Genomic DNA, 66,115 nt, shown 5'->3' on the forward strand with positions numbered 1-66,115 from the left:
TTGGCCGCCGAACCCATCTGAAAATATTTTTTGCAGGGACCCCACAGAAGCAAAGATGGGAGTTAAAAATGTCTGCTGTGAAAGAATATATATTCAAAGATTTGCGGCACATTTTCACGATTTGTTTTAAAATAGCAGATCCACGAGCACCGCGCTACGAGCTTGTAGATCTGCTATTGTTATTCGATGCAAGATATATAATTGCAGTCATCTGCAAGTGGCACTGTACACAAAACACAGGGCATGTCATTGGTGAATGGATATTGAAAAGGAATAGCAGCCTAGCTCCGCTCTCATGTCAGAGCCAATTTGACCAGGTTCCTGCTTGTCTGACAGGAAGTGGGCAGCCATTCATAGCCAATGAGTGTCTGTCGGGAAGAGAGAGACAGTGATGGTTGCCATAGTAGCCAATCTCATTACTATACTTACTAAGACATAACAATTCGCCTATTAAGTCTCCTGGTGGAGACTTAATTAGTCTCCACCAGGCCGAAGGCATGGGGAGAGAGTATGTTATGTTTTGCACTCCGTCCGTCCGTGTGTCCGTCCGTCTGTGTACAGCTAATCTCTGGCACCGTTAACCCGGTCGATGCCAAATTTTGCACACACACTCCCTGGATGCCAACGATGAACCTCTACCCAAAATTTTCCAGAATGGCCTGTTATAGCGCCACCAGGACGCCGACTTTTGTAAAACTATTTTTTTTATATTACTCCTCCAGATTCTGTCAAAAGGTCCCACTAATTGTTTCACAGTATCTGTATAGTCATGTGTTCAAGACGGATCTGTCCGATATTTTATATTCCATCTCAATTGGCTAACATTGGCTTTCAAAGTTTGGAACAAAAAGCCTCAAATCATGAACGCAGCGTGCAATTTACGTGAAATCTTTCACAGACTTTCCCACTATAGGCTGAGGAATATATCCCACCCTTTTCACATTGGCCTGTTATAGCGCCAGGGGCACTTTTTCTAGTTGGACATAAAAACATGCTACCACATTGTGAGCTATCCCAATTACCCACATCTTAACCTCTAAATGCAAAATCCTAACCCTTTAGCCAGAAATCGTTTTGTATTTTTGGGGCTGTTTCTGCCTTTATTGATAGATGGGGGGAGAGAGATGAGGAGTGACACGCAGCAAAGGTCGTTGGTGACCGGGAGTCGAACCAGGCGATACCACGCTATCAGGCGGCATTGGCAGCCTATCTGGTGCCCAGATGGCTACAGTTGGAGGCCATCGATATTGTCCTTTTCTTTTTGCTGAGGTTTGCGTGATCTGCGCAAAAGAACAGTTAACCCATTTTGGGCGGGAACCCCTTTTGGTGTTTTAAACATTATAATTTAGCTATTGAAAAATAGCAGATCTACAAGCTCATAGCGCGCCACCGAGTGGCGCGCTACGAGCTTTGTAGGTCTGCTATTTTTGAAAAATCGTGAAAATATTTGAGTACCACAGACGAAAAACAGTCTAAGTCCAAATTTCAGACTGACCCCTCCACGAAAAGGCCTCGTTGTCCTGAACCCTTATCTATCATTTATATATTATGGATCACTAGTGTGGACTTAGACTGTTATTCGTCTGTGGTACTCAATTTTATTTCAGAAAACTGGAGGATTTAGAAGGATTAAAAAAAAAATGAGGTCAGGCCTAAATGGGTCAAATGATAAGGGACAATATCGGTGGCACCCAACTGTATGCCAGCCGTCCGGGCACAAATCTTTTTTTAACCCATTTAGGACGGGAACGCATCTGTGTCGCTGTAGCGTTTAACCACTTTAACCATTATTTAAAACTTTAGCTGTTGAAAATGAGCAGATCTACAAGCTCATGCCGCGCTACGAGGTTGTAGATCTGCGAGCTTGTAGATCCCCTATTTTTTTTTAAACATGAAAATGTGGCGCAAATCTGAATATATATTCTTTCACAGGTCGGTGGCCAATTACATTATATTTGTTGGTGTCCTTGACATTAAATATAGTTTGAGAACCACTGACATAGAAACATGTCATGATTTAGAATACATTTTGTAGAATCTGGTTTCATGTCTTATTAATAGAGCACCGAAGTCTGACGTCACTTTCAGTAGAGGGCACCAACACACAGGTTCATGTATTTTTTTATTTGCATTGAAATCTCCATAGGGCGATTTTAGGTCGCTTCATATAAGAACTGTGTTTGAAAAATAAACCGACCACCCCGGCCTTTCTGTCAGGGGAGTGGCTGTGCGTCGTTAATGATGTCCATTCATATTTGATACAGTCAGTTTCTGGAGAAAATTGAATTAATGTGGCCGCAAAAGCCTTGAAACTACATATGAAGGCAATGTCGCTGCTAATATACGTCACGCCCAGCTGTCAACACATTGCGTTCCTGAGATTCCTCGTTGACGTAAGCTCAGCTGGTGGTGACTCGACTCGTACTAACCACGAAACATTAAATATCAATAAAATAAAAATAAACATAATTGACATTCAGTTTCTGTTGTGCGACGGGCAGATGCAGCCACCCCGCTTACCCGGAAATGTAGTCTCTGGGTTGTTTGAATCGTTTCTAACGCTTATTTTGTTACTCTTTGGGTATATTTGTACATTTCCACCTTCAGTCGATGCTTCATATCCATATGAGTGAAAAGGCCGGGGTGATCGGTTTATTTTTCAAACACAGTTCTTATATGAGGCGATCTAAAATCCCCCTATGGAGATTACAATGCAAATAAAAAGTACATGAACCTGTGGACTGACGCCCTCTACTGACAGTAGAGGGCAGTGACGTCAGGACTTCGGTGCACCCTGAACAAGGCAGTATTAACTGTCCGAAACGTTGGTGTCTCTGTGTCCTCATTAAAACTTATGTATTGGCAGCTTTGAGTGTGCGGTTATAATTTGTTTTCATTCAGTATTAACTTTCCCGTACGCTGGCACCTCACAAGGACCGGTGTGCTGTGCATCCTTCTGCTTATACATATATAAATATATGAATAAATGAAAATAGCAGATCTACTGCACTATTTTAGGACTTTAATTCATTCATAATTCATAAGTCTGAGTCCTGCAGACACTAAATATTTTGGGTCTTGAGCTGAAAACTGACCTGACAGGGATCACCGAGGTCGTTCATCCATGGAGAAACTAATGAGTCTTTTAAATAAATAAATAAAAGTAAAACAAAATAATTCAAAAAACATTCAGAGTGGACCGCAGCTCAGAGCATGCACGCTGGGTCTTAGGCTCGTTTGCCTTATTACAGAAGCTCCTTTGGGACAAAACACATCTGGTCATTATGAAAGACAGATGTGTAGATAAAAATATCTAGAATTTTCGAGCGATCCAAATAAGCCTAAGAACCAGCGCCAACGCACACGGTCGGTGTTGTTGCCCGTTGTTGTGTAATTTTTCAACTGTACCACTCGTTATTGGATATAAGTTACAGACAACAGATCGAGGTAAAAGAAAATGGCTAATCTGGAAATGTCCTTTAAATAAAGAGAGCGAGAAAGTTAGACAGGGAAAAACATAGAGAAGTGTGAGACATACAACCTATGGCCCTGAGGACAGTTGCACACCGGCATTACGAAGCTGCGCTATTTCGATGCATTACCATTCTGACGCACCACATTACTAATCCTGTCCCTAGCCCTAAACCTTTCCGTAGTCGGAATGGCGGTGTGTCGGAATGCCGCTCTGTCCCCCCTGAGGACAAGGTTGTAGCGTGGTGTGGATGTGGATGTGGATGTGGTGCCAGACTGGATTCCTTCAGAGCAGCTTCCGTATACTTCCCAGAAACTGGTCACAGCGGCACGGTGGGCGGTCTGGTCACATATGCAGTGGTGGAAAGTAACTAAGTACATGTATTCTCTATAGTACTGTACTTATGTACAATTTAGAGTATTAATTTTCTACACTTTTACTTCTACTCCACTATTATCTCAGAGGCAAATATTCTACATTTTACTCCACTACAGTTATTTTCAAAAAAGTGATTGATTGATTGATTGATTGATTGCAATTTTTATTTTATTCTGAATGTAGAATGGGTACATTTCAACCGAAAGCACAGTTTTCAAGACTGCTTGCAACAGGGTTCTCCATTTTCAATTCATCAGAACATTTAAAGACGTACAAATATGCACTTCTATGAAAAACAGGAAATCATCATATAAAGAAAGTAAAAAAGGGAATGGGGAAAAAAAGAGCGGGGGAGTTTCGAATTGCAGCCGTCCGTAGGTGCTCTTTGAGAGCGGTTTTGAAGGAGTCTAGGGATTCACATTTCTCAATGGCTGATTTTAGGGCCTTCCACATTTTAGTGGCATAGGAGCGAAATTAATTTAATCCCTTGTTACTAGTTACTTTGTAGATTTTGATTATTATTACAAAAAAATACATACTCCAGCTCTATTCCCACTTTGGTTGTTTTTAGAGCAGATCTGCAAGCTTGATCTGATATTTTTACTTTTAATACCTTTTAGACATGATAACTTGTGAAACTGGACATTCTTAATGTTTGTGTACTTATATGTATATTTTGATGCCTATACTTTTGTGCTTTTACTCAAGTACATTTCGATTACCTGACTTTTACTTGTAACAGAGTTTCTCCATTATTTCTACGGTATTGATACTTGAGTAAAAAGTACATTCTCCTACCACTGCGCATATGTTTTCACACCTACTGTATGCTTCATAAAGCACAGAAACAGTCTATTGATTGATTGATTGATTGAAGAATTTATTAACAGTTTGCAGAATTACAGTACATTTCAAGCACAAACTCAATACAAAGGCTGTTAACTGTGAGTGGACGACCCAATTAAGCATTACACTTGTTTCCAACAGGGTCCACCATGTTCAAATCATCAAAACATTTAGAGACGTACAAATAGACACTTCTATAGACAGAACAGGAATTCATCAAAAAAGAATTCATCAAAAAGGAGGTAAAAAGGGAAAAGAAAAATATACAGTGAGGGGAAAAAAAGGGGGGGGCGGGGGGGGGGGATTCACGTTCAGCTCCGTTAAATTGTTTGTTTTCCTTGGAGGAGCTGTGTTGGGTCCCCAAGTCGGCTCCGTGGCCGTACCTTGAGTTGGCTGTGTGGCCGTGACCATCTCTTGTGTTGTCCTTGCGTTGGGTCCCCAAGTTGGCTCAGTGGCCATACCTTGAGTTGGCTGTGTGGCCGCGACCGTCTCTTGTGTTGTCATTGCGTTCGTGTTTGAGGGATTCCGATTTTACAGGGGCCAGTTTCGAATTGCAGCCGTCCGTAGGTGCCCTTTGAGAGCGGTTTTGAAAGAGTCAAGGGATTCGCATGTCTTAATGACAGTTGGTAGGGCGTTCCACATTTTAGTGGCATAGGAGCGAAAAGAATTTAGTCCCTTGTTTGTGCCGAATCTGGGTTGTACATGGTTCGTTGCACTCCCTCTGGTGTTGTGGGTGTGGACTTCGTTAACATTAAGGAAGTATCTAGACAGGTACATGGGTATCTTGGTGGTGTATCGAATCTTGTGGACCAGACCCATTGCAAGATGCTGTACTCTGTCGTCGACCCTAAGCCATTCCAGCCTGTCGAAGTGGGCAGGGGTGAGGTGGGTTCGGGGGGCTAGATCAAGTAGGAGCCTGACCAGTTTGTTTTGGGAAGTCTGGAGCCTGGTTTTAAGGGCCTTTGAGGTGCTGTGGTACCAGGAGGTGCATGCATAGTCAAAGAAACCCTGTACAAGGGCTCCTGTTAAGGTCTTCAAGGTGTTTTTGTTGACCAGTGAGGAGATCCTGTAGAGGAATCTTGTTCTATGGTTGACTTTTTTGATTACGTTGGTGGCCATTTTATCACCGGAAAGATTAGCCTCCAGGATGGAACCTAGGTAGGTAATTTCATCTTTACGTGTGATAACATTGTCACCCACTCTAACCAAGAAGCCATTTGCCTTGCTGAGATTACTAATAGAGCCAAAGAGAATGGATTCAGTTTTTCCCAGGTGTAAAGATAGTTTGTTATCAGCGAGCCAGGTGCAGATTCTACCGAGTTCGGAGCTGAGGGCATTTTCAACCTGCAGTTTGTCCCTGTCCGAGACCAGCAGTGCTGAGTCATCTGCGAACAGGAACAAGTTGCAGTCACAGGCTGAAGTCATGTCGTTTACATATATTAGGAACAGTAGAGGCCCTAGTATGCTTCCTTGTGGAACGCCACAGCTCACTGGGAGGGGGGGGGACAGTGTTCCGTTCACTTCCACCATCTGTTCTCTCCCCTCCAGGTAGGATTGCATCCAGCTCACTGATGTGCTATCGAAACCAATTGCTTTTAGCTTGTTAACCAGTATGGAGTGGTTCACGGTGTCAAAAGCCTTTTGGAGGTCCAGCATGACCATGCCGCAGTATTTGCCAGCGTCCACCTCTTGTTTGATGTGGTCGCTCAAATAGAGGAGGCATGTGTCAGTGGAGTGGGATGTTCTGAAGCCAGATTGGAACTCGTACAATAATTTATTAGTGGCAAGATACTTTTCAACCTGTTCATAGACTATTTTTTCCATCACTTTCGAGATGGAACTAAGAATAGAAATAGGGCGGTAGTTGCCGGGGTCTAATTTACTCCCTTTCTTGTGCAAGGGGGTTACTTTGGCCAGTTTGAAATCTTGGGGGACCTGTCCCTGTTTGATGGAGAGGTTTACTATGTGGGTGATGATTGGAGCTATAGAGATGGCTGAGTCTCTGAGAAATTTGGAGGGAATGTTGTCATGTCCTGTGGCCTTGTGGGGTTGGAGGGCACTCAGTTTCTTAATTACCTCATCAGTTGTTACCATAACTAGTTTAAAATCGTCTTTACAAACACCTAGGTTTTTGTAGAAGGTTGTAATGTGCTCTACACCAAAGAGCCCAGAGTGGGAGGGCAGTTTGTTAACCAGAGTTGTTGATATGTTTGTAAAGAAGATATTCAAGTAGTTGGCCACATCAAGGTTGTCAGTGATGAGAGTGTTGTCAGATTTGATGTTTATGTTCGAAAATCTGGTTTTTAGTTTCTGACCATAGCTTAGTTGATTGTTTAGTAGCTTCCAGAGCTCATGAGGATTGTTTTTGTTTTCCTCAGCTTTATCATTAATGAAGTTACTTTTAGCTGATTTGGTCATGGCAGTTACACTGTTTCGTAGTTTGATTCGTTGTGTATTTAGGTTGTTCAAACGAGCTTGGCGAACACTGTCGAAGCGCTTGGCTAGCTTTGACTTGCATTTTAGAACTTCAGAGCATTTTTTGTCTCTGGCTTTCATTGCAGCCAGTATGTCCGAATTCATCCATGGTTCCGAGCGGGTTTTGCCCCTGGTGGTTCTCAAAGGAGCCATGTTGTTCAGTACTGATGTAAATTTGGTTTTGAAGCCAAGCCAAGCTTCTTCGACATGTGTGCTTTTAAGCTCATCGGACCAATCCAGACTCTCCAATACTTGGTTAAAGACCTCACTAGAGTAGGTTTTGAGGTCCCTTGATATGACTGTTTTGTGGCAGCCGGTCTTAAGTTTTTGTATTTTGCGGGTACAGAATATCATAAAATGATCACTAAGCCCACATACAATAACCCCTTTCTTGGAGATTCTGGATTTGTCCGAGGACAGAATGAGATCAATGACAGTTTGAGTAGAATCACACACTCTAGTGGGTTGGGTAATTAGCTGACTGACACTATGTAGATCACAGAACTTACTGAATGACTTAAACACAGGTGCTTCCTTTCGTTGCATGTCTGTATTGTAGTCGCCAATCAGGATTTTCTCTACACATTCCTCCTCAGCTAAGCACCCCTCAAGTATATCATAGAACCCATGTTGGTCAGGCGGTCTGTAGACGGTGCCCACTAATACTGATTTAGCTTTTTTGAAAATTAATTCAACCCACACAGTTTCAATTTCATCATGCTGTAAGTCAGTACGAGTAACATATTCAGTGTCTTTGTGAATATACATACACACGCCACCACCATGCCTGTTTCTGTCGTTTCTGATTAAAGAATAGTTCTCTATTTCAACTTCTGGGTCTTTGGTTGACTCATCAAGTTTGGTTTCAGAGAAGCTAATGATGTTCGCCTTACCGCATTGAAATATATGCCTGATTTCAGCCATTTTGGGTCCAATGCTGTTTACGTTCAGGTGAAAGATATGAAGTCCGTTGGCTCCGACTATGGTGCTTATTTCCTCCATGGCGAAATAGGGGAGCGGAGGGCCATTGTTGATGTCTGTAGAAGCCGCGGGGTGCCGTGGGGGGAGGGTGGGGGGTGCGTGGGGGTCGTCGTGGGGTGGCGGGAGTGGGGGATGGGGTCCCTCGTCCAGGTTTGTTGAGGGCGCTGGTGGGGCCGATTGAGCCATGGTGTCGACCGGAGAAACAGCAGGAATAGCAGGTAAAGTATCACGGTGTCCGTCTCCAGTCGCTTTGTCCCCCTTGGTTGGATGTGGAGACTCTTCACGCCTGTAGATGGTGGTGTTGTCCGTGTCTTTTGCCTCGACTGCCGCCGATGTAGGATTATTCCGCCTGCTGTTGTCTGGGACGCGCTCGGCTCTTGCGAATGTATTATTCACAGCCGGGACATCAGCGTGTATATCCAGCATGGGTGTGCAGGTTGGCTGGTGGTGAGGAATGATGCTAGCGTTGTTGTTGTTGTTGTTGGTCGTCGCCTGGCTGGTCGGCATTGGTGTTGTTGAGTCGATGGGGATTCCTTTGTTCTCTCCGGTTTCTTGTTCACTCCGGAGTAGTCTTGTCATTTGTCGTGTGTTCACGGGACCAGGGTTACTTTCAATGTCGCCAGACAGTAACAAAATAATGAGAAAGAAAGATCTCTTCCCTTTGCTAAGCTGGAGCTTGTCTCTTCGGGCCAACAAGGACTGAATAGCCCATAATCCGTGTCCAGGACGCTTTCCATTGTTCACGTTGCTTTCGTCACTGACCAGGTAAAAGTCGCTGTGAGAATCCGGTTGAAAATCCTCTTTTGCGGTTTTGTTTTTCTCCATTTCACCTCGATGTAATCCCCTTGGTATATTAAGATAGGAATCCGTACACCATAGGAGGAGAAAGAGAAAATGTGGAAAAAACCGTGACTTTGAGTCAGAAGACGCGCACGAGCGAGAGAAAACACGTCTTGCCATGGTGAGAGCGGAAGTGGATGGCAACACGGAATGTCCATAAAGCGGATACTCCAGAATAGAACGACCACAGGCTGCAGATGTTGCTCTTTCACAAGTGAAAAGAACAACCCAAACATGTCCTCTCTCAGGTTTGCCTGTTTGTTTGCATTTTAGAATCGGCCTCAGGTGTGAATGGGCTAAAAGGCTATTAGCCTAGTGGCCAAAAAGTGAACCCGGACATGTTGAGTACACCAACGTTTTATGTTAGAAATGTTTAGTATGGGTCCCCAGCATGTAGAAACTGCCGGTTGCTAACTTGCATATGTTGAGCAATTTTCATAATTGGCATAATATGTGACCATACCATTAACAACCTATAGAAGGCAAAATATTCAAAATGTCATCATGCTTTATCTAGCATGTGATGTGTCAAACTAGGGGGTTTTCATGATGCTGAATCCATTCGAAGCATTAGTTTTGCAAAAAAAACACTCACTGGGCTTAAAACGGCCATGCCCACTTGCCCAAATGTGCTGACGGCATTGGCCGTTTTTAGCCCAATGGAATGGATTCAGCATCATGAAAACCCCCTAGTTTGACACATCACATGCTACATAAAGCATGATGACATTTTTCATATTTTGCCTTCTATAGGTTGTAATTGGTATGGTATTATGCCAATTATGAAAATTGCTCAACATATGCAAGTTAGCATCCTGCAGTTTCTACATGCTGGGGACCCATACTCAACATTTCTAACATAAAACCTTGGTGTACTCAACATGTCCGGGTTCACAATGGGGCTCTATGGGCTGGCTACTAGACTATATTTCTAAGGTACTCATGAGTTGCAGACAGACTATCTAACTATAAATGTACCAAGTCTCTGTGTGTCTGTATTCTGTAATCCACGTAACTTGAGAACCGTTCGCCCCACCAGCTTCAAATTTGACACACGCGCTCCACACCGCCACAGCTGTAAGGGTTCCGCCAGGCAGCCAGCGAAAAATGTAGTTCTCAACAGGCCCGGAAATTAAGGCCCGGCCCTGCCTGGGCCCTAACTGGGCTGGCCCGAGGCAACGCCTGGCCTTCCTAATTAGCACACATTTTAATTTACGCCCTATACCCGGCGTAAATTATAGGGATGGTCTTTTAGAAATGAGTCCCAGGGACATTTTATGAGTCCCACTTCAACGACATTAGGAGTCATATTTTGCCATTTTTACAATTTGAAGCATTTAACTCCCATTTCATTTTATGTGGTTATATTCATGTAGAAAACAGAAGAAGAAATGATTATTATAACTAAAGCTAGCAAAATAAACTAGAATAAAAAACAGTACAGTGGTACAGTTGTGCATCCCGTGGATGCAGAGGTCGTTGTTTTATTGCGTCCCTTAACTATAAACTGCGTTTTGGGATGCAAAATGCACCCTATTTTAAGTACAGAGAGAAGACCTTTGTCTGGTGCAATCAGGAGGTCATTTGTAGCTTTGGCAAGTGCTGTCTCAGTGCTATTGATAGCTGTGGATTTCCTAAGATCATTTCCCAGGAAATGCATGACAGAAAATGCGAATCACAGCACAGACCGACGGGACTGCATGGTGGAGAAATAAGTTACTTCCGTATTCTCTCAAAGCGTTAATTTTCATCTTCCTCTTTTGTGAACTTTTTCCACAGAAAACTCTACAATGGTAGAGTAGAAGATCAAGTAAAATGACTGAGGACTTGTATGCCAGGCCAGACCTGACTAAGAAGGTCAGATATGGCCAAAGGGAGAGGGAGCTAGAGATGGAGGAGAGAGGAGAGAGAGAAGAGAGGATAGTTGACATCTACGTCACTGCAGACGACCTTGACCCTGGTCCTGGGGCACGGCAGGATGCTGTACAGAAGAACGCAACTCAAGAGCAGCATGGCGGTAAAAAAATCAATGCTATCTATAGATGTTATTCATTAGGGGTGGGCGATTCATTTACCTACCGATTCGATATGATATCGATACCTATAGGGTGCCGATTCAATTTATATTGCGATTCTTAAGCTGACACATGTGTTTTGGATCTTCAAAATAAGGCTTGAACGGGGCGATATCCTGGCATGTTATTAATAAATCCCAGCGGAAATTGTGTTAAATATATTGCGGTTGAATTTGATATTGCGATTTATTGCAATTTTTCTCCCAAGTTACTTTGCTTTAATTATACTAGAACATTTTAAAACAATTCTAAACAATATAGACCACGAAAAGTTCAATCATACACTTCAATGCAACCAGACAACGTCAGTCAGTCTTTCTGACATGAAAAAATAAATACATAAATAAAAATTGATTCTGAACTTGGCGATTCAATTTTAATATTGTGACATTATTATTATTTTTTTTTAAATGTCAAGGGTGGCTCAAAAATGACCATGTAAGCAAACTTAACGTGATATAGTTTACAAAAAAATGACACATTGTAAATGTTCTAGTTTGTTGACTGTTTTTAATGGAACATTTGCATTCATTCATATGTGACTGGATTATCCTTTCAATTGTACAGAACAATCTTTGAAGCAAAAAGATACCATCAAACTGGTAAATATTTAGCCAATGAACACCCAAACTATATACTGTAACTATGACATTTCTTTCCACCGAGAAGCACGAGGCTGCTATTAAAATGTGAACAACGGTGTGTGCGTGCGTGTGTGCGTGCGTGCGTGCGTGCGATGTCTCACATAAGTCACCCTCTCATGTTCCTTTGTTTGAACTGACATTTCAAGTTCATTTTCATGGTAAATTAATTGTCAAGCCACTCATTTTGTTAATTAAGAACACAAATTACTTGATAGCTGTCATAAAGCATCACTTTTTTTTAAACCCGGGACAGGGACCCCTTTTGGTGTTTTAAGCATTTTATGTTATACTTTAGCTGTTGAAAAATAGAAGATATACAAGCTCATAGCGTGGCACAGAGTGCCGTGCTACGAGCTTGTAGATCTGCTATTTTTTCTGCTATCTTTAAAATGCGGCGCAAATCATGGAATATATATTCTTTCAGAGCGAACGTTTTTAACTCCATATCTTTGCTTCTGGGGGGGTCCCTGGAACAACACATTTTCAGATGGGGGTCTGCGGCCAATTACATATCATTTTTGGGGTCCTTGACATGAAATAGTTTGACATAGAAACATAGGTTTTTCAGAAAACTGTCATGATTTAGAAGACATTTGTAGAATCTGGTCTCAGGTCTTGAGGTCTAAATGGTTCAAACCCTCTCAAGTATCCTCATATAGGTTTTGTCTTGTGTTGATCAGGCTCTGATGAGTCAAAGGGAAATCATTCCAGAGCCGTTGCAGTGTGTCTGGGGCTACTGTGTCTTCTCCTCTTGGCTGTCATCACTGCCCTGCTCATAAAGCGTGAGTGTCATTCTATAAATAGCATATTTTCATGCTTATGTTTGAGTCAGAAATAGTGCTGATGGCTGTTGCTTTAAATACTCTTGGCCCCATCTTCGGGCAGGCGGAATATATGGCGCGAGGCGCGCAGTGGACAGTTTGTGAAGGCGAAGTGCCGTCAGCGGGCTGGGCGCCTGCTTGGTCCAGGTCTAGCGGCGCATAGCGAGGACCGCATGCTCGTCCATTGCTATTTTCGGCACACAGTACACTGTAGTTGGCACACCCTCCAGAATCACACACGCCCCCTTTAAAGTATAATAATACAAGCTGACAGTGTGGTGAAGCACAGGCCCGGCTTAAAGGGATCGTGACATTAAATTGTAATGTTTATTTTTTTATATATTTTTTAGGTTTTCTGAGCTCAATTGCACCCCAAAAAAAACTTTTAACATTTAGTAGATTTGCTGTGGTCAGGGGTTTCTGGCTCAAACAAGTGCTCTGATTTGCCTGTGGACTACTGTGATGTGAGAGTCCACAAATCCCATATGACATATTTGCCAGCAGATGTCACTGTTTTGCCTGTTTTCACTGCAGCTCAAAAGTTATCAGAACACACAGACAAAACCCCAGGCCACAGAAAATCCACTGAAAAGAAAAAGAAAAGTAAATGAAAACGAATGTCATGAAACCTTTAATGAAAGGGATTTTTAGGGGCTATACAGCCCTGGGCGGCTGGGCCCTAAGCTCGGGGTCGTGGTGGGGGGGACCAAATGAAAAAGAGTGGCTCATTGTCACTGAGCCAGAGCCAGTTCATGACAATAGTTCAGTGTAGGCCTTCTCAAGGCACTCAGACAGTATACCAGGCCTATTCTCTCTAGAACAGTGGTTGCAAAGTTGGGATCGCGGGACAATGACGGTGGGGTCGCAGAATTATTTGGGGTCATCAAAATATTTGACACATACCTGGATAGAAGTCAACAGAATTACTGAAATACAATGTAAACATGATGAAAAATTCATTTTAGCCATGATTGTTACAAAACCTCTACAATACATTACATGTGCAGACAAATGCGCACCAAACATGCACGTGCTTAAAATTACCTCCAGGGTAAGAAAAGTTTGGGAACCCATGCTCTAGATTAGAAGACAAAACTCTTCATGGACCGGTATGCATAGACAATAATGTCTACTAGGGGTGGGACGATATATCAATATCGCGATATATATATATATATATATGTGACCAGATTTGACTGAGAGACTGCAATCGCGCAAATTCCAGCTTTTCACCAGAGGAGAAAAAGTTTTTTTTATTTATTTTCCCCCAAAATGAGTTAATAGCACAGGCAGACTCTTCACATACTAGAGCATGTCTGAAATAAGTGTCAGAGCTGAAATCGACATGTAAATATGAAATAAATGCTTAAACATGTAACATGTATCGTCACGATATATATATATATATATATATATATATATATATATATATATCGTCACGATATATATGGTATCGTAGTTAGTACTAGTAAGCTACCCATTGTTGTGGACCATACCCATAGTTGCAGTCAGTGTTTCACTGTTTGGAGGAGGCTAGATGCATGTACTTAGTGGCCAGTTTGTAAGATTTTGGAATAAATACATAATTCCAAATCTTTGCCTTTTATGGTTATTTTTTCATTTTCAGTTACATATATCGTGATGTATCGTTGATGAAATCTCTCGCAATATATTGAATATCACAATATATTGAATATTGTGATATTATCATTATCGAGGGCCTAATATCGCCACAGATATCGTATTGTGAGGTACCCATGTCGTCCCACCCCTAGGGTCCACTATACAGTATGTCCATGTAGTTTATATTGAGTTGACTATTATTGATTGGGCTTATGGGCCCAATCCAACCACCTCGTCGTTTCACCATGGGTAGCCTACTCCTGTCTGGGGGGGGGGTTCCCCGATTTTGTAGGCCTCAAGATCAGGTAGATTATAGTCACCAATGTACACAGTTTTTAAATGTACAAATATTTATTTCCAAAAAAAATACATAATACATAATAGGTAGTTAACACCTTAGTAGCCCGGAACTATTTAATTCATTTCATCCATGTGCCCATCATTTATAGCGCACAGACCACTTTTACCGGCGCACCGGAAGTTGGTGTGCATGTCTGTGTAGCAGCTAACAATAGCCACACCACTCTAGAGTCGATCGACAACAACGGGAGACAAGAATAAATCTATCGCGACTAGCGACTGGACCGCGGAAGGCCGTCAAACACAGGATCTTTTTTCAGAATTAGAAGGGATGATTTAGATCGGGAGTTATGATCGTTTTAAGATTTTCGTTTTCGTCCGTAAACAGGCAGGGAACATTTTCGATGACGTGTCACTTTTTGACGCGTCATCGGATCGGGCAACAAGCACTCCTAGGCTCTAGAGCGATGCGAACGGTTTTGTTATCATTAATCTCCGTCCTATTTATCAATCTCTGGCTTGGGCACTTGACCATGACCTTGAACTTGACGGAGAACTCCGCCCCGGGCCTCCATGGTGTTAAACAACTAGTTGACTAGTCGACTAGTGAACTAGTCAACTAGTAAAAATGACTAGAAGTGAATGCCCTACTGTGCACTCACCACGTCGCACCCGACAAGCCTTTGAACTGCATGGCTTCATGTCGGATCACCTGCTTTGTCTATAAAGTCTATAAAAGAAATCTGTTTGTTGATTCTCCTTCTTGCAGATTTTGGATTGATTAATGAGGAAGACAACCTACACCAGATAAGGTCCCGTTTTGACCAATTACAGATCAGCTTTGACCAGTTACTGTCCAGATATGACCACCTGACTGCAGAGCGAGACAGCATGAAGAGGAGACTCTGTGGTCAGTGAGACCGTACGTCACAGCTGTTCTTCATTAACCTCAGCATTAAAGTCTGACATTTTGTTGTTGTTGTTGATAGAGTCAGACGGATTTACGTTTGATGGCGGTCTGTGTTATCACATTTCTGCGGAGTTGAAAAACTGGGAGGAGAGCAGACGATATTGTACAGACAAACAATCAGACCTGATTGTTATAAACAGCAAAGAAAAGCAGGTATTTGTGTGTGTCCCCCTTGTGTGTGTGTGTGTGTACATGTGTGTGTGTACGTGTGTGTGTGTGTGTGCGTGCGTGCGTGCGTGCGTGCGTGCGTGCGTGCGTGCGTGCGTGCGTGCGTGCGTGCGCGCGTGCAATGTATCTCACTGTACTGTTTGTTGCCTACGCACCTGCTTTTAAACTGACTGCGTGTGCGGAAGTCCTTTTTCACAAATAGCTAAAGTATAACATATGTTTAGAGCAGACTAAAGTGGTTACAATCTCCTGGTATACCCCCCCCCCCCCCCCCCTCCCCCAGACCGCACTTTGAGAACAAATGCTTTAAGTAACCGACATCTTTTTTGACCAGGACGTTGTTGAAAAAGCTGTCGGCCATTTACACCCGTATTTGTGGCTGGGTTTGACTTACACAAAGGAAGAAGAGACCTGGAAGTGGGTAGATGGAACACCACTGACCACACCAACGTAAGAAGGTTCCCTTCATTCTTCTCTTGCTCATTTCAACAAACATTTTAAGAGCATTTCAAATTCATTTTTGCCTACCACATGTTGTGTCACTATAATTTCACAATCCAGTTTGTCTGATATCTAGTACATACTGTAGAACAATTTAAGATATTAATGATTAAGAATTATAGTTTTAGAGAGGAAAAAACATCAGCATCCTTGTAAAGGTTTGAATTATAAACGTTCCTATACTTCTCCAGGTACTGGCACCCTGGTGAGCCTAACAACCCTGATGAAAACTGTGTGGAGTTTTATGATAGGGGATGGAACGACATGTCATGCACTACCACTCTCCGTTGCATCTGTGATAGAGTTATCTACTGAAATGACCATTTGCACAGAATTCGTTTTTGAATGTGGTTGTTTATTATGCATTTGCTTTGGTTTGTGACTTGTCTTGCAATTCTACTCTGCACTGTTGTTAGTACATTACATTGCAGTATGTCACTTCATACTGTATCTTCAATATTTAGTTAAAGGGAAGCCTGCATGTGAATCCAATCTGCTCCATTTTAGTTTATATTAGAGTAATCAATAAAGTGTGTTGCATTTTATGTTCGTGATGGAACTGGCTGTGATGGTCAAATCAGTTTAAAACATAGAGATAAAGACTGAAAGAACATAAATTACTGACCGCTTTGCAAGTTACCAGTTACTTTTGAAACTGGAGAGGAGCACTCTGCGGAGTGCATATCTCGATCCGTCAGGCTGGGTTAGGCTACCTAATCAGGGCCCTTTATGTCGCTCGCGGGTTGCAGCCGTCGGGACCGGATTTGTACGACATAGGGTGTACAGTGCAACCTTTAGCATTTTGTGGCACCCCCTATGGCCAGAAGTGACGTGGTCGTGCATACCATAGATATATATAAGAAAGGCTATATGGCTCACCCGCACTGCTGGCCAATGGAGAGCTAAGTCGCTATGCGGCGGCCATCTTACCGAGGGGCAGCATAACATTGCGTCTTCTATGGGGCATGTACTTTTTAAATAACCATAACTTGCTCAATTGTTTGTTATAAACATCAGAGACGTCTGCATACTAATATGCTTTTATATGACATTCATATAAAAAATAACATTAACCCATTTTGACCTGAGATCAGATTCTAAAAATGTCTTCTAAATCCTGGCAGTTTTCCTGTCAGTCGTTCTTCGATTTTTCAAAAATAGCAGACCTACAAGCTCGTAGCGCGCCACTCGGTGGCATGCTATCCCAATTTGGGGTTGTTGGTTGTTGCCTTTCATGAGTTTTTTGTAAGAATTAGGCCCCTGTAATTCTGGAAGCAAAATTTGCAAATTATTGGCTAACAGTATGGATTATAAACCCAGCCTCACATTGTCACAATGTGAAAATCTCCTGTATTAGGCCTAGAATTACTCTCAAGATCCAAGACTTTAACAGTAGTGTCTCTTACTGTGAAGTAGCATGCACTTTGCAAAGAAACAAAATAAAAACTGAGGGAAAACCAGTCTGAATCTTTTTCTGTGAACTTGGGAAATCATTTCAGCTTAGTTCTAACTTTAAATAGCTTCTCTTCCAGAACAGCACCCACACCAGACAGCTTATAAACTTCACATTTATAGCATGCCAGTTCCAATTTTACCTTAATCTGTTTACCTCATCTGTTTCATCATTTCCAACTGTACTTGTTTCTCCCATATCGTGTTCCAATTTAAGCATAACAATCCTTTTTGCTGTTCAGGGGTCACTGCAGGTGAAATCACTTCCTGTGTTTTACCCACATCTTCAGACAATTTTCTAAACTCTCTCTCCCTCAAGACCCAAACCAAATACTTGTGTGTCTCCCAAACAAATGCTTAATAAATAGGCTATCAAACTCCATAACAATGTAGGATCACAATCACACTCTAACCATTTTAACCAACAAATGCGCCTGCCCACACTAGAGACCAATCATACAAATAAAGCATCATCAAATGAGGTTCAAGCCCCAGCACAATTCATACTAATGAATCATTTCACTATACAGTGTGGCACAGAATAAACCTTCAAGTGTTCATTACTTCACAGGAAAGTCCAATATGCCATTTTCTAATGTTCTTTTTGTCTAATTGTCTTGTGTGTTTAATGTGTGCGAGTGTGCCTACCTATACTACCGGTAGGCCATTTACTGTAGGCTACTTAAAGCTGCTATAAGCAATAATATGTCAACATTTTAATGGCGTTTTTATTTTATTTCTTTTTTGGTATTCAGACAGCCAGCAATGAGTAAAACGCTCCCAAAGAAATGTAGTCTCTGTGACACATCTAGGGGCCACAATCTGCATTGAAAGATTTTCCTAGAAGCTTTGCCATTGGTCGATTTGCCTGTCTACTTCCTGATTGGTTAGTCATTTCGACCGGGTTTTTTTGTCACAGAGACTATTTGTGACATGTTTTGGGGGAGCGTTTTACTCATTACTGGCTGTCTGAATACCAAAAAATAAAAGTCATTCAAATTTTGACATATTATTGCTTATAGCAGCTTTAAGATAACCCCCCATTTTGTCATGAACCAGCTCAGTACAGACCGGTAAGTAATGATTGATTAAAGCAAAACACATGCATTTAAGTAAACAAGTAAATGCTACACAAACGTGGAGGCGTCCGGAGCCCTCTAATTTAATAATCAGTTACTGTAACTTCAGAAGGACCCTTTCAGGTCCCTTTGTCTCCGTTTCTCTCAGAGGTACAGATCCATCATGGTCCATTTGGGACTCCCTTTAACCCCCTTAAATGAATGACCCCACGCCGGCCTGCAGGGCGTCCCTAGCTGGACCCCGCATTGAGAACCAGTAGGCTAAGTATAGACCAAGATCCATGCGAGGACCTTTTAGCCAATGCGTAACAAGATTATGGTAAAGGTTACCATAATCTATTCTACACAAGGCCATACAATATTATATCAATATAAATGATATAATATAATAAATGGTTAACAACACTGGTGATTTTACTGTCAGTGTGCGCTTGCTAAAACAAAAACAACTAGAAAAAGTGCCCTTCTGGGCACAGGTCTCCACCAGGAGGATAGGACTGTGTGAGATGTTTGGCAAAATGTTTAGGAGTAATATAAACATGTTTGCCTTTGATGGCACCTGTTGGTGGCGCTATAACAGGCCAATGTGAAAAGGGTGGGATATATTCCTCAGCCTAGTAAGAAAATGTGTGAAAGATTTCACGTAAATTGCATGCTGTGTTCATGATTTGAGGCTTTTGTTCAAAACGGGGCAATCTTGCAAACTGTGAAAGCCAATTATAGCCAATTAGGATGGAATATGAAATATCGGACAGATCCGACTTGAGCACATGACCATAGAGATACTGTGTAACGATTTGTGAGATTTTTGGACAGAATCTGGAGGAGTAATATCAAAAAAATTGTTTTACAAAAGTCGGCCTCCTGGTGGCGCTATAAAAGGCAGATGCGGAAAATGCAGGTCAAAGGTTTGTCCTTGGCCTCTAGGGAGTGTGCATGCAGCGTTTCACGCAGATCGGTGCAGTTTTAGGTAAAACATGTAAAAAGCTGCCTCATGGTGGCGCTATAACAGGCCGTTCTGGAAAATGAGGGGCAGAGGTTCATCGTTGGCATCCAGGGAGTGTGTGTGCAAAGTTTGGCATCGTCCGGGTTAACGGTGCCGGAGATTAGCTGGTAACGGACGGACGGAAGGACACACACACACACGGACGGACACACACACGGACGGAGTGCAAAACATACTCTCTCCCCATGCCTTCGGCCTGGTGGAGACAAAAATCAGCTTCAGCTATAGTTGGGACTATCTTCTCTGGCTAGAGAATATTTCCTACACGAAGTTCACTTCTTGACATCAAAGTCCTTTTTTAAGTCGGTATGATATACTTCATGAAGGAAGTATTCAAGGATCCATTGAACATGGATCAAAATGTTAGGACGATATCAAAAAGCCTGACTGACAGCAGCTAGCTGCCACACTTCTTTCATTGTTAAATTATACATGGAGGACTCTGTTTGAACTGAACTGTCATGGGGTACATGCAGTGTTGCTTTTGACAGAACATTTTGATTTTAGTTTTGGTCATAAAGTAGGGGTTATTCATGATTCTGAACCCATTCCAAGCATTAGTTTTGCACGAAAAACCACTTCTTGGGCTAAAAACAGCCATAGCCACTTGCCCAAATGTGATGACCTCATCACATTTGTGCATGAAGACGCTACGGCTATGGTTTTGAACACAGGACTTTCACACGCACTATTTGGTATTTCTACTCGCTACGTACTGTACGTGCTTGCTACCAGAAAACGCCTCGATTGCCTGCTCAGTGGCGACACTGCCCACGGCCGTTCTTTACAGGCCCGCTGGGACGCTGATCAGTGGGATTTGTTAATCAAAGAATCAGGACCACATGTGCGTTATATAAATGCCCCAGAGGACTATTCCTGACATATATATACATATATGTGGTGTTTTCACTGTGTGTGTGTGTGTGTGTGTGTGTGTGTGTGTGTGTGTGTGTGTGTGTGTGTGTGTGTGTGTGTGTGTGTGTGTGTGTGTGTGTGTGTGTGTGTGTGTGTGTGTGTGTGTGTGTGTGTGTGTGTGCGCGCGCGTGCGCGTGCCACGTGATCTAGTGATGCTCCTTCAGAAGTTACTCTATACTAAAACGTGGTGGTCCCGGCCCGGACCACTGGTTGAAACCATAGAGTATATAAAAGGATAGAGACTGAACTGGCGCGAAGCTCCGCCCCCCCAGCTATTCATGTCAGTGGAAGTTGCTCAGTGGCGTTTTGAAACACCCGGAAGACTGCCGGAAGTACCGTCTCAGAACGTCTACTTCCGCATTTGACCACCAAATTTTGGTGGTCAAATGCGGATATGCAACCGAGCGCTCAATGTTAAAGCCCAGCTGCACGGGGTTTCCCGGTCATGAATCCACGGGTCTGCCTGTAGTCCCTCCTCCTACCACTAGGGCCGAGCGCCTCAACGTTGAATAGCCTCACTGGCCCCTTGGTTGAAACCTACTGATTTAGGGTATTAATCAGGTGCAGTGAGTGACCTTTAATTGCAAAGGGGTGAAGTTGTCAGGGGTACACAGTGTTCATCGTTTGTGTTACTGTATGTCATCTCGTCTCTCTATCCTGCCTTTCTGTCACTGCCATAAATAAAGCAGAGACGTCAGGAAAACACATAATCCCGTGTATATGCAAATGTGTATCCTTCTAAATGACATGCTCTATTTTAAGCCATTTTGGGCGGGAACCCCTTTTGGTGTTAGCATTATGCTATGCTTTAGCTATTGAAAAATAGCAGATCTACAAGCTCATAGCGCGCCACCGAGTGGCGCGCTACGAGCTTGTAGGTCTGCTATTTTTTTAAAATCGAAGAACGACTGACAGACACAGATTTTTCAGAAAACTGTCAGGATGTAGAAGACATTTTCAGAATCTGATCTCAGGTCAAAATGGGTTAAGCCATTTCCTGCTGACATCACCCTTGAAGGGATATTTTCCCCCCCAACATGATGCTATCCACATAATGTGACATTGATTATGTGAATTCCAAGTGCATAACATTTTTTTATTTTATTTTTTATTTTTATTTATTTTTAGGTTTCAAAGGAACCTGGTGGCCTCGAGATAATCTGGCAATTTTGAAATGAGTCACACTCTGTTGGCCTTTACAGTACTTTACAAGTACATGCTGTGAATACTGTACGCACCGTCCAAATCCTCCTAAAATTATTCACAAGCCGGCAGCATTTTATAAACTTCAATAGTGTTGCCGTCAGGCAGAAACCTCTTATCTCCATATTCTAACTTTTTGTGTTGTTTTATCTTCATAATTTAAGACAGATCGCTATAGGACAGATTCAACGACGACGACAACAACGACAGTGACACAGACGCAGATTATAGGCTCCCTTGACTGAAATACACCAGAGTAAGGCCAAGTGTGGAGAAGGACGGACACATGCACACCGTGCTGACGAACAGTCTGGTGAGACGTAGGAGGACACTAGGCAGGAGGTGAACCACAGTCCTAGAGACTTCTCAGTGCCTGCTATCCCCCAAGAACACGCAAGGCAGGGAGAGCCTCCTGTTGGCTCTGGCATAAGAACAAGGACATGGTCCACGGGGGGGGGGGGTGCCCTGGGCGCCGCGGTTGCTAGGGTGTGGTCGGCGCTGGTTTGCTGCACCTGGCTGGCAGGTCACTACCTTCCCTGTTGGCCGGGTGTGATCAGTGCTGCTGGTTGTGGCACGATGAGGGCTGCGCCCGGGTCGCCGCTCAGTGGATTCGTCTAGCTGGAAGCTAGGAGAGGGACAGTGATCTGAGATTTCACGTAAATTGCACGCTGCGTTCATGATTTGAGGCTTTTTGATCTAAACGGGACAATCCTGCAAACTTTGAAAGCCAATGTTAGCCAATTACAATTTACAATTTAGGCATTTAGCAGACGCTCTTAATCCAGAGCGATTTACATTAAGCAATAACAAAAAGCATGGCATACATCACATATATAAAAAGTAGTTATCATGAAACATGGGTAAGCTAAGAACGTAACAGTGGAGTATCTATGTAAACTATACATACTATACTATATACTATATTATATATTATACGTGTACTATAAAGTGCTATGACTACATAAAATGCAATTCTAGTGCTGTCTACGTAACATGCTATAAGTCTGTTTAAAATACTATCTAAGTCTACATAAAGTGCTATATTTAAAATACTATCTAAGTCTACATAAAGTGCTATCTAAGGGGCTAGTGCTACGGGCCATGGTGGAGTCTGAAGAGGTGGGTTTTCAGACTACGGCGGAAGATTGGGAGTGAGGCTGAGTGAGGCAATTAGGATGGAATATGAAATATCGGACAGATCCGTCTTGAACACATGACTATAGAGATACTGTGTAACGATTTGCGGGATTTATGGACAGAATCTGGAGGAGTAATATAAAAAAATGTGTTTTACAAAAGTCGGCCTCCTGGTGGCGCTATAACAGGCCGTTCTGGAAAATCTGGGGCAGAGGTTCATCGTTGGCATCCAGGGAGTGTGCGTGCAAAATGTGGCATTGACCGGGTTAACGGGAGATTAGCTGGTTACAGACGCACGCACGCACGCACGCAGAGTGCAAAACATACTCTCTCAGAGATTAAAATAGGGTGCGTTTTGCGTCCCAAAACGCACTTTATAGTTATGGGATGCAATACACCAACAACCTCTGCGTCCACGGGATGCACTACTGTACAGTACTACTGTACAGTACTACTGCACTACTGTACAGCATGTACAGTAATAATCCACATGAAAAAATAAATCGCGACAGCAAAAAAATTGCGGTAAAACAATAATCCACAGACACGATCATTTTGCATTAGAGAGAGAGTGACGACAACGTATCGTTCAGTGACTCATGCAGTTCCATGAATAAACAGTGAACGGAGTTGTCGCAACTCTCTCATCTAAACGGCGCTGCCTCCGACAGAAAAACAGGGGAACATTTTTGAGCATGACAAGCTGAGTAGACCCAAATGAATGGGAAACACACATTGTGTAACAAACGCCAACACTGTTGCATGTTGTGGACCGGTGCCACCACACTGCTGCTAATGATGATGTGTGCATAGCCTACCTCCTCCATGACTGCTTCTACTTAATCTCCGTTAGTTTTGTAGCATTCGTTTTTATTTTTTATTTATTGTGTTGTGTAATGAAAACATCATAAAGATTTATTAACAGTTAAAACTGGAAGAATTTTTTATAGATTTCATATAGCCAAAATATTAAATATGTAGAGCATTTTTCTAATTTTCTAATTCCGTTTTCTACATGAATATAACCACATTATAACCACTAGACCTGCCCGTCGCAGTCGGCCACCAGCCTACTTGGGAACGATGCAACCTGTCATACCTGTCACGTCTGTCACGCTGTCATAGCTCCCGTTTTAACTGTCAGCCGGTGTCCCACATGGAGATCTGCGTATGTGCCTGTGTGTGAAGACCGCAAACTGAAAAGTGTACTTGGCAATCAATTCGGCCCACTGGCAGAGCCTGATTGGTTGAGCCTCAATTGGCTGAGGCAGAGGGTGGAAATTGCACAGGTGAAAGGAGTTGGCCTCATTAGGCCCACTGGCAGAGCCTGGCCCAGGTGAAAGGAGTTGGCCTCTTTAGGCCCACTGGCAGAGCCTGACCAGAGCCTTTTGTGGTGGTTCTGGAGAACCGTGGGTCCGACCGACTCGATACCTGGCACTGCACTCCCTGTGGGGGTGTGGAACGTGTGTGTGAAATGTGAAGTCGGTGGGTCAAACGGTTCTCGAGTTACGTGCTTTACAACCGTACACACACACGTACGCACGCAGAGACATTATATAGTAGATATAAAATTGGGAGTTAAATGCTGCAATTTGTAAAAATGGCAAAATATGACTCCTAACGTCGTTGAAGTGGGACTCATAAAATAGACCATCCCTGCATCCCGGGACTCATTACATTGAAAACCTATTTACATCACTGCTCTCTCCCCATGCCTGTGCGTGCGTCCATGCGTGCAATCCAATCCTTCATTAGCATAATGGGTTTAACATCTTTAACACATTACGAGCTGTGAAATGTGACATTGAAATATAGATAATACCGACCCATCGGACACGCAAAATGTACATGCTAAACAACCTGGCCTGACAAAAAAAAAGGGAAAAACGGAGAGAGGATAGATATATAGTAGCACAATTGTAATTCGGTGGAGACCGAAAAGAGATTCAAAAAGAGATTCAAAAACAAATTTGAAAATGTCCAATCTACAGATCAGCTATTTTTTCCCTATTTGCTGAAGACTAAAAATCTCTAACTGGCACAACTGATAATATTGGAAGTCACGATTGCATATCCACCCACATTTAGTCAAGCTATTAAAACCTTGTCCAAGATGGCACCATTAACCTGCAGTTCCGGCGGGCGTCAAGAGCCACTCCTCAGCCTCTCACACCCACAGTGACACTGTGGCCACTCCTCAGCCTCTCACACCCACAGTGACACTGTGGCCACTCCTCAGCCTCTCACACCCACAGTGACACTGTGGCCACTCCTCAGCCTCTCACACCCACAGTGACACTGTGGCCACTCCTCAGCCTCTCACACCCACAGTGACACTGTGGCCACTCCTCAGCCTCTCACACCCACAGTGACACTGTGGCCACTCCTCAGCCTCTCACACCCACAGTGACACTGTGGCCACTCCTCAGCCTCTCACACCCACAGTGACACTGTGGCCACTCCTCAGCCTCTCACACCCACAGTGACACTGTGGCACACTGTGTGACAGCAGAGCCACTCCTCAGCCTCGCACACCCACAGTGACACTGTGGCACACTGTGTGACACCCACAGTGACACTGTGGCACACTGTGTGACACACCCACAGTGACACTGTGGCACACGGTGTGACACACCCACAGTGACACTGTGGCACACTGTGTGACACACCCACAGTGACACTGTGGCACACGGTGTGACACACCCACAGTGACACTGTGGCACACTGTGTGACAGCTGACAGTCTCGACTAGGGGCAAACATCACATGATAAGACTCCTATTAATCCTGTTTCCAAGCCTTTCCATGTCTACAGCATGCCAATCAATTCAAATGAGTTCTTAATAGCTCCCCTGGCTACCGAGCCCGAATGGTTTCGGACCAGTCGGCACATGTTGGACAAGATGATTCATTTTGCAGCCTCCGTCTCGCTAACATGCATGATGCATGGCAAAATGGGGATTATATACCATACATATACCGTCACTGCAGAAACCTTGTATCCCCGTATTTAAACTCTTTGTTCTTATCATAAACAACTCCAGAAATACTTGCAAAAATAGCCGATTTGTGAGCTTGTAGATTGCCTATTTTCCCTATACATCATTTAAAGGAGCATTCAGTGATTTGGAAAAAAAAACCCGGTCCACCCGCTAACAAGATGTGCACATGCACACGCTCTACAGTGGGGGAAGTACAACAGACCAGCACGTGCACCAAGGCCCGCCCCACTCGATCATGATTGGAGGAAGGCCCCTCTCATCCTGATTGGATGAAGGCTTTGCCACCCAAAGCCCAAACCGAAACTAGGGTTTTTTGACCCCAGGGACAGGGAGGAACTCCTTATATGGTCAGCACACTTTATAGTAGGGAGGATTATCCAAAAAATAAGAAAAAATAAGTGATATTTGAATTAAGTGAAATCACTGAATATACCTTTAAAACCTTTTCTACGTGAAGGTGGATAAGTGTGTCTGTGCGTTTTAGAAATATTGAACCAAAGTATTAACAAGAGCTTATGACTAAATCCACAGGTTTCTACCCCACAGCGATGATATGCAAGCTGAGGCCATGAGATAAAATAATAGGCCTATACATTTATTATAGTATTATTATATGCCGAAGGGCACTTTGGCAGCTTTGACCAGACGTGCTTGATGTTTTTCTTCTCTTCTTTTTCTTTCTTTGTCCACGAGGCACTTCACAAAACCTCTGATAGGAGGCATTATATCGCTCGCATGACCAACTAAATTATGGACTTATCTTTGTCCCCTTTCTCCATCATCTGCCATACATAATTATCCTCTCTCTCTCTCTCTCTCTCTCTCTCTCTCTCTCTCTCTCTCTCTCTCTCTCTCTCTCTCTCTCTCTCTCTCTCCGTCATTGTCACTCATCAACATCAGTGATCCTCAACCTTATCATTTCAAACCTTTTTGAACCCCCAGTTTTATAGGCATTATAGGTTACGGACCCCATATATAGAGCATGCTTAGGTGTAAGCTATAAGTTATCCCTTTTGCATCGAGCAACTGACACTACTCTTGTAAATCATTTTATTTTAATGAAGGATTGTCACAGCTTACAAAGTAGGATCATCATCATCATCTGATTTTACGTCTGGAGACTCTGAAAAGTGAAAAAAAGAAAGAAAGAAAACCTTCCAGTTTTCTAGAAATGCAAACACACAGGACATACACGGACCCTCCCACCCCACCCCACTCTCAATAAGTGTACAATTGACAGTAATCAAAAACAAAATAAATTAGGAAAATAAGTATAAACTAAGCGACTATCGTGTAAAGTTACACCGGGAACACTCTAGTTCCTATAACTTCCTAATCGGTCACTGCCACCAATAGTGCGTATACTTTTAGGGCATGCAGAGCAGACACGCAGGGCCAAATTAGCCATTGGGCCAATGGGGCCGTGGCTCTCAGGGGCCCTTCTGGGAAAATGTACCTTCATTGGCCATTGATTTTGTTAAATTTAGGTAAAGAAATTGATAAAAACACAAAAAAACTCAAATTCTGCGCGCACGCGTGCTAGGGGGGCCCAAAACATTTACCGGCCCAGGGGCCCTTGCGGGAAGGATGACTGCAGGGTCGGGGACATGTATGGCCGTCTGTCGCCTATGGGGACTAATGCAGGATAAACAGAGGACCACTGCATAGCTGCTATCGTGTTATTACCAGATTTGTTCATATAATCAGGGTATATGAGGCCATTTCTCACCGCGTGACAGCCGAACCCTCGGGTGCTATTGCGGTCATATAGCTCCTTCCAGCGAAGTGATAAGATGTGATTTGATTAAACATGCAAGGGTACATGCGATTAGCAATTAGCAGGCTGGCCTAAGTGCCCAGACAGGAGCCTCCATCTATTCGGCATTAGTAGTTGAATGCGATTAGCCTTCGATGTGGATCAAAGAGGAGACCAAGTTGAACGGCGAAGTGTACGCAATGTGGTGACACATAGTGGATCAGAGACATACCATGTAACCCATATCAGACTCAGCTCGCGTAATGGATGTTAATAAGGCATCCGATTTGCATGCACACAAGCACACACACAGCACAATGCAGTGAGTGAGTGAGTGAGTGAGTGAGTGAGTGAGTGAGTGAGTGAGTGAGTGAGTGAGTGAGTGAGTGAGTGAGTGAGTGAGTGAGTGAGTGAGTGAGTGAGTGAGTGAGTGAGTGAGTGAGTGAGTGTGTGTGTGTGTGTGTGTGTGTGTGTGTGTGTGTGTGTGTGTGTGTGTGTGTGTGTGTGTGTGTGTGTGTGTAATATGGCTGAACACAGCCTGGAATAGATTTACTTGCATTCATCAACACAGAATTTTCTTTTTACAAGTGGATACATAAAAGCAATGCAGGAGATGCCTGTTGTACTGTACTGTGTATACACATCATAAAGCCCTGTGTCAGAGATCCTCTCATTTGAAAGGAGTGAGCACACACACACACACACACACACACACACACACACACACACACACACACACACACACACACACACACACACACACACACACACTGTTATCATATAGTTCTCCCGGCCATTAGTAGCTTATTGGATTCTGCTTTTGTCTGATTGAAGTCGCAACATCCTGACATGTGCTGTCAGGCTAATGACGTGTGTGTGTGTGTGTGTGTGTGTGTGTGTGTGTGTGTGTGTGTGTGTGTGTGTGTGTGTGTGTGTGTGTGTGTGTGTGTGTGTGTGTGTGTGTGTGTGTGTGTGTGTGTGTGTGTGTGTGTGTGTGTGTGTGCGAGCACATGCGTGTGAGCACATGCGTGTGTGTGACTGTGTGTACACTGTACACTGTACATGCATGTGCGTCCGTGCGTGCAATCCAATCCTTCATTAGCATAATGGGTTTAACATCTTTAACACATTACGAGCTGTGAAATGTGACATTGAAATATAGATAATACCGACCCATCGGACACGCAAAATGTACATGCTAAACAACCTGGCCTGACAAAGAAAAAGGGGAAAACGGAGAGAGGATAGATATATAGTAGCAAAATTGTAATGATTGAGATAAATATTATTTGTTAACCCCAAGCAATTTACTATTCTTTGTTGAACAACAAACAACAACAAAACACCCCAGGAGGTTAAGAAGGAAGCAATGTTGATGTGTTCATGTAGCCTGCTATTATCTTATAGTGTTCTGTATGGAAGAAATTACACATTTGGATGATGTATTATTAAGCTACGTTTATTATGTTCTGCAATCTGATGTTATGTTTATACAATACTGTAAAGGTGTCTAAAAACGTTTTTCGGAATTTTTTTAAGCGTTTTTACCGCTGATTTTCCGAAAAACACATCCAGAAACTCTTGTGCACAGCATGTCACAACATGTCGTTCAAAACAGATTAATGTCATTCAAATCAAATCAGCTAAATCTTATTTTTAATTCCCCTTGTGTTATTAGTGTTAATTATATATGCACACACTGTGTGTGTAATTAAATGTATGAATGAATGGACCATTGTAAAGCGCTTTGAGTAAGCACGTAGTGCATGGAAAAGCGCTATAAAAATGCAATCCATTATTATTACACTCACGCACGCACACTGTAATAGAAACACAATCTAAAGGATAACCTTTAGTTAGAGTACTATACTCTCACACATCAGTGTTTCTCAAACAGTGTGCCGTGCCGTGCTTTGGGATTTTGTGACAACCACACGTAAATATTGTAATATACAGTATGTGGCATGTCGCTAGGCAACAGGCCGCCAGGTAAGCATGGGCCCCGAGAGAGGCAGAGTGCAGCCGAGAAGACCACGCCCACCACTCGGCCAGCTGGTATACGCTCGCTACGTACCCGCCTACATTCTGTCTCAAGTTCATGCCTACTCATCAAGGCCACCTGTGCGTCTAGACAGAGCGATAAGGTGTAGACGAGGCTGCCTCTGCCCCTCATTTCCTCTCTGACTCTCTGAGGGAACAGGTCTGGCCATGCTCTGGCGGTAAGCGACTCCTCTCGCATTCACACACACACACGACTGTCTGTCTCACAGCATTGATGATGTATGAAGCAATCACTAATACCCACGTCTCTCTTCCATATAGGTAACATTGTGTTCTGTTCTCTGAAGCAAATTTTGAGTCCTACCTTTCTCCCTGAGTGTGTTCCTGACACCTTGAGATGTATTCGTGTGACTTGGGCTTACACATGGATGTTGTACATGGATGCACATTGAACTGAAATAAAACATGACATCTCCACAAAAGAAAGTGCAGTGTCTTTCCAACCCAGCTGCTCTCCACCGATCCATGAGGTTTTCCAGGTTTTAAACTGACTGCGCAGTGCATGTTCCACTCATTCCCCCTGGGGCATATCTGCACCTACTGTATACAGGTCAGGAAGGAGAATTAATTGGATCTTTCATTGATGATAGTCTGGACTCGAGTCAGAGCCTTTGTGGTCATGTGTTTATGAGTGAGAAACTACCTGCCAACAACTGACATCTATTGATTGACCTTCATGAAGATTTGATCTTTTTTTCTTTTCTTTTTTCAGCTCGTTTGCAGATCTGATCTGATTTCTCTGATCGATATCGATTTGATACTGCTAAGTGATGGCTCTTACTTGCACAAGAGACACAGGCACTGCTTTATTTTAGTCATTCTTTGAGTAGACACCTTGGGCTATATCTTGCGCCACCCCTTAACCCTTGTCCCTAAACTAATTTGCCATTTTTCAAAATAGTTCAAATAGCTGCTCTACAAGCACAATGTCTCGATGTAGATCGGCTAGTTGAACTATTTTAAAATGCTTTTCAAAATAGTAAAACATGGCAAATACGTTTAGGGATAAGGGTGGCGCAAGATGGAGCCCTATGCATGTATTTTTCATGTTGTTTTGACTACGTGGCGCAAGATGGAGCCTTAATGAATGTATTTTTCATGTTGTTTTGACTACGTGGCGCAAGATGGAGCCTTAATGAATGTATTTTTCATGTTGTTTTGACATTTTCCTTTTCTTATTGTGTTTCACAATGTTTTCACCTTGTATCGTGTTGTTTATTTTACCAGTTCCATGAAAGAAACTTGAGGCATGTTGCATGGACCCTGTCATGGGAAGGTCAGTAGTGGAAGTTATTTACTTACTGTCTATACCACCTAAGAATACTTTGTTAAAGACTTTAATTCAAAATTTGAAGTAAAAGTAAACAAATAAATAATAATAATTAAAATCTTTTAACAAATCTTCTCTTATGGGGTCTCTGCAAAATCTTTTCAGGTAGAGCTCTGCATATGTATGTAGCCTAGTATTGCATATCAATTTAGGTTTCCTTGACATGAAAACGTTTGAGAACCTTACTGCCCTAAAATATACAGCCTTCTGTGTACAGATATGCATGCATGGCAAAACTTCCACTTTCAATTTCATGCTTGCTGAACTGGGTCCACGTTATCAGTCAGAATTAGACACATTATAGCCAAGGTTTATCCAAAGTCCAATTTATACTTAATCATACTATAGTTATTAAGCATATAAGGCTAGCTATTTTTAAATGAATAATCTAGACTGGCCCAAAAAGATGGTTCACTTTATGGACAACAAGAGACACTAAAAGGGCCCTATTATGCATGTCTTAAGTACCAGGTCTTATTACTTAACTTAAGACCTGGAGGCGTGATCAATGCCATTTGGCTATTCTGAGTGGCCAAACAGCATTGACCACGCCTCCAGGTCTTAAGTTAAGTCATAAGACCTGGTACTTAAGACACGCATAATAGGGCCCTAATGCTCTACACAGTGTACAGACAGTAGGCCCTACACTGTGTAGAGCTTTAGTGGTTAAGCAAGCTCGGCCATGATGTCAACTCAACTGTCATGTTTGTAAGTTTCTCTTCACGTTGAATTACACTGCTGGCAAATCAGAAGAAAACACAATTTCTACTCTCAGTGAATACCAATTGTAATTTGCATCACTTCTGGAGGAAGCAGTAGCCCTCATTATCTATTATTATCTTCTTTTTAGCTGCAGTAAACAACTGGAAACGTCATGTCTATGGGGGTCACAGCGTGGCCAAGCAGAGCTACAGAACTGGGCTGCCACCCTGAGGTGAAAAGAGAATTTGCAACTTGAAAGTGTATGATTGATGGTTGTTTGACATAAATAATCTTGGGCCATAAATAATACATCATGAGAACGAAGCCACAGGCAAAAATAAAAGCTGCCCTCGTGCCACACATAGGCCTGCTGGCTGGACCTTTGGACATGTCTAGTTTAAGATCTCTTTTGGACTTTGGAGAACACAAATTTGGATGTGTTATAGTGTGGATGCTCAGTTTTAGTGAAAGCAGAGGCTGCAGGCTACAGAGGACAGGTGTAGAATGGGGGCTTCAATATATAGGAGAAGTCATGAATAATATGCAGTCAGTTTTGATTGGGGGGGGGGGGTTCTTGAAGACTCATACACTGACTTGGCAGTGCCCAGATTTGAACCCATGACCTCGTGGTCCAAAAGCAAGAGCTCTACCAACTGAGCTATCTGGACACAATCAGTTGTAAACAGCAAAATCATTCAGTGTTTTTAACGATCATGTGTGTCCTGGTTTTGTTTGCCGGCGGCCAATTACATATAATTTTGGGGTTCCTTGACATGAAATACTTTGAGAACCATTGATATAGAAACGTAGGTTTTTCAGAAAACTGTCTGATTTAGAAGACATTTGTAGAATCTGGTGTCAGGCCTAATGAGTTAACCACGTGAAACCCTATGTACTTCAGTTGACCGGGGTCCCCCGTGGGGTCTATGTAGAGCTCTATACTTGGTTCCCTCTCCCCCCTCTACACCAAATCACTTTGATGATAGGCCATCTCTATACAAGTTCACAACGCATCACAACGTGTTTTTTGCAGAATACTTGGCTATTATGACATGCCCAGATTAGGGACACCAGGGTTCATGTGAGTAATTCCATCCTGATTTAATATAATGTTGAAGAAAATGACTGGAACACAGCAACAAGGATCCATGTGTTTACTATCGAGTGAGTTGCTACAACTTCCCCTGCATGAACCGTTTGTGGAGACGGATACTAAAGAGCTAGTGTATTATTGCGTCTCTTCTATGTGTCTGCTACGTTTAAGATGTGTTAAGTGCATAACATTTGTAATAAATATGAATATGATGATTAATATGATTTTAGGTGCCTCCCCTATTACATGAATACATACATTGTTTTCAATATATATATAATCTTTATTTCAGACAGTAGTCCATATCACAAAAACCAACGTACAAAAAACAAAAAGACAAACAACATGGGAAAAGGATAAGAGCGAGCAATTAATACAATACAAGTACAGTAGTGCATATAAAACGTACAGACCTACCTAATCAGCAGCAGGCTGCTGAGCCAGTGCTTACGCAGCCTGGACGTGACCCGGTAGCAGCTCTTCACAGGGTTCGTTAGTGCCACTATGATGCTGTTACAGGACACCTCCAGACGTTGCATAAAATTGTACATAAGTTTTCTTAACAAAGCATCAAGTGTGGGCACACCAACAGAAGTAAACAACTGGCTGGCACTGTGCCACCTAGGAACATGTAGCAGTAGCCTCATGGCATCATTATATGCCACTCTGAGCCGTTGCATGTTTCTTACTCTGTACGAGGACCATAGATGGGCTGTGTACAGAGGGGTGACATACGATCTAAACAGGGCACACTTTACGTCTACTGAGCACATAGAACATTTTCTTAAAAGCATATTGGCCTGAGCATATATTTTGCGACACTGTCGCTGGATGTCACTGTCATCCCTGAGATCCTCAGAGAGGATATGTCCAAGGTATTTTAATTCCTTGGACACAGCTAGAGTGGCATCTGAGAGACAGAATGCTGGAAAGGTGGATTTCCTGTCCTCTCTAGATCGAACAATCATGATACAACTTTTTTTGGCATTATAAGTAATATCATGCTCTTTGCCATACCGTGAGCATATTTTCAATAACTGTTGTAACCCTGCAGTATATGGGCTAAGTATAACCAGATCATCTGCGTACATGAGATGATTAATAACACTTTCCCCAACAATACAACCTGTTTTACAAGCATTTAACTGCCTTGATAGGTCATCCATATAAACATTAAATAGAAACGGGGATAGAATCCCACCTTGACGGACCCCATTGCCCACGTGAAATGGGATGGAGACCGCATTATCCCATTTTACCTGGAAGGTTTGCTGGGCATACCAATAAATAAGAATTCTGACTATGTATTTGGGGACAATTGATTTTATCAAATGCTTTTGAAAGGTCTATAAAACATAATGAATTTCATACTTAGCGATCAACTCCTTTAGGGCATAGATGCAAAGGTCTGTACTGTGTTTTCTCTTAAAACCAAACTGATTGTCAGTAGTTAAAACATACATTTCAATCCTGGTTAAAATGATTCTTTCTAACACCTTTGACAGGATACTGGCAAGGGCAATGGGCCTGTAATTGTCCATGCTGTTTAACTTCCCAGCCTTATCTTTAAGAACAGGGACCAGTAAAACAGACAGGATTAAATTAGGAAGGACACCATGAACCATAAGACCAGTGAAGCACATAGACAGCAATGGACTAAGTCTATTGCTGGCATATTTAAGATGCTCAGCAGTGATATGGTCCAGGCCACAGGCTTTGTTATTAACAAGCAGGTTAATAGCATCAGATACCTCACTTGACCTAATAACCACATTACTGTCTAGATCAATATTGTCAACGACAACAACATTACTTTTGACACAGTTGAAAAGTTTGAGGTAATGTTCACGCCATACTTGGGCAATTTTGTCTGCGCCACAGACCCCCTCAATGTCTGAGGGTAAAGGTGTTTTGTTACTGTTCATTACACGGACCGCTCTCCAGAAGTCAACATGGTTGTTAGTTTGAAGCTTTCTGGCTAGCGTATCAGCTCTAATGGTGTTCTCATTGGTCTTAATATGCCGGAGAGCATATTTGATAATTTGAATCTGGCATTGGTTTGTTTTTTATGCTGGAACACATCCCCCTGTCTTGGCCTACCTGCATGATTCCAGTGTTTAAATGCTTCTCTAGCTGCAGCATGATGTTCAGCCACACACTCGTTCCACCCAGGTTTGATATTAAAAACCTTTTTCTGCCTACAAAATGGCTCACTAGCGGCATTTAGAGCTGCTGTGATGTTATCATAAAAATTACAAAGATCAGCAGCATGATGTGTATCTGTGCAATTCATATTTAAACACTTTAAGGCATCACTTGGCAATACAATATTCTTTAATAAACTGTCAGTACACTATAGCCTTATAAAGAGCAATTTACAATGTACAATATACAGTGTATACACTATAGTAATATATTGATTTTTGCACATGGTAAAGGTATTCATTCACAGGTAGTAGTAGCATATATACTTAATATACCACTGAACACTTGAATAATGAAGGAATTATTGCACTTGTCTGAATCCACCAGGTATTTTTTTCAGGTTACCACCCGGTTACCAGCTAACCCTAATTGCAAGCAGGGCATACGCTGGCTAGAACATGGGTCTTCAACAGGGGGTCCGAGACCCATATTCAGAGACCACTAGAATATTTGTGTATTAGGAATATTTTTTTGAACATTAACCACTTGAACCTTAGCATCCCTATTCTGAGGGGAACATTAGGCGAAACTAGTCCTTCTAACCCTGCTTTATCTCTCAGTTAGGGGGTCCTTTGCCTGAAAACTGTTTGAAGACCCTGTGCGCTGGGGTAGAACATCATTTATAAACGCATGCACTGACTGTAATGATTGATTTAAACTTGGTCGGATACCGGTGTCGTGCTCTGAAAATAGCAGATCTACAAGCTCACAAGACATTGTGCTGTGGACAGACGTGGTCTATGTGTTGTGCCTGCAGGACCCCCTCGAAAACGAGATGATGCATCTCAAGGGGCTTATCCTCCAAATAAATGTCAAATAAATAAGCAAATGAAACTAAACTAAATCTAAAGATGTTAAAAAACGTTAGATCTGGGGCACCCGCTGGCCTAGTAGTGGACCAGGCCAGGCGCATGCCACATATAGGCTCTGGCCTAGTGGACCAGGCCAGGCGCATGCCACATATAGGCTCTGGCCTATAGTAGACCAGGCCAGGCGCATGCCACATATAGGCTCTGGCCTAGTGGACCAGGCCAGGCGCATGCCACATATAGGCTCTGGCCTAGTGGACCAGGCCAGGCGCATGCCACATATAGCTGGCCTAGTGGACCAGGCCAGGCACATGCCACATATAGCTGGCCTAGTGGACCAGGCCAGGCGCATGCCACATATAGCTGTCCTAGTGGACCAGGCCAGGCGCATGCCACATATAGCTGGCCTAGTGGACCAGGCCAGGCGCATGCCACATATAGGCTCTGGCCTATAGTGGACCAGGCCAGGCGCATGCCACATATAGGCTCTGGCCTAGTGGACCAGGCCAGACGCATGCCACATATAGGCTCTGGCCTAGTGGACCAGGCCAGGCGCATGCCACATATAGGCTCTGGCCTAGTAGTGGACCAGGCCAGGCGCATGCCACATATAGGCTCTGGCCTAGTAGTGGACCAGGCCAGGCGCATGCCACATATAGGCTCTGGCCTAGTGGACCAGGCCAGGCGCATGCCACATATAGGCTCTGGCCTAGTGGACCAGGCCAGGCTCATGCCACATATAGGCTCTGGCCTAGTAGTGGACCAAGCCAGGCGCATGCCACATATAGGCTCTGGCCTAGTGGACCAGGCCAGGCGCATGCCACATATAGGCTCTGGCCTAGTGGACCAGGCCAGGCGCATGCCACATATAGGCTCTGGCCTAGTAGTGGACCAGGCCAGGCGCATGCCACATATAGGCTCTGGCCTAGTAGTGGACCAGGCCATGCAGGCGCATGCCACATATAGGCTCTGGCCTATAGTGGACCAGGCCAGGCGCATGCCACATATAGGCTCTGGCCTAGTGGACCAGGCCAGGCGCATGCCACATATAGGCTCTGGCCTAGTGGACCAGGCCAGGCGCATGCCACATATAGGCTCTGGCCTAGTGGACCAGGCCAGGCGCATGCCACATATAGGCTCTGGCCTAGTAGTGGACCAGGCCAGGCGCATGCCACATATAGGCTCTGGCCTAGTAGTGGACCAGGCCAGGCGCATGCCACATATAGGCTCTGGCCTATAGTGGACCAGGCCAGGCGCATGCCACATATAGGCTCTGGCCTAGTGGACCAGGCCAGGCGCATGCCACATATAGGCTCTGGCCTAGTAGTGGACCAGGCCAGGCGCATGCCACATATAGGCTCTGGCCTATAGTGGACCAGGCCAGGCGCATGCCACATATAGGCTCTGGCCTATAGTGGACCAGGCCAGGCGCATGCCACATATAGGCTCTGGCCTAGTGGACCAGGCCAGGCGCATGCCACATATAGGCTCTGGCCTAGTGGACCAGGCCAGGCGCATGCCACATATAGAGCGTTGCAGTCCCGCCCCCTGTCATGACGACGCCAGGCCCAGGAAATAATTCCCAATGCATTTTTCCCATAGACATTTCACAAAGTATTTATTTAAAGACGGTTACGCCGCGGACAAAGCCAACTGGAGTCGTGACAAATCATGACGACAAACAAATAATTACAAAGAAGAAAAACAACAAAAAAGTGTTTTTTTTCTTCTTTCTAATTCTTTGTTTGGCCCAAAAAAAAATGTTTGTTGTCATGATCTGTCACGACTCGAGTTGGCTTTGTATGAGGCTTAAAATGTCTTTAAATAAATACTTTTTGAAAAGTCTGAGGAAAATGAACGGGGAATCATTTCCTGGGCCCTGGTAGGGGGCCGGACTCCCGTTCATGACAACCTTTGCTCCATGTCTCTCCCCTTCTCCCTCTTTTCCTGTCTGTCTTCACTGTAACTATCAATAAAGGCACAATAGACAAAAACTAATCTTAAAAATAAATAAATAAATAAAAGCCAACTAGTTGGTTTATAGTTTATACAGCTTCCTGCAACAAGACCTTATAATGGTTTATACAGCTTCAGTTCACAATCTGCAAATAATCTTTATACTATTGTTGGTGAAAAGGCCTTTCCTGTACACATGATTTTCTGTGGTTTGGTTTCCTATTAAATTCAAACTACCAGTTTGATGATATTGTACGTCAATTGAAGGAAAATAATTTGATTGTGTTAAGGATGTAACAAGAAGGAAAGAAAATGAACTCCTGCTCATTAGATGTCAACAGAAGTCCATTTCTTTATACATTCAAGAAACCCAGCTTCCAAATCAATGTAAAACCTTTGTTGTCTTTTTGAGCTGACAATATGAGGATGTAACAGATAGGGGTTGACGAACAACCTCTTTATGAACAAAGTGGATCTTGAAAACATATAATTATAACCTCCTTGTGTTGGTTGATTTAATACTTTATTGGCAGAATCACAGAGGAAGAAAACAATGTCCTTGCGGTCTTGTTTCCATTCAATTAAGGTTTTCTTCATGAATACATTGCATCATAACATAATTAGTGACATTGCTATAGATTATAGAACAATATAATTAAAAAGTAACATTCTTTAAGAATAAGTCCAGGTACAAAGCAAACTGACCATTCAGTACCAGTCAATATGAGTTTTCCCACTGCATCCACATTTAATCATTTTATTGATGATGCAGGTATAATTATTTTGAAAATAAATGTCCAGTATTATATATTGTAATGAGACAAACATTTACATTTAATTTAAAACTACTAATGAAGCATTTTTACAACTTTGAATATGTGCCATAGCCATAGCCCATATTCGTCATCACAAGGTGTCAATATGGTCACACAAAATATCTTTGGAACACATTATTCTGAAATTCATACTAGTATTTAATTTAGGGTAGTTTGTATAGATCATATTTTTAGGGTAGTTTGTGTAAACATCGTCCCATTCTACCAATAGCTTCATCCATCCTGTCATAAAGGCCACTAGGTGGCAGTATAACCACATGGTAGTGGTACCAGGGCCGTGCCTCGAGTCTATTTTTCGCCACTAGGGGGGGCGAGTGCCAGAGCGCTCCGCATAGTGAGCTAGGATAAGACTTCCCGTGTACTTCCGTGTAATCGTTTTAATGTGCAGATGAATCGCGTTTTGTTTACTTTAGCGGGTGCTTTTATTCGGAAGAGCTCGGCCACCGGAAGTCTTATCCTAGCTGGTGTTAGATTTGCCAAAGAAACAGTGCCTGTTACAACCGCACCAGCCCAGTTCAGTTCAGTTCAGTTGTCGGTCGGATCAGCTCAACGGGGGAACTTACTTACAGTTACAGCACAGGAACGTGGGCTCAAAACAGAGGTATGTTACCGTTACGTGCAACATTAAACCGACATGTCGTCTATCGCTCACAACAGATCAATGCTAAGCAATAATTCACTTTCCTTCCTTTAATAATACAACAACGCTGCGTGCTGCTAACTGGCTAAAGCCGACCTCCATATCGCGAGAGTGAATTGCTTCTTACAAACAAAATACTAATACTAATAAAAGAACAGATCTACAAGGTAAAAACGCATTGCATCGCGACGCGTCTTAGCCTTGTAGATATGTTCACTTTCGTTCAGCCTCCTAGGCTGAACGAAAGTGAACATATCTACAAGTACAGTAGTCATACAGTAGTCATATCTACAAGTACAGTAGTCTGTCATAGTATGTCAACTTGCCAAGTAGCTTTAATGCAACTAAGCACATCTATGCATTGCACGCATGAGCCTTTGAACCAACGGCTGCTGATTATAATTAATAATAAAGATTAGATGATCGATATGGTGCTTTCTCTTTGAGTTGTATCCTTCACGGGTAACGTGCAGCCAACGGCTTCTATGAGAGAGGTTTGAAACCAAGCCAAGGCGGTGTGACCGTCATGCTGTCTGATTATTAACTACAGCAACTCTTCACCCACCACCACCATGCATTCTATTTTTACACACACACACACACACACACACACACACACACACACACACACACACACACACACACACACACACACACACACACACACACACACAGCACCAATGATTCCATTCAGAATTGGATTCCACTTTATTCACAATGTAACATCACACTACAGCTGTACAGAAGTGCGTCAGTGATTATCAATATTAATTTAGATATGTACAGGAGGAAATGGCAGCTAATGTGCACATATTACATAAGGTACGTGACAGAAGTAGATAAGAAAGTAACTGATCTAAAACACAGGCCTTTGTGCAAAAAACTATGGGAAGTAGGCAAATTAATGTTTCACAGATTCCTGGAGCGATGCAGTGCACTGTGCAAAAGGTTTTACATGTATGTTGTGCAACATATGTGATGATGATGGTTGTGTTTTTGCCACAGATAATGGCCCTCACTCAAGTATCCTCCAACAAGTGTGCAGGCGGCTACCAGAAGGTGTTCGAACATGACAGGTAAGACGATGTAGTAGGACACACAACGTGTGCGGTGCGGTTTCTGTCTCTGACGTGATATGCACTCCGTCTCCGGACACAGAAGGCAACTAGTGAAAAGTTAACAAATGATATAATCTCATGGTCGCAGCGAACGTATTTCCTGTAGGCGGAGACAACATATCTGCAGTGTAAACAGCCAGGTCTTGTACTACATTGAATGGTAGAGTGACTGATGTTAGTCTGCTCAAACGTTACTCTTTTACCTGCTTATTACTAACACTAACTTTACAAAGATGACCAGAACATCGGGATGTACCTGTGTAGTTTATAGCTGCTCCAACAGTGGTGGCAACATTCAACTTTGGAGAGAAACGGAATGCTGTACTTTATATCTCATACTAAGCATTTAAAGTATGAGGTATAACGTACAGCAGCCTTGTGTTCATACAACAGAAAGATTGGGTATTGGGGTAAGGTAACAGGTACGGTCGCCCCTTTTCTATCTCGCCCCACTACTCTACCTAGCTGTAAATAACAAACATAATTCATTATTGTGATTATATAAAAGGTATTATCATATTCATTTATCATTGTTAAGTTCACTCTACATATCCACGGGCATAATTATAGCATAATGATGCCATTACAAAACATGGGCTACATGGAAGAAATGTGTTTAATAAAACAAAATGAACTGCTAGAAGGTCCTAAATTAACTTAATTAAGCAGTCACCGTCTCTGTGTCATGATGTTCTTTCTTAATTTTGAGTATAGAGATCAACTACTATACAATCAAATACATCTGTATACAAGATAATTTCAGATTTCAGGGAGGGAGGGAAATACTAACTTAACTGTTAACTACATTAAAACATTTCGCAGGGGCGAGTTAGTAAAGGGGCGAGTCGTTTGGTATTCTTGGGTAAGACTGACGTTATGTATCTTTCAGGACCTTTCACTGCTTCGTCTCAACCATTACTCTATGGCTCTGGTCTCAGCCACCTCGGTGTATTTTTTGACATTCCGTTTCTCTCCAAAGTTGAATGTTGCCACCACTGTTGCAGCAGCCATAAACTACACAGGTTCATCCCGATGTTCTGGGCATCTTTGTAATGTTAGTGTTAGTAAAAAGCAGGTAAAAGAGTAACGTTTGAGCAGACTAACATCAGTCACTTTCCCATTCAATGTAGTAGAAGACCTGGCAGATATGTCGTCTCCGCCTACAGGAAATAAGTTCGCTGCGACCATGAGACTGAATTTGTCTATACGCTGTGGTGTCTCCAGTGACAGCCACCATTCACCGGCATACGTTGCCATGGTAACCAGCAGCGCACCAAGCAGACAGACACCCTACGTCACGAGACGCGCTCTGGGTGTCGTTGTAGACAACGCCTACCTACCGAACCTCCTACTCGGCCAGTCAGGGTTGATGCCGCCGCCTACTCGTCAGGTAACCACACTCACCTGCGAGCCTGAACGAGGACTATATAAACACAGACGGACTCGCGTGTCAGTGCAGGTTGGTTCACCACGTAGAGAGAGCTAGAGACGCAGCGCGCTCGTAGAGCGAGCCTTGGGTGGTAAGTGGCATAGAAATGCAGCGCCTCTCTGTACCACATTCCTATATGCCTGATCCACACCCTCACCACTCTATCCATTCATAGGCTTCATGGAGCAGCAGCAGCAGCAGTCCTGACGCGGAGACGGAGAGCGGAGCAGCCGCGTCTATGGACGAATATATATAAAGTGGCCCGGTCGATCAATGCGAGGACAAGGAGCTCGCATCTCCCGGACGCCTTCATTCATCGCAGGTTGTAAGCCAACCTTTAATCTTACGTTCTATGGACGGCCATCCGAATAGAAGCTAAGGATAAAGAACTGTTAAAGAAGACGGGGTTTGACAATTCGAGCCTGGCCAGCTCCCATGGACATTGTGTGAGAGCCTCGATCTGAAAGAAGAGATCGCAGGGGAAGAGACATTGAGAAGCTATTATTATTATTACTATTTGGCCGAAGATATCGTATAGCGGTTAAGGACCCACCCACTCAACCGTATCCGTCTGAAGATCCGGTTGGGCCGGGTTCCGTGTCCTAGACGCAGAGAAGAGAAAGCCTCTTCTAGACCCACCTGCGGCAGTCAGGCGGCCCGAGGGCGCCCCCTAGGGCTCTGCCGCCGTCCCTACTGCCCAAAAAGTGAAGTGCTAAGAAGAGGATTATTATCTGGTATTGCAACGTTGGTAGACCGCCCTGGGTGGACCCAGGGCCCCAACGGGTGTTTCTGTTGGTTTTGTCAGTGTATAACTCTGTGCCCTCTCACCCTACAGACCGGACTCCAGAGGAGGACAGAGCCTCAACCCCCTGAACTTTGCCTCACACTGTTTATTTCCCCATGTGAGAAACCCTGAGAAATAAAATCCGTGACTAGAAAAGTCCAGACCCTGGTTAACCTGAGCCCTGTGTTTGATTTGCACCCGAAGCACCACATTTGGTGGAGAACGTGGGTACTTTCGATCCAAATCATCGCTGGCGATGGAACACGCCAACGCCATTGCTGCCCTGCTTAGGAGCCAGGCAGAGCTCCAGAATGCGGTTAGGGACCTGGCGCGCACCTTCGAACGCGAGGGCGAGCAACGCCGCCCACGAGGGGGCACACTCACCAAGATGGGCCCAGAGGACGACGTGGAGTCGTACTTGGAGGTGTTTGAACGCACCGCCACCAGAGAGCACTGGCCAGCAGACGAGTGGGCCAACATCCTGGCCCCGTACCTGTCCGGAGAGCCCCAGCGGGCCTATACTGACATGCCCGCTGGGGAGGCCCAAAACTACGAACGGCTGAAGACGGCCATTTTGTCCAGCCTGGGCTACAGCCTTCCAGCCAGGGCCCACCGGTACCATCTCTGGTCATACACGCCCTCCGAAGCCCCCCGGCCCCAGATCGCAGGTCTAATGAGATTGGCACAGAACTGGTTAACCACAGGAGAGGATATGCCATGGATAGAGCGGATAGTAGTTGACCGGGCCGTCCGTGCATTGCCACCCAAGGCCAAAGAATACGCTGCCGGCATTAGCCCCACCTCCGTCGATGCCCTGGTGGCCCTGCTGGAGAACCACCAGGTGAGCATCGACATGGCGAAGCAAACACGCAGTGAACCAACCCAGAAGGCCGACGACAGACAAGGACGAGAGAAGCGACGGCAGCAACCGACACCCTCTCGGTCCCAACCCCCTGCGGGTCAGCAGAACGAGCGCACCCAGAAGGCCAGGAGATGTTATGTGTGTGGTCAAGGAGACCACCTCTCCTGGGCTTGCCCGGACCGGCCTCGCGACGCGGATGCCTCTATGGCGTCGGCCGCCAGTCTCGACCACGGCCGGCCCTGCCTCCACACGGGGGGCAGCCTCCGACGCGCCACCATCCCGGTGCGGGTGGACGGAACCGATACCCACGCGCTGGTGGACTCCGGCAGCGTGGTGACGCTGGTGAGGGCGGACCTCGCCACCAGTACCGGGCCCCGGAGCCTCCCGGTCACCTGTGTACACGGAGACGTGCGCCGCTACCCAGTGGCACGGCTCCAGGTGCAGACCCCACGGGGCGACGCCCAGGTCACAGCGGGCGTGGTCCCCGACCTCCCGGTGCCCCTTCTGATTGGCACCGACTGCTCACTGTTCAAGAAGTACTGGCGGGCCAGGCCCCCGGGGGGCCGACGCCGGAGGGGTCGACGAAGTGCTGGCCCCCGCCTAGCCTGCCCGGCGCTCGCCGGGACCCCGTCCGAGCCCTCATCTGACGCCACCTCCCCAGACACCGAGCGGCCCGGGCCCAGCAACCCGGCCCTCCCGCCCGCCGACGCACCCGAGAGAGAAGCAAGCGACGACCCGTTCACTCACTTCCCAGAGCTTGACACGCCGCCAGCCCATCTCCAAGGGAAGTTCGCCAGCGGCCAGTGGACCGACCCGAACCTGGCGCCGGCTCGGAACCACGTGTCCGCCGTCGACGGCGTCCTGAACCCTGGGGTGAGTGAAATTTCCCTACCACACTTTGTAGTGAAGCGGGGCCTGCTATACCGGGGTTATAAGGACAAGGCAGGCGAGCTTGTAGAACAGCTGTTGGTCCCGAAAGAATACGTCCTACGTGTGATGTATTTGGCTCACTCACACCAGCTAGGTGCCCACCTAGGGGTCCAAAAGACCTATGATAGAATTGTCACTCGCTTCTATTGGCCGGGAGTGAAGAGCGCGGTCGAGCGCTTCTGTAGAGCGTGCCCAGAGTGCCAGCTGGTGGCCCCCCGCGCAGTAGCCCATGCGCCGCTTATACCCCTACCAATCCTAGACGTTCCGTTCTCACGCATTGCGATGGATATAATCGGCCCGTTGCCTAAATCAGCCAGAGGCCACAAGTATATCCTAGTTATAGTTGATTACGCGACGCGCTACCCAGAGGCCATCCCGTTGCGCACCGCCACGGCCAAAACTGTTTCACACGAGTTAATGATGCTATTTAGCCGGGTGGGTGTCGTGGACGAAATCCTAACGGATCAGGGCACATGTTTCGTGGCACGCCTCATGACCAGCTTGTACAGATGGCTAAAAGTGAAACAGATTCGAACCTCCGTCTACCACCCGCAGACGGACGGGCTGGTTGAAAGATTCAACCAGACATTAAAAAAAATGCTAAAAAAAGTAGCAGAGGAGGACGGAAAAGATTGGGACCGCCTCATCCCGTATGTTCTGTGTGCCATACGAGAGGTTCCCCAGGCCTCGACCGGCTTCTCTCCGTTCGAGCTCCTCTATGGGAGGAGACCCCGCGGCCTCCTAGACCTCGCTAAAGAGGCTTGGGAGAGCCAGCCCTCGCCATTACGCAGCGTGATAGAGCACGTTGTCACACTCCAAGAACGCGCAAAACGCGTGTGGCCACTGGTGCGCGAGCACATGCAGAAGGCACAGGCCGACCAAGCGCGCATATACAACAGAGGCGCGCTCATACGAGAATTCAAGCCCGGAGAGCAAGTGTTAGTACTCGTGCCCACCACGGAGTGTAAATTCCTTGCCCGCTGGAAAGGACCTTACGAGGTGGTAGAGAAAATCAGCCCGGTAAACTACCGCGTCAGTCAGCCAGGAAGAAGGAGGGAGACGCAAGTATACCACATTAACATATTAAAAAAATGGCACGAACCCGAGGCCATCCCGTTACCTGCTCTCCTAACTGCTGTCTCTCCTCAGATCCCACCAGTGGCCGTGGGCGAGGACTTGTCCCCCCAGCAGGCGCAGGACGTCCGGGAGCTGTTGGACCGAAACACAGATGTGTTCTCCGAACTGCCAGGGCAGACCAATGTCGTCCAGCACGACATCGACACGCTGCCGGGCAAAGTCGTGCGCCTCCGCCCATACAGGATCCCCGAGGCCAGGAGGGAGGCGGTTCGCGACGAGGTAAAAAAAATGCTGGAATTAGGCGTGATAGAAGAGTCGTATAGCCCATGGTCCAGCCCCATCGTACTGGTCCCCAAACCAGACGGCAGCCTGAGGTTCTGCAACGACTTTCGGAAGTTAAACGAGATCTCCGCGTTTGACGCATATCCAATGGCGCGCGTCGACGAACTCGTACAGCGGCTCGGTCCCGCACGGTTCGTGAGCACCTTGGACTTAACAAAAGGGTATTGGCAAGTCTTGTTAACTCCCCGGTCCCGACCCAAGACTGCCTTCACTACCCCCGACGGGCTCTTTCAATATAAAACAATGCCGTTCGGAGTCCACGGCGCGCCGGCCACCTTCCAGCGCCTGATGGACAAAGTCCTCCGCCCGCACCGAGAGTACGCGGCCGCTTATATTGATGACGTCATCATTCATTCCGTTACTTGGTCCCAACACATAGAACGGGTGGAAGCGGTGCTGGCCGCGTTACGCACCGCGGGGCTCACCGCCAACCCAAAGAAGTGTCGGGTTGGTTGGACGGAGACGGACTACTTAGGCTATACTATAGGCCGGGGCTGCATACGCCCACAACAAAAGAAAGTGGAGAGAATACAGGCCTGGCCCCGACCCACCACCAAAAAACAAGTCAAATCATTCCTCGGCCTTGTTTCATACTATCAAAAGTTCGTGGAAAACTTTGCCACGCTGGCTGGCCCGCTCCACGACCTAACAAAAAAAAACCTGCCCCACCACGTATGTTGGACCGACAGCACCGAGGCTGCGTTCCAAACGCTGAAAGCGGCACTATGCAGCGAGCCGGTACTGGTCACACCAGACTTTAGCCAGCCTTTCACGCTGCACACGGATGCATCCGGCACCGGCGTCGGCGCTGTGCTCGCACAAACAATAGAGGGCGACGAGCACCCGATCACATACATAAGCAGAAAGCTATTGAAACACGAGAGGAATTATTCAACAGTAGAAAAAGAATGCCTAGCGGTGAAGTGGGCAATTCACCACTTGCGCTATTATTTATGGGGACGGAGGTTTACGCTCATAACCGACCACGCACCACTCAAGTGGATGTCGACGAACAAAGATAGGAACGACAGAGTGACACGGTGGTTCGTCGAGCTGCAAAACTATAACTTCAAGGTGGAACACCGCCCAGGTAAAGAGCTAAAACACGCCGATGCACTCTCGAGGCGGTACGAAGACGGACAGGTCAGTGAAGCTTCTGGCGGGGGCGAGAAGCTTAGGGGGAGGATGTGTGGTGTCTCCAGTGACAGCCACCATTCACCGGCATACGTTGCCATGGTAACCAGCAGCGCACCAAGCAGACAGACACCCTACGTCACGAGACGCGCTCTGGGTGTCGTTGTAGACAACGCCTACCTACCGAACCTCCTACTCGGCCAGTCAGGGTTGATGCCGCCGCCTACTCGTCAGGTAACCACACTCACCTGCGAGCCTGAACGAGGACTATATAAACACAGACGGACTCGCGTGTCAGTGCAGGTTGGTTCACCACGTAGAGAGAGCTAGAGACGCAGCGCGCTCGTAGAGCGAGCCTTGGGTGGTAAGTGGCATAGAAATGCAGCGCCTCTCTGTACCACATTCCTATATGCCTGATCCACACCCTCACCACTCTATCCATTCATAGGCTTCATGGAGCAGCAGCAGCAGCAGTCCTGACGCGGAGACGGAGAGCGGAGCAGCCGCGTCTATGGACGAATATATATAAAGTGGCCCGGTCGATCAATGCGAGGACAAGGAGCTCGCATCTCCCGGACGCCTTCATTCATCGCAGGTTGTAAGCCAACCTTTAATCTTACGTTCTATGGACGGCCATCCGAATAGAAGCTAAGGATAAAGAACTGTTAAAGAAGACGGGGTTTGACAATTCGAGCCTGGCCAGCTCCCATGGACATTGTGTGAGAGCCTCGATCTGAAAGAAGAGATCGCAGGGGAAGAGACATTGAGAAGCTATTATTATTATTACTATTTGGCCGAAGATATCGTATAGCGGTTAAGGACCCACCCACTCAACCGTATCCGTCTGAAGATCCGGTTGGGCCGGGTTCCGTGTCCTAGACGCAGAGAAGAGAAAGCCTCTTCTAGACCCACCTGCGGCAGTCAGGCGGCCCGAGGGCGCCCCCTAGGGCTCTGCCGCCGTCCCTACTGCCCAAAAAGTGAAGTGCTAAGAAGAGGATTATTATCTGGTATTGCAACGTTGGTAGACCGCCCTGGGTGGACCCAGGGCCCCAACGGGTGTTTCTGTTGGTTTTGTCAGTGTATAACTCTGTGCCCTCTCACCCTACAGACCGGACTCCAGAGGAGGACAGAGCCTCAACCCCCTGAACTTTGCCTCACACTGTTTATTTCCCCATGTGAGAAACCCTGAGAAATAAAATCCGTGACTAGAAAAGTCCAGACCCTGGTTAACCTGAGCCCTGTGTTTGATTTGCACCCGAAGCACCACAACGCCTATCAATGACGTAATTTTCAATGTCAATCATCTATGACGTCATGAATCTATTTTGCTTTTTTCAGTCAGACCAACTTGACCAAGCCACCTCATTGACTTCCATCCATTGTAAAATATAAGTTTAAAAAAGTTAAATGTTAATGTATAAAACTTTTCAAAAAATGTTTCACGTGTCCTTGGCTTGTGTGTCCCAGATTGTAACACACTGCTGCTGCTATGGAAATAAAGTTAAATATTAAAGTATTAAATATATAAGATTATTCATCATGACCTTCCACGGATCATAACACACTGTTATGGAAAATTGCAGCCCGACAGGCATGCATAAAAGACAAATGGATAACTTCAGAGTTATTATGTAGATCATTTTCTCTTTTATATTGTTAACAAAAAAATAAGCTGCAACTTTGTTGCAGGTTATTGTTCAACGATGTTGAAATTATAGAAAACCACAACCATCATAATTGCCACTATGCAAAAAAGATGCTTGCTCATGTAGCAGAGTGGCTCACCTCACAACCTCAGCCTGATGGCCTAGAAGTCATAGTCATAGGGATATCCCTTTGGCTCTTGGCTTTTCACACAGGAGACCCGGGTTCGATTCCTGGGCATTGGATGGTGGGTGGGAGGGTAATGTCGGGTTTCTTCTCAATTTGTATAGTGTCTTGTCACAAATTGGGATGTCGTACTATAATAATGATTGAATTGAAATTAATTGAACTGAATTACATTTTTCTGCAGCACCGAGCTGAAGTGTAAGATGAAGTTTGCGGTCTACCTGCCCCCCAAGGCAGAGGGTGACGTGAAGTGTCCTGTGATGTACTGGCTCTCAGGTGAGTTGTCTACCCCCAAAAGAGAGATTAGACATTTTCCCCGAACCCATCCATCCATCCATTTTCAACCGCCTATCCGTAGTTGGTTTGTGGGGGCAACAGCTCCACCAGAGAGCTCCAGACTTCCCTCTCCAGAGCAACATTAGTGACTTCCTCCTGGGGGATCCCGAGACGTTCCAAGGCCAGTGAGTCGATGTGTTTCCTCCAACTGCGCCTTGGTCTGCCCCGGGGTCTCCTCCCAGTGGGATGTGCATCGAGGACCTCCCTAGGGAGACGCCCGAGAGGCATCCTAACCAGACCCTGGACCCAATTGTTTTTAATTCATTGAAAAATGTAGTTTTTGGGGGGGGGGAATATTTTTTGAAAATGTTTTGAAATTATAATAATTGGTGTGCAAGCCAACCGTTTCTCCTTCCATGGCCATAGCCACTTGCCCAAATGTGCTGACGTCACCTCATCACATTTGTGATGACTGCTATGGCCGTTTTTAGGCCAAAGAGTGTTTTTCATGCAAAACTAATGCTTGGAATGGATTCAGAATCCCCTAGTTTGACATTGTCACATGCTACTTAAAGCATGATGAAATTTGGAAAATGTTGCCTTATATTGGTTGTCTATGGTGTGGTATACAAAAATGGCCTTAACTTTTTCGCGATGTTTCCGGCAGAGCAGGCCTCTCATTCTGTGGACCTTAATGACCAAATTAATAGAAAAAAGTAAAAAAACATAAATAAAAAGTATGGCATGACATCACAGGTTAAACCCTATTCCTTGAGCTTTTGGGCCTGTGGCTATGTGAAAACCTGATGCTTTGGATGCCCCGGATCGTCTGTTTTTTTGTTTTTTTAAAATTGTTTTAATGCCTTAAATTGTTTTTATTTATACACTGAAGCTGTGTTGTTTTGCTTCGTTACCTCAGCGCTACATTGTGCGGTTGGAGCACTTTTGTTCTGGCTGACTTCCAGACTGCCTTTAGTAGCTGTCATGCCCAAAATAAGATCTCACAGAAGAAGTGCTGACATGACCGCCAATGTCTCTGGTGCTTATAAAACCTCCATGTGGTGCATGGCAGTGGCTTAGGCTGACTGAGGGCCCTCTCAGTCAAGGTCAGTTTGCTGTTGAATTACTGAGTAGTTATTTGGAGGAATGGGATAGTATTATTATTAGTCATTGGTTAGACCAGTCATTAGTCTTACAACCTATCTGAAACCCTAACCCTAACCTCCCCCGGGGCTGCACACCTAAACCTAACAGTGATGTAAATAGGTTTTCAATGTAATGAGTCCTCGGATGGTCTTTTAGATGAGTCCCAGGGACATTATATGAGTCCCACTTCAACAACGTTAGGAGTCATATTTTGCCATTTTTACAAATTTCAGCATTTAACTCCAATTTAATTTTATATGGTTATAATGTGGTTATATTCATGTAGAAAACAGAAGAAGAAATGATTATTATAACTAAAGCTAGCAAAATAAACTGAGAATAAAGAACTGTACAGTAGTGCATCCCGTGGATGCAGAGGTCGTTGTTTTATTGTGTCCCTTAACTATAAACTGCGTTTTGCGATGCAAAATGCACCCTATTTTAATCTCTAACCTTAACCCTCTCCCAACCCTTAACGCACCCCTCACCAACCTTAATCCAGTCGTTTTAACGCACCCCTCACCAACATTAATCCGGTCGTTTTAATGCACCCCTCACCAACATTAATCCGGTCGTCTTAATGCACCCCTCACCAACCTTATGTCTAACCAATGACTAGTCTAAACTAAGTATGCACCCCATCAATAACCACCAAGCTCCCAAAGTTCGAATGACAAATGCAATACATGACTCGGACTCAAGAGGGGCAGAAGCAAGCCGCGCTGGCGCGGGTGCATTCTCTGCAGCGAAACGGTTGACGCTGGCAACGTGAGGGAGCGGCTCTGGTCAGTAATGATAAAGAGAAGAAGCATCCTTACAGTCAAGAGGCCTCTCAACAGACTGGTCGCTGTTGGTACATATCTGATGCCTGCCATGGCCAAGCCTGATGATAACGTTAGTGCTTCTACAAGCATCAGTATGGCTGCGAGACAACTTCAACCAACAGTCAACCAACCCACGATGTGGGCATTGAAGATGATAGACTCGCATCATTCATCAGTAAGCCGGACTGTTCATGCAATAAATTACACTTAAACCTGGGCATGTCGTGGACGAACAGTGAGTGAACATTTTAAAAAATGTAAAAATTCTCAATTGTGGAAGAATAGCATCTACAACAAGCTAACGATGCACTGCACGTGCTGTTGGCTCAAGTCTTTTGTTCAAGAGTTATAGGCCGGGGCGAAAACGTGTGTGTGTGTGTGTGTGTGTGTGTGTGTGTGTGTGTGTGTGTGTGTGTGTGTGTGTGTGTGTGTGTGTGTGTGTGTGTGTGTGTGTGTGTGTGTGTGTGTGTGTGTGTGTGTGTGTGTGTGTGTGTGTGTGTGTGTGTGTGTGTGTGTGTGTGTGTGGAGCAGAACTTCATGTGTGTGTGTTGTTCACTGTTCAGGACTCACGTGCACGGAGCAGAACGTCATCACCAAAGCAGGAAGTCAGCAGGCTGCCGCCGACAATGGCATCATACTCGTCGCCCCGGATACGAGCCCACGTAGGAACAACACACACACACACACACACCCCCCATTGCTGTCAGGTAGAAACCTTGTATGTCCAAAACCATTATTTGTCAGCAAACTGAAATGTCCTTTGTCCCGACTCCCAACCAATGTTAAGGTAAGACTTACTTAACAACTTTAAACTTGGTATCTCCATTTTGGGTGTGCCATTATAGGTGAAACATTTTAAACATGTAGAAAAAATACTGTTTTAAACATTTAATTTGTGTGCATGTGTGTGTGGGGTGGGTCATAAAACACTGGCACTTGGAGATGCAAGGTTATCACCCAAGAGCGACGCAACGCGCACCAGGCACTTGTGTAAAGCCCTAACCACACCAGAGGGACGCCATACAACTCCTTGCAACATGCAACTCCTTTAAACTACTTGCAACCATTATTCCCAATGGTATTTGGGCATTGGTGTGGCTTGTTTTTGTTGCGAGTAGTTGCAGGTAGTGTGATTTGGGCCTAAGAGTGTGTCTTTATGCACACAACTGTTGCCTGCAGCGAGAACATAAATCAAAGCTGTCGACTTGGTGTCTGTCTGTCTGTCTGTGTCTGCCTGCCTGTCTGTCTGTCTTGGGTCAGGTGGTTGTAACATCGAGGGTGAAGATGAGAGCTGGGACTTTGGTACAGGAGCTGGCTTCTACGTCAACGCCACCCAGGACCCCTGGAAGACCAACTACCGCATGTACGCCTACGTCACTGAGGAGGTATCTGGCATGGAGCCTTCACCCCTGTAGTTAATGTGAAACAGTAACAGCGAGGGGCAATTTCACAGCATCATTTATTTGCCCAAAATGCCTCGGATATTGTGAAGATTATCTACCTTTTTATTTATTTCTCCAAAGAAATTCTAAAGTGGCGAAAACCGATGTACAAGCTTACAACGCATTGTGAGCTTGTAGGTCGACTATTTGAGCTATTTCTGAAAATAAAATAAAATAAATCAGTATAAAAAAGGGATTAAAACCAGGAAAGGACAACACTTATGTCATCTCACGATATTACAATATCCAAAATCGCAGAGATTATCTAGCCTTGTATACAAATTGTTAATTTTTATTTTATTTTTCAGAGCTGTTTTTCATGTTTTAATTGATTTACTTATTTTACTATTTAATATATAATGTTGAGGTTCTCTCTGGGAGTAACAAGGATGGATGGATGGATAGGATCAGGAACATCAGTGGGACAGCCTATGTCAGATGTTTTGGAGATAAAGCCAGAGAGGCCAGACTGAGATGGTTTGGACACGTACAGACGAGGGATATAGTGAGTATATCGGTAGAAGGATGTTGAGGTTGGAACTGCCAGGCCGGAGGCCTAGAGGAAGACCAAAGAGAAGATTTATGGATGTAGTGAAAGAGGACATGAAATTAGTTGGTGTGAGAGAAGAGGAGGCAGAGGACAGGGTGAGATGGAGGCAGATGATTCGCTGTGGCAGCCCCTGTAGGGAAAAGCCGAAAGGAGAAGAACAACATGTCTTTTATCTTTTTTCCCGTTTGTTCTAGAGATGTCCCGATACTGTATCGGTATCGGGAAAGTATCGGATCGTCCCTTATTTGGTCTTATCGGTATCTGCAAATATGCCAGTCTAACCACCGATCCGAGTGTGTTGGGGGTTGAAGCTATGGCAGGTAACGGATCGGAAATGAAAAAAGTGTATCGGGACATCCCTAGTTTGTTCTTTGTTTTGTTAGATCTAAGTGAATGTACTGTAAGTGAATTGATAATTTGGGAAATGTAGAATACCAATTGTTACGAACCATAAGAGTCTAGGGGTTTTACTGCCCGTAACATGTGAAAGAACAATACAGCTCATAGAAGTGTATCTGCTTTAATACACAAAATAAATACAAAGTGGCTTCGTGCATAATGAAATGACGAACAGGGTAACTTACATAGCAGAGTGGGGATGAACAGATGGACAAACACACTCTAACAAACAGACAAATGAAGCTACAACTAACACCTAACAAACACTAAACGTAAAGACACTCAGAATGACAGATAAGTGGACGGCTGGAGGGAAGGCTACACGCTGGCGTGCTCCCACACCACACGCAGCAGTGTTCCCACCCCGAAGTCCAGACATGGAGTGAGCTTTATAGTCCAGGAAGCGAGGCCTGAGCTGCCACAGGACCAATCAGAGGGCTGATCAGGCTCCAAGCCAGGCCCTCCTCAGGACGGCAACACATTAGGGACACAAATGCTCAGCACCTGCAGGGGACAAAAGCAACAACCAGTACCAGGCAACATAATAGGCACTCCTCCTAACCTAGTACCAGCTAAGCCAGCCTACTAATATAGATATAGAGACGATAACATCAGCTCTATATATACTCATTAATCACAAAACAGCCAACGGCTGTTACACCAATCCCACAGTTAATGTGTGAGTCACATTGCCCTCTTCTGGCAACATTGGTGTACTGCTGCTGTTGTTACAACTACTCTTTTCTTTTGTACCCGTTTTTAACAAGACTTCCTTGAGCACTGAACAACTTCTCCCTCCTCAGCTCCCCAAGCTGATCAACGCCAACTTCCCCGCTGACCCCGACAGGATGTCCGTCAGCGGTCACTCGATGGGCGGCCACGGGGCACTCATCTGTGCCCTGAAGAACCCTGGGAAATACAAGGTACACAATTAAATAGGCAGTGAGTGAGTCCAACGATTGTTCTTGTTGTTGATGAGAAAAAGATAAAGGCCCCCTCACTCACGCATTAGAAGGACAATATCAGTCACCAGAACCAACTTAAGGACGTGTGTGTTCAATGAATCTAACATGGTTAAAATGGAGTTTGAAGTTACAATGGATTTGTATAGGAAAGGGGCATGTCTGATAAAATAAATATTAATTATTTCTCTGCGAGGTACGAATATATTCGTACCGCCCAGCTATGGGACGTTATCAGCCAGGTATGTACATGTTCGTACCCCCTCGTATACTCCGTGCATATAGTGGTTGAGCCCCAGAGCAGCTGTTAAAGGGAAACTTCACCCTTTTTATAAAAACAATTATGCTGGGCCGTTATCGGCGTTAACGTGCTGCGTTAACGCGAGACTCTTATCACGCGATAAAAGAAATATCGCCGTTAGGTTGGGTCTGGGAGCTGGGTCTCTGTAACTGCGAGTGTAGCCTTAGCCTACTTCAAATGGAACCAAAGGACCCTTTTCTAAAAATAAACTGTACAAATCTGTACAAATGGACTAGACTACCCCGCGCTGACCTCCGTGGGGACACCCCTTATCCGCGGACCCCCACACAGACTACCGCGGAGGTCGGCGCGGACCCCCGCGGAGTTCGGCGCGGTGGTCCGTGATAGTCTGCGTGGGGGTCCGCGATAGTCTACGTGGGGGTCTGCGCCTCCGCAGTAGTCTGTGTGATCTGTGCGGTAGCATCATGATGCCATCATCCATGCATCACAACCAAAACAAACTCTAGGACTAGCTTTGACGGTTGCCACATTTCGTGACTGAGAGAGAAACAAGCAACCAGGTCTATGCAAATGAGTTTAAAATTAGCAACTATAGTGCTGACTGTCAAACATCTTTGTCCAATGTTGTTTTAGAGCAGTGGTTCTCAAACATTTTCATCTCAAGGACCACCAATATTTTAAAGAAACTTTACAGATAAAAAGTCCAAAGTAGCTTATAATGACTAGACTTGGCAACACTGAACAGTTCAACAAGCTCACAATATGAAATATAAGGTATTAATAGGCTAGTTGTATTGTTAATATCCATAATTAGGGCACCTGGTCTAATGGGCCACCTGGCCTGAGAAACGCGTTCTCAAGGACTTACTTCTGGTCATTATTTAGGTAGCGCACACATATTTTGAATGAGCCATTTTAATCGCGATTAATTAATCTATGCCCACCAATAAAAAAAATATATGTTAATGACGTTTAGAAGATTTGGAAAACTTTCCCGGGGGTCTTTATGTGTGTAATATGTGGCTTTAGATATTTTAGATTTTAGCAGTGAGCCCAGTGTCTCTGATGTCATGTACACTGGACTCACTTAGTTTCTGGACTACATCTCCTCCTCCCCCTATCCACAAGGAGAAGCAGTGCACCAAAGCATTATGGGAATTGTAGTAGTAGAAGGAAGTAAGCCCAGTGTCCATGACATCAGAGACACTGGGCTCACTGCTAAAATCTAAAATATCTAAAACCACATATTACACACACAAAGACCCCCAGGAACGTGTTCTAAATCTTCTAAATGACTAACATATATGTTTTTGCAAAAGGGGTGTCCCTTTTGTCCTGTAACATTGATCCGGTTGCTATGCAATGCCTCCGTCACCACCAACTCTCCATTTACCTCAGTTCAAAGCATGATTTTCAAACCTCCATAAGTCGGAATCTAGGAGCGCTGTCCTTGGGGATCATCAGCCATCTAAAGTTCGGATGTCATTTGTGACTTTATCTCACATCGCTCCCGACATGTAAACGTTTCTGGAGACAGGTAAACGGTGTCCGCTAATGCTAATGATAGCACATGGTTGCAGTGAGTGTGTGCATGGGGCTGCAGCGAGGAGGGAAATTATTATCTTAAAGTGGATGCCGGTTAACTACATTTATGCTGCCAGCAGAAAAAGAGTTTATCCATTTTATCATTATTGGACAGTCTAGCCAGTTGCCCATACAGCATACTGGTATACTGTACACACAAGTGGTTCATGACATTTTTATGTCAAGGTCCTACAAATTGATATGAATTTGACCCTGGACCAGCGTTTGAAAAGGATTTTGTGCCAGGAAGCCCATAAGAGAGGACTTGTTCATTAAGAAAATAATAGATCTACAAGCTGACAACGTGTCAGGATGTGTAAAGTGCAGATGTAGATCGGCTAGCCGAAAAATGCCATGAGGTTCAAGTGTTTAAAACGGTTCCTCATTTTGTTTTGGCGACCCCCTGGAACCCCCTCAAGGACCCCGGGTGCTCTCTGGACCCCACGTTGAGAACCACTGCAATATTTTCTCTCCTCCCTTCCCAACTCACCTCTATCACCCCCTTTTCCTCCCTCTTTCATGGTCTCTCTCTTTCTCTTAGGCGGTGTCTGCCTTTGCTCCCATCTGTAACCCCATGCAGTGTCCCTGGGGCCAGAAGGCCTTTTCAGGCTACCTGGGACCAGACAAGTCCACCTGGGAGGTATGTGATGACAACGCTCACGGAAATATTATAAGACATGAAATGACACTGAAAATGAAATGGAGTCATGTAAGGGCCTAGCCTTAAGGCCTCTGACCTGTCTGATTTCCCATCACCGTCGTCCTACCAAGACATGTAATGGATTTTTAAGCATGGAGCGATGCATTCTTATCACTTGGATCTGCAGGGTCACACTGCACTCCTCGTGTGAATAGAAAGTGTGTTGCGTAGCAAAAACACATTTCAACTCTTGACGCAGGCATGTGCGTGAGAAAGAGTCACAATGTAATGGCATTGTGCCACTACGCCAGTCAGGTTGCCCACACCCGCCTACCTAAATGCTCGCCTCACGTTGAAATTATTAGCAGTGTTGATTTTGTCGACTAAAACTATGACGAAAAATGTTCGGCGACTACCTTTTTTCACTGACTAAAACCAAATGGGACTAAATGAAAACTAAGCTATGATGACTAAGACTAAATATATTGACAATTTCGTCAACAAATAACAACTAGATTAAAATGTGAGGAAGAAACTAGTGGACAAGAGATCCAGTATAAGTAAAAGACAAGTCATTTTACACTTGGTTGATGCTGAAAATAGCCAATCTACAAGCTCACGACGCATTGTCATTACGACGGCATCAAGTGATCAAGGCCCGCCAAAATACATTTCAGTCGACTAAATCAACTGTAGATTTAGTCGACTAAAACTAGACTAACACTAAAACATTCCAGGTGACTAAAAATATGTGACTAAAACTAAATGAAAACTATTCAAGAGACTGACTAAAATGAAAATCGAAATTTGCTGTCAAAATCAACACTGCTTCCAGTATGAAAAGCCCTCTCTCTGTCCAGGCTTATGACGCCACAGTGTTGGCGGCTTCCTACTCGGGCCCCGCGCTGGACATCCTGATCGACCAGGGCCGTGATGACCAGTTCCTGTCGGCCAGTCAACTGCTCCCCGACAACCTGATCGCCGCCTGCTCTGAGAAGAAGATCCCCGTGGTCTTCAGACTGCAGCCGGTCAGTACCCGTCCGCACAACACATTCGCAAAGACTATTTATATTATCACATTTCGACCTGAGGACGATTCCACAAATGCCTTCCAAATCCTAACAGTTTTCTGAAAAACCCATGTTTCTATGTCAGTGGTTCTTAAACTATTTCATGTCAAGGACCCAAAAAATATATGTATTTTGCTGCGGACCCCCATCTGGAAATATGTTGTTCCAGGAACCCTCCAGAAGCAAAGATTTGAGTTAAAAACGTTCGCTCTGAAAGAATATATTCACACATTTGGGCCACATTTTCACGATTTTTCAAAAATAGCACACCTACAAGCTCGTGCTTGTAGATCTGCTATTTTTCAATAGCTAAAGTATAACAAAATGCTTAAACACCAAAAGGGGTTCCCGCCCGAAATGGGTTATATAGGACAGTGGTATTCAACCTCTTTCATGTCGAGGACCATTATTTATTCTGCATTTGAGCCACGACCACCATGACATTCAGCCTCTCGGATCCAAAACTAAAGAATATGTTGTTAGTTTGATAAGATTTTGTCCAAATTCCATGCTGTAGTGATGTTGGTACCATTATATTTAGGAGAGATAACAGGCAGATGTTGTTTCAAAATAACAATTATTTTTTACATTCTCTAATTGTGTAGACTTCTTGTAAATCAACTAATGCAGTTAACTAACCCTTAGTTAAAGATCTATAAGGGTCCATTTGGTTACCAACTCTCCATTTATTAGCTGGGGACCACCTGGAACCCCCTCAAGGACCACTTGTTGAAAACCACTGTTATAGGAGGAAGGTTTTAAAGCTGTGGTGTAACTAGTCATGGAGGGAGGGGAGGGCAGCAGTGCTAGTGAGAGAACACTAGTTGCTCTCACTAGCACTGCTGCATCCATAGAGGGGATTTCTCAAACAGAGGGTTGAGAGACCCAACAGTGGGCGTTAAAGCCTATGTGGTATACTCCACTCCCTAACCAATAGCTGTTTGTGAATTCCCAAATGTTTTCTTTTTAATGTTGAAAGGCATCCAAAGGTGCTGATTGCCTCCCTGTTAACACCCCGATCGCCCAGGCCGAAGTTCACCGTCCTTTCAATTAGTAACACCCAGTGCCCAGGACGAAGATTGATCAAAAAGACGGAGGTTATTGATATCAAAACCGATCGCATCACTCCACAGCCTGGGAGCGCCTGTTGCGCAACACTCGATGTTGCGCAACAGTGGGACATCATCGAAAATGTCCCCCCCCTGTTTAGCCGACGAGACCGAAAATCTTAAAACGTTAATAACTCTTGATCTAAATCATAACGTCTAATTTTAAGCAAAGACCATGTATTAGACGGCCCACCGCGGTCCCATCGCTAGCCACGGTAGATTTAATCATACCTCCCGTTGTTGTCGAGTGTTTTGGCTACATCTAGCTGCTACAGCCACATCCGGGATAACACTATACTATATACTATAAATCGCCGGGCGCTATGATTTAATGGATTGTTAGGAGTGTTAATATTAATATATCAGAAGAGCCACCTTGGAACCCAAGGATTAAGCATTTCATTTATTGTATGTTTTTGCTTCTTGTTCCCTGTCAATGTAGTTGCAGTTGTGTTTATCTCTACTGCCACCACATGGCCAGACATGAAAACATTTAATTAAACGAGCACAGTGAAAAGTAGAAATCATTAACCTGTGTATTGTGGTGGTACCGAATATCACTCTTAAAGGACAACTTATTTTTTTTTCCGACCAAGGTTCATGTTTTAGGTTGTTATTAGAGAAAGTAAAAGATACTGCTTTCTTTCGTTTTAGTGATTTTAGCTATTTTTGACAGATACATCTGGCCACAAAAGATCACAGGATCTACTGAATGTGAAGGTAGAGTACTGGGGGGATGCCATACTGTGTGTTGCAGGCTCAATATGTCAGTTTGTCACCTCTACCTTCACATTCCATATATCCCGTGATCTTTTTTGGCCAGATGTAATTTCTTGCGGTCTAGTAGGACTATAGTTAATAATACAAAATAAATCGCTATAACATTTTGTAATAAAACAAAACATATTTAGCCCCATGTTAGAATGCCCCCGCTTTCTTAGAATTGGACGGAATGATTTAGATCAAGAGTTATTCACGTTTTTAAGATTTTTGGTCTCATCCACTAAAATGGGGGGAACATTTTGGATGAAGTCCCAACCTGAAATTACATCGAAAGTTGCGCAACAGACGCTCCCAGCCTGTGGAGCGATGTGATCGGTTTTGATATCAATAAATCTCCGTCCTTTTATTAATCTCCGTCCTGAGCGCTGGACGTTACTATTTGAAAGGACGGAGAACTCCGTTTATGCCGCTCAGGGTGTTAACTGTAGCAAAAAATCATATTCTTTCTATCTGGTCTCCAACAGGGTTATGACCACAGCTATTTCTTCATCTACTCGTTCATGAGCGACCACATCAAGCACCACGCCAAGTACCTGAACGCCTAAACGGAACCAACGAACGAATGCCTGCATTGAACCAACACGGCAACGAGACCGTCCACATGCAAACAACTGCCTTCCTTTCAGACTCGTTTTGTTGGGCCTTCAAACTATATGGCACTTAGAAACTAAAATGCTCTTAGAAGAACGCCTGTGGCTTTTTGCAATGACGTTTCTTTTTTTTTTGCAGCTGGTTTCTAAGCTAGGTGAACAGTCTTGACATTCACTAGTAAAATCACAGAGGACCATGTTGCTCCGCTTTCTTTTCACAATAAAAGCTTGATTATATTTTGTCTGATATCTTTTTATTTTTTTTAGTGGCAATGGCTTCCTGAATCGGCAATATCATGCCCATGGTGAATTGTGTGAATAGCCAGAGTTCAGAGATAATGTTAAAAAGGGGGTGTTTAGGCATGTTAAGAGATTATTAAATTAGGTATGGTTGGGTTTAGCCCAGTGGTTCTCAAAGTGAGTTCCTGGGACCTGCAGGCGTTCTCAACCTAGAGTCGCGAGCCCTCGGGAGGGTCGCCAAATTATTTTGGGGGGGTCCCCAGATTATTTGAAAAGGATTTTGCAACTGAATTTTCTCTATTAACACTTTAATTGCCCGGGGTTATTTAATCCATTACATTATAGCGCCCATTCGATTTATAAACACGGACCCATTTTCAGGACCGCCACCCTGGGTGCATTCCTGTGGTTCTAGACAATCTAGAGCTTCCCACCCCCACACGGAGTTGCACCACTTTTTTTTCTAAGTCTAAAAAAATAAGTCACGAAAAAATGACATACTATAATGTGTGGGTTTACTACAAACTAGTTATGTCAGAACCTGGAAGGATCACAGACAAGGGTTTTAAATATATAACAGAGCAATTTATTAAAGGTATATTCAGTGATTTGACTTAATTCAAATATCACTTATTTTTTTCTGGATAATCCCCCCTACTATAGAGTGTGCTGACCATATAAGGAGTTCCTCCCTGTCCCCAGTGAGCCCCTGGGGTAAAAAAACCCTAGTTTCAGTTTTGGTGGCGGGTGGCAAAACCTTCATCCAATCAGGATGAGTGGGGCCTTCCTCCAATCATGATCAAGTGGGGGCGGGCCTTGGTGCACATGCTGTTGGCCTGTTGCACTTCCCCCCACTGTAGAGAGTGCATGTGCATATTTTGTTACCGGGGCGGACTGGGTGGTTTTCCAAATCACCCAAATCACTGAATGCTCCTTTAAAGTAAATGCTCAGTGGGTTATAGAGCGTCGCAGTCCCGCCTCCTACCCTGGACCAGGAAATGAAACCCAATGCATTATTCTCATAGACATTTCTTAAAGTATTTATTTAAAGACGGTTACGCCGCGGACAAAGCCAACTCGAGTCGTGACAACTCATGACAACACAAACAATATTTTGGACCAAACAAATAATTACAAAGAAGAAAAACAACAAAAAAAAGTGTTGTAACCTGCCGTTTTTTTCTTCTTTCTAATTATTTGTTTGGACCAAAATATTGTTTGTGTTGTCATGAGTTGTCACGACTCGAGTTGGCTTTGTCCGCGGCGTAACCGTCTTTAAATAAATACTTTAAGAAATGTCTATGAGAATAATGCATTGGGTTTCATTTCCTGGTCCAGGGTAGGAGGCTGGACTGTGACGCTCTATAGTATAGAACAATAGAATGAGGCAAAACGGTGAAACTACGACAAGACATTTCATATATGCAAAGCACTTAAACACAATTAAACTCCCTTCACATAATAAAACCCATTCTCTATAAAAACACAAGCCTATATTACGTGTACACAATATACAACAGCGTTTGGTTGTCTACTTAACTCGCCCTGGCGGTGTGACCCAATAATCAGAGTCCAGGCTCTTCCACTTGGTTTCATATTGGGACCGGTTTAAATTAGGACAGTTCATTCACAGTATAGTCTGATTGGTCACTACCCTGATTAAGACTGATTGGGTATCTTGGAGTGAAATAGGGTAAAGGATTATACAATACTCTGTGCCAATTATAAAGTTACAGTCCAGGTTGGTGTGAGGTGACATTAGGGACCGTTATAAAGATACATATAAACAGAACTTTATAGTCCCATTAAATTTACATAAAATGGAAATTAGTCTTTGGCACACCGGCAGTCAGTTTCCAACAATAACAAAACGGCAACAGTGATCATCTGGCTGTGGGGATTAGGTGGTGAACTATTTAAACTTTTTCTGATTTACAATGTCCACAGCAGTATTGGCACAGACAGGAAATGCTTCTCCCAGCTAGAAGCAAAGAAATAGAAATACATTGAAGAAAGATAGATGGAAGGAGATGCAGGCAAATACAAGTAGTAGCAATAACAACAATGAATGTAATAGTGTAAGATAATATAATATGGTATAGCAATGTTGTCAGATAATATATAATGTATAAGAATATTAAGATATAGTGTAGTGGTGGTGTAATAGGCCTATCTCACAGCCCGCTTTCCACGCCCACTTCCGGTAAATAGTGGTGTCTTTAACATGAGCATTTACACGTTTTTTTCTCTGGAGAATCTAAGTACATTTTCTAATGTAAAAATGTGACAGACCAATATTATTATGAAGCAAACAAGATGGTAAATCAGGTCGAACAGATAGAACAAACCTTACCTTGAGAAAACAAAAGTTGTAGACTTCTTAAATTACCTCTGTTAACATGTAGCGTCTATGGAGTGACGTCACGCTATCACCACTAACCCCGAAAGGGGGCGTATTTAGGGGGGCGGGGAAATTCTGTGAGATAGGCTTATATGATGGCAGTCCATGGTCATGCTCTGTGAGGAGGCCGGATCCACCGTCACACTTTTGATTGGCCCCCGTGAAGAGGCCTGGTCCACGGTCACACTCGGCAGTCATTTGCGGGTTGGGGGTCCATATTAGAGGTCCACGGAACTGCAGAGTGGAAGACAAAAGAGACTCCGGGGAGCCGGCTCCCCGAATGTTGAGTTGGTGGCAAGCCTTACTGGAGCCTATAGTGTTAATTACAAGCACTACTGGGAAACAAACACAACAAAGGTGAGGGGTTGGGTGCAGGCCCTGCAGGGGTCCCCTTACTCAGTTCTCACCCTTTTTACTTTGTCGGGTGACAGAGTACTGAAGACTAGCTATAGGCTTTGTCGTAGCGAGAGGTTTTTAATCTAGTCTTTAATGTGCAGAGCGTGTCAGCCCCACGGACCGAAGCCGGGGGAAGGTTCCTGGGACTTAAACGCCCTGCCTCCTATTGTAACTTTTCATATTTCTGGGACAGTAAGCATTTTTGCATACTGTGAACGCACTGGTGTTCTGTTAAGATTGTAGGGATCGATGAGTTCTTTAAAATATTGTGGTGCCTGACCATTGCGAGCTGTATAGGTGAGGAGGAGGATTTTGAACTCTATTCTGTATTTAACCGGGAGCCAGTGTAGAGATGGTTCTGATCACATGGTTCTCGGACCCCTAGTATAGGGGTTCCTCAGTGTTACTACAGAGGAGTTCCACGTCTTTGTGATTGCAACTTCTTTCATTTAGTATTCATTTGTTCATATCGTTAATGTAATAAATAAATCCATCCATTTTCATGAATTTATTTATTACATTAACGACATGAACCCTAGAATCACTATTGTGAGGGGAACATTAGCACAAGAAAATCAGATCTACAAGCTAATTTTGGAGGATTTGAAAAAAAGAAAATCATGAAAAAACTACATACTATAATCCATGGTTTCGGACGGCATACCGTATGCCGTTTTTAAGTGGTGCAACCACTTCATTACGGAGCTTTGTGTGTCTCTGGCTGCCTGCCTGCCTGCCCGGACAGACCCAGGCAGCCAGGGACAGACCCAGTCTGGCTGCCTGGGTCTGTCAGAGCATCAAAATAGCAGTTGGTTGGTTTTCAAAACCAAGTGTCACTGTTGTGCAGCCGAAAATAATGGACCTGTAAATTACAACAAAACAAACTAAGGCACTGGTGTGGTACTTCTGGTTTTCCAGAACGGGGTTCAAGTCCCTGGAGTGCTCTGCTCAATTTGTTGTATTTACATGGTTTATTTAAATTTTCTGCTCATTGTGTTGCCTTCTCATAGATCATAACCCCCAGGTTCCCTACTGTGTTTGTACTCCCTACAGTTAGGTTACCAAATCTATTTATTACACATGATTTCTGTTCACTAGACCCAGAACAAAGGATGAGAACATCTGTCTTATTTTTGTTTGAGAAAGTTCTCACACGTATATTTCTTCTGCAAAAATTAGTGATGGAATTATGTTTTAAGAGCACCACAACACTGGACTCATCAAAGTTGGTTGGGGGACTGTATACATTGTGAGATACTTGAATGTGTACTTATATTATCATCACTTTACCCAAATACAGCTCAATGTGTTCTTATATTATCATCTTTTCATTTTTTGGATTTGAAAAAAAAGGTGAAAATCATGGAAAAGCGAAAGGCTATAGTCCATGGTGTCGGAGGGCATGCTTTTTTTCAGGATTTCGGATGATTTGAAAAAAAGATGAAAATCATGAGAAAAAAAAACGACTATACTATAATCCTTGGTCTCGGACGGCATACCGTATGCCGTTTTTAAGTGGTGCAACCACTTAATTACGGAGCTTTATGTGTCTCTGGCTGCCTGCCTGCCTGCCCGGACAGACCCAGGCAGCCAGGGACAGACCCAGGCAGCCGTCCCTGGCTGCCTGGGTCTGTCCGAGCATGAAAATAGCATTTGGTTGGTTTTCAAAACCAAGTGTCACTGTTGTGCAGCCTAACACACACATACATATTAACTGTATATATGAGGATTTCAGGTGTGACAGTACAGTAGAGGGACCCCCACACGGTAACTGTCATTTCACGTCCGTTTAGGAGTTCTGTGGACTCCTAAAGTTCCAGATGGGCTATAGCCCATGGTCTCGGAGTGATTTTCGTCTTTTTTTCAAATCCTCAAAAATGATGGAAACGGCATGCTATAGTATGCCGTTCACTAGTTGGAATGAACACACCATTGAGAAGGTTTAAAGATTTTATTGAATGAAAGAATGGAATGATGAGGAGGAGAGTGGGAGCGGGGCATGGGTTCCGGGGGGGTTGCCGACCCTGGAGTCTTTGGGGAGGGGGTCGTGTGGCGGTCAGCCCGCGGTACACGTGAAGGCGTGATCCCCCCGTGGGAACTCTGAGGAAGGGAGGAGGTGAGGAGAGAGGGAGTAGGAGATGGAGCAGTGGAGATGCTGCTGGTCCTGAGGTGGTGATGGGGATGGAGGTGGGATACGAAAAGCATAGAGGATGCTGGGTTGTATTGGGCGGGTATAAATAGGCTCAGGTAGATTGGCGTGGAGGGCGGAGATTGGCGTGAAGGTGTGGTCAAGGTGTGTTCCTCCGCCTCCTGAACATCTGTTGTTCCAACTCCATTTCGAGACCATGGGCTATAGCCCATCGTCTCGGAGTGATTTTCGTCTTTTTTTCAAATCCTCAAAAATGATGAAAAACGGCATGCCGTCCGATATGGGCTATAGCCCATGGTCATAAATTATGAAAAACGAGGATTTGAAAAAAAGACGAAAATGACTCCGAGACGATGGGCTATAGCCCATGGTCTCGGAGTGATTTTCGTCTTTTTTTCAAATCCTCAAAAATGATGGAAACGGCATGCTATAGTATGCCGTTCGAGACCATGGGCTATAGCCCATCGTCTCGGAGTGATTTTCGTATTTTTTTCAAATCCTCAAAAATTAT

The 66,115-nt window shown here is 44.4% G+C and overlaps 2 protein-coding genes across 3 annotated transcripts in view; both read left to right on the plus strand.

The window, feature by feature from the left end:
- The window catches only part of LOC306935328 (CD209 antigen-like protein C), a 60,187-nt gene extending 42,556 nt beyond the window's left edge, over positions 1-17,631 (plus strand). Inside the window, exons 2-7 of one of the 2 annotated variants that reach the window (XM_079518331.1) lie at positions 10,772-11,009; positions 12,392-12,493; positions 15,225-15,365; positions 15,445-15,578; positions 15,928-16,043; positions 16,286-17,631. In XM_079518331.1, the coding sequence (XP_079374457.1) occupies positions 10,808-11,009; positions 12,392-12,493; positions 15,225-15,365; positions 15,445-15,578; positions 15,928-16,043; positions 16,286-16,409 (819 nt within the window). In that variant the 5' untranslated portion in view covers positions 10,772-10,807 and the 3' untranslated portion in view covers positions 16,410-17,631. The remainder of the gene's footprint in view (positions 1-10,771; positions 11,010-12,391; positions 12,494-15,224; positions 15,366-15,444; positions 15,579-15,927; positions 16,044-16,285) is intronic. The other variant, XM_079518332.1, reaches the window with a different exon arrangement.
- A 21,453-nt stretch (positions 17,632-39,084) lies between these two features.
- Positions 39,085-60,655, plus strand: esd (esterase D/formylglutathione hydrolase). The gene is made up of 9 exons (XM_079518070.1): positions 39,085-39,236; positions 40,281-40,351; positions 48,966-49,057; positions 51,591-51,689; positions 52,288-52,412; positions 54,222-54,341; positions 56,768-56,866; positions 57,727-57,894; positions 60,293-60,655. Exons 2-9 carry the CDS (start codon positions 40,284-40,286, stop codon positions 60,371-60,373), a joined length of 852 nt encoding a protein of 283 aa, XP_079374196.1. The 5' UTR covers positions 39,085-39,236; positions 40,281-40,283; the 3' UTR covers positions 60,374-60,655.
- Positions 60,656-66,115: the final 5,460 nt, after the last annotated feature.

Source organism: Electrona antarctica (genome assembly GCF_951216825.1).
Source record: "Electrona antarctica genome assembly, chromosome: 13".
Taxonomy (NCBI): Eukaryota; Metazoa; Chordata; class Actinopteri; order Myctophiformes; family Myctophidae; genus Electrona; species Electrona antarctica.

Bases quoted from the DNA above. Each gene is read 5' to 3' on its own strand.
- esd (XM_079518070.1), top strand. From the start codon at position 40,284: ATGGCCCTCACTCAAGTATCCTCCAACAAGTGTGCAGGCGGCTACCAG. The intron at 49,058-51,590 runs GTGAGTTGTCTA...TTCACTGTTCAG, and splicing joins TGTGATGTACTGGCTCTCAG to GACTCACGTGCACGGAGCAG. The intron at 51,690-52,287 runs GTAGGAACAACA...GTCTTGGGTCAG, and splicing joins CGCCCCGGATACGAGCCCAC to GTGGTTGTAACATCGAGGGT.